Source organism: Rutilus rutilus (genome assembly GCF_951802725.1).
Source record: "Rutilus rutilus genome assembly, chromosome: 1".
In the NCBI taxonomy this organism is placed as follows: domain Eukaryota; kingdom Metazoa; phylum Chordata; class Actinopteri; order Cypriniformes; family Leuciscidae; genus Rutilus; species Rutilus rutilus.
This window is the reverse complement of record NC_140209.1, coordinates 13,977,616-14,049,704: the sequence shown is the minus strand read 5'-3', so window position 1 is coordinate 14,049,704 and position 72,089 is coordinate 13,977,616. Positions and strand designations below refer to the sequence as shown.

Here is a 72,089-nt window from a genome sequence, read left to right as displayed (position 1 = left end):
GCGGCAAGCGCCGCGCATACCGCGTCCTGTGTGAAAGGCCCATAAAGCTGCTTCAACGTGCTGTAAGCCCAAACACGTGATGCAACAATTGTGACCGTTACAGAGAGACAGGGAACAAATGCATCGAGAAACGCACTGGCGGAATGACATCTTTTTCTTTTTGGAATTGGAATTGGCTAAATAGTAGTACAAAGAAGACAGGCTCCCTTAGCTTGATCCCCATTCAGTCGACGTCGACTACGTCTGACATTCTCGACTGAAAGGGAACTGACCATATATGGACTTGTTATACAATCTATTTTTCTATATGATGTAATCAAAGAGTATAGAAGTACCAAGAGGCGAAACTCAATAGAACGTTCCATTGCAACAAACAAACGCACCCATGCGCAGAGCTGCAGCTCCGCCATCTTGGACTGAACGCAACACAGCTGTCATAGAAATGAACGATACCGGTTCAAATTCAAAAGCGGTTAAATGAACTAAATAGTAGTTTCTAGTTTTTAATATCTCTATAGCAGACATCCCATGTCTCCCAGAAGTTCCGGGAGTCTCCCGCATATTGATAGCAGCTCCCTGATGCCCACAAATTAGCTAAAATCTCCCGGAATCTAGAGCGAGCGAGCAAGAGCGCGCAGCTCCAAACCGTGTAGAGCACACGGCAGAAAGGGTGAGGGAGCGAGAGAAAGATCAACATAAAATGTGGAACACAACTTGTTCAGATTTTTTGCTTTCCTTTTCTTGCAGTTATAGAGTAAAATATATTTTGTAAAATATATATATATAATTTATATAAAATATAACTAATTCTATGTTTAAATTTGTACATTTTAATAAACTCAAACTTATATAACTTATTTCTGTTTCACTTTCATAATTTTTTTTCACTTCAACAATAATCTGACAAATGTCTTCTTTAAAACAAGACCAACCATAGGTCTATATTCCAAAGCATTCTTGAATTACAACCATTTAAGTTTGGATAGTGATTTTCATGTTTATGCGAAAAAAAGGTGACAGTTAAAAGGATAATTTAGTGATAACAATGAATTAAATCAAGCGGTCATTTGCCAGTTTAGGTGTTCATATATCTCTGAAAGTATGCGATTTAAAAAGCCCACTTCGAGTCTTGACTCAATTTCGACCAAATACATAACATTAGCAAACTGTTACTGCGGTTATGGGATAGCTTACATTAACGTTGCAGCACCTGTTATCGTTGACGTTAGCTCACTTTAACGTTAATAAAAACCTTTTCTACTTTACCTCTCTGGATCTAATCTATGAAATGCTAGTTGATTGGTTGTACACTGGTAGATGTTGCAGTTGATGGCAGAACACTGTTTTCTTTGTTTCCAATTATTTCCACTCTTAATGTTAATGCTGTATACAGTAGTTGTGCTAACGGTAAAGCCGCTGGTTCAGTCCAAAATGGCGGCCGCGCTACCGAAGTGCCACCTAGTGGCTGTTGTCAAAACTGCAGCGGAGTTTCGCCTCTTGGTACTTCTATACTCTTTGATGTAATGGAACCTTAGATCTAACAAGTACATTGTTATTTTTTATATTTGGCAACTTTTTAAATCATAGTAAAAGATTTGCAAATGCTGTTCCATCCTATCCCTATCATCCTATAAAACTAAGATTCCTTAAAAATTCTGAAGAAATATTTAAAGACAAAACTTTTTCTTTAAATAAGTTTAAGTTATAATAAATAGGTTTTTTAGAAGCTTTCCTAGTGTATTAATGTATGTGTGTTATTGTATTAATACAACTGTAGTGTCTGTGTCCTTGTCATGTTGTTTAGCAACTTCATTAGCAAAATCATTATATAACTCTCTTTCTATTAAATTGTCTATCTCAATTTGTAGTAAGATGTGTGTGTCCATCATAAAAAAATAACCCCTGTGATTACGCCTAATAGAAAGGCTTCGAAGCTTGTGTCGAGAACATCTCACACAGTAACATTTTGGTGTGACATTTGCGATTTATTTTATCAAATGTTATGTGAATCCTATCATGTTTAATTTACATATAGAAATGTAATTTTTGGCTTTCATGAATGTGAAAAGAAAAATAATATTTATTTTTATAAACCATATTTTTCTGTTATCCAAACATCACAATCATTTCTATAAAATTGCTAAATACAAACCTCTTTGTTTAAGTGAAACAGAATATTGAATTTTAAAAAATCACAGGTCCCGCGTTACTACTGCGCAGAAGCAGGTCCCAAATCTTCGCAAGATGTTAGCGTCACATTAGGACTTTGGCACCTTCAGTTTTCATCAATGGAAGAGAGTGAAGGGGCGTCGTCCATCTTGTTTTACTGTCTATGGTCTGAGGTGCCGTTGCCATGACTCGTTGCTATGGGTTGCGTCACTTGCGTGTCCTGCTTCGGACTTGACTGAAGGGGTCAGTCTCAGTTTTCAAGGGTCTAAACTCCGGAGAAGCCTAGTGTGGACGACAGGCATAACCGTAGCTAAAGTTATGCGTTTTAAAATGAAAATGCACTAGTGTAAACGTAGGTATTCCACAGTCTGCTCGGGAACTGATGCTCTCGAGCCAAATGTGGCTCTTTCAGTGAGTAGCCTACCTATGGCTCGACGGCAGGAAAAAATAAACCAATCCTTTTTTTTTTTTTTTTCAATAATCAAAGGTAGTGTGTCGAATCAATAAAAAATAGTAAAAAGTATAATACACCAATCATTCATCATCGGCACAATAAGTTCAAATTTCATTGGACAATGTGAATTAAAGCGGTAATTTTCCAGTCATTCATAAATCGTTTGAAAATTACAGACAAATTTACATTTATGATGGATCTAAATCTGCATCGTTGAAACAATGGATGTTAACTGACTACAAAGCACTGCACAAAACCAGCACCAAAATTCACATTAATGGTAAGTAGTATTCAAGTTACTTGTGTTAAGCTCAGGGATGGATTACTGACCGGGCCTATGGGGCCAGTGCCCAGGGGCCCTTGCCTACCAGAAGCCCGGGGGGGGGGGGGGGGGGCCCTGGGGTTTAAGGCCACGCAATCCAGTTTGGTTCAGAAAGCCCATTAACAATGAAAACAAATGTTTATTAATTCTGTAATATATGTGTCCCATAGCCTACACAAGGCCTCTTAAACAAGGCTCTTGGACTATGAGGGCTTCCTGGAACTTACTGTTGGGCCCTATGTGAATATGAAGGCCCTGTGGAGTTACAAATTTAAGAATCTGTATAAGATCTGCTGATCTTATGTCCTTACATAACATAACTAAGTTAGAACAATACTAGGTAGAGCACATTGAATTTAGCATTTAAGGTTATGATGATGATATCAGCTGTTAATCAAAGCTTCCAGCAAGAGATTCGTGCCAGTCCTGTTCTCTCTATTGTAGGGGAGACCGGGGACAGTTGCAACATGGGGATGGTTGCAACATGCCATTTTTCTCCAATCAGAAACAAGCTACAATGACACTCATACTGAACATGCACAGTTAGACCCTCCCCCCACCAAAAAAACAGTAGACATATTCAACATCTTCTGCTGCATTTATTGAACAAAACTTGTTTTGGAGGTATGAAAGTAAATTTTTTCATGAGGTATATGTTTGTCATACTGTCCTGAAAATTTGTATGAATTAATCAAACCTTGCTTAGTTTGAATTATTGTGTTGTTGACTTCTAAGTGACATGGTCAGAGTCGTCTAGCAGGCACATGATGTTCTGTCATGGCTGATAGGGTCGGGGACAAGTTATAAATTGCATGTTTAATAAAAGTTTGTTGCATTGCAAATTTGTTGCATTGCATTGTGTACTAAATAGCATCTGTAACACCTGCACACTGAATCTATGTAGGCCTATGTTCTACACATGAACAAACAAAACTCAATAACTGTTATTTGATAAATATGACTAAATAAATAAATAATAGGCTACAATAATATTATTGAAATAAATAATATAGAAGGCCTAAAACAGTTAATATTTTCAGAATTCTATGCTCATTGAGACAAAAAGCTTAAGTTAATTTGTGAAATTTAAGGTATTTTTAACATGTTGCAACCGTCCCTGGGTTGTGTTGCAACTGTCCCCTGGGTTGGGGTCAGTTGCAACATCTGACTTCTTCCATTCAAATAAATACTGTGAACGATATGTCATATATAATCATCTTTAAATGGTATGGGTAATTAGCAGACAGATGCAAGTTTAATATATACAAATTTGGTTGGTCTAGTCCAAATAGTCTCTGAGTAACTGAGATAAATGCAAAAAGTGCTGCAACTGTCCCTGGTCTCCCCTAAGTTAAATGAGTCAGATTGGTAGTCTAACAAAGATATCAATAGCAAGATTAGTTTTAACATAATGTGACCATTGCATATCGACAGGATGAAAATATTCATTCAAAATCATTTGTGCATTAATGCTGCATAATTATACCTGAGAATGCTTTGATGAGTTTCCACAGCGCACAATGCTTAAGGGAACGTCTGCCAATTCCACCAACTGCGGTAAACGTAGTCTATAATGTGTATTATTTAAAATGACTTTTAACATTTTAAAACAGTCGTTTTCAAATTCCAAAGCTTGCAGAAGGTTCCTAATGACAATACTGACTTAGGCTACAGCTTTCCTGGTAGCCTTGAGTGAATTAACTTGTCTAAGAAAATGATTCATAAAACGTATAAATATCAGTTGAGCCTATGTTTACTTTCGTCACTGACACAGACAAAAATGAAAAGACTAAGTTCAGCTTTAGGAGGGGAAGAAATAGGCCAGGATAAGAAGACTGGGAGAAGGGGGGGGGGGGGGGGGGGGGCCCTTTGGAGATAACTGGCCCCAGGGCCTTTACAAGTCATAATCCGTCCCTGGTTAAGCCAATGTATTTTGATACACTGTTCACCATTTGAAAGCTATCATAGTTGGTTCATTGCAGCCCAGGCGCCACCTATAGGCCTATTATGTGAAATGCAGGCTGACAACAACAGCAAAATGGTTATCATTGTTGGAAACAGTTGCTACTCAATGATTTTTTGGAACCTGTGATACTTTATTCAGAATTCATTGATGAATAAATGGTTAAAAAGAACAGCATTTAATTAAAATAGAAATTTGTCTTTATTATATTACAATAGAAAACTATTATTTTAAATTGTAGTAATATTGTAGTCACAATATTAAGTTTTTTTCTGTGTTTTTGATCAAATAAATGGAGCATTGATGAGCATAAGAGGCTTCTTTCAAAACATTAAAAATAGAAATGTTTCCAAACTATTGACTTGTTCTGTTGTGTATCCTCTCATGTCTTTTCAGATTTGATGACTGAATGAATCTCTTGTCACAGTGTGAACACTTGTAAAGTTTTTCTCCAGTGTGAATTCTCTGGTGCCGTTTTAAACTGTTCGCTGTAGTAAAAGTATTCTCACACTCAAAGCACACGTACTCTCTCACACCAGTATGAATTTTCTGATGTATTTGAAAAGTTTGTCGCAGTGAAAAACTCTTTCCACACACAGAACATGAATGCGGCTTCTCCTTCGTATGAACTGTCAGGTGTCTCTTCAGGTGTGATGCACAGAGAAATGGTTTGCTGCATTGATCACAAACGAACGGCTTCTCTCCAGTGTGGATCATCATGTGAAGATTAAGAGATGATGATCGTGAAAAACTTTTTCCACACTGATCACATGCGTACGGCTTTTCTCCAGTGTGGATCATCATGTGACCTTGAAGGTGTTGTTTTTGTGTGAAGCTCTTTCCACACTGATCACAGGTGTGCGGCTTCTCGCCTGTATGAACACTCATGTGGATCTGAAGACTTGGTTTGGTTGTGAATCTATTCCCACACCGATCACAGGCGAACAGCTTTTCTCCATTATGAACTCTAATGTGAACATTAAGACTTTGTTTGCGTGTGAAACTCTTCCCGCAATGATCACATGTGAATGGCTTCTCTCCAGAGTGGATTCTCAAAGGTTTTTCTCCAGGTTTGACATGATGTTCCTCCTTCACTTCACTCAGTTCTTCACTCTCCTCCTTCACTTCACTCAGTTCTTCACTCTCCTCCTTCACTTCACTCAGTTCTTCTCTCTCCTCCTTCACTTCACTCAGTTCTTCACTCTCCTCCTTCACTTCACTCAGTTCTTCACTCTCCTCCTTCACTTCACTCAGTTCTTCACTCTCCTCCTTCACTTCACTCAGTTCTTCACTCTCCTCCTTCACTTCACTCAGTTCTTCACTCTCCTCCTTCACTTCACTCAGTTCTTCTCTCTCCTCCTTCACTTCACTCAGTTCTTCACTCTCCTCCTTCACTTCACTCAGTTCTTCACTCTCCTCCTTCACTTCACTCAGTTCTTCACTCTCCTCCTTCACTTCACTCAGTTCTTCTCTCTCCTCCTTCACTTCACTCAGTTCTTCACTCTCCTCCTTCACTTCACTCAGTTCTTCTCTCTCCTCCTTCACTTCACTCAGTTCTTCACTCTCCTCCTTCACTTCACTCAGTTCTTCACTCTCCTCCTTCACTTCACTCAGTTCTTCACTCTCCTCCTTCACTTCACTCAGTTCTTCACTCTCCTCCATCACTTCCATCAGGTCTGAAATCAAAGAGAAAAATGTATTTCATTTTCAGTACAACAAAAATAATTCAAAGAGAGGAATGTGAAGTGAAAGGACATAAAAAGAGCTCTGATGTAATAGCAAAAACTACTTTCCATAAATGAGGTACATTGATCTTCTAATAATATTTGTTAAAACATTATAGACACAAATAACATGTTTCTGTGGCAAACAACTATTAAATATATTTGATCAATGACACAATTATCTAATGTAATATTAGCACTACAAATTATACAATAGTTTCATAATGTTGATACCAATGTTTAGATTGATATTTAATTTATTTTACTTAAAGCTTTTTAATTATTACAGTCCAGTCACACTAGACTTTTAATTCAAATGACTCCCATTCATTCGCATGTGAACGTGGGAAACCAGAAACACAAGTTTCGCTGCGTTCAAGTTCAAGTTGGAACGCCAATTCATTATTAGTCATTTATATCATAGTTTAAATAGACTCTTGATTATTCTATTTAACTCTTTACATTATATTTTACTGGTTCATTTGGATTCCAGTGTTACATAGAGTTTCACCCCGGCCAATAATGCTGATCTCACGGTCACAAACTCATAAGTCTGATTATTAGTCGGAGGTTATGACTAATACTGGGCGGTAAACCGATTTCAGTTTCGAAACGATATGTATTTTTCATAAACTCATCCAACCCCTGGATTTTTCATAAACTCAACAGGAGATCATTTGGATGGAAAAAGGAAAAAGCATCTCTAAACTCCCTCACTTCTATTTCATTTTGGTCTGTTTCTCTGGAAATGAGAGCATTGTACCAGTCGCACTGAGACATTTCAAATGATACCAAACATGACTGTTAATTCACTAGCATTGACAGCAAACATTATACTCTGCTATGATCACTCTGAGTGAACTGAGTGAAGGGGAGAATGGGTAGAGGGACTGAAGTGGGAGAAGGAACAAATGAGAAGGAAGAACCGAAGGGAAAAAGCTTCCCTGCATCTTCACTCTGTGGGTTGTGAAACAGATGCCTGTGTGTGTTTGTGGTGTCCGTATCTCAGAAGATCAAAGTATCTGAGGTTATTTCAGCCTTAAAGATGAACTGAACTGGAATTTTGAGTAAAGGTGATATAACAGATGTATTTTATTTATTCTCATTGGTACAATTATTAAAGTGGCAGAATTTATTAAAAGGGATAAAATGGTACGTTAAAAATGTTGTTGTTACACGGGCGCCGCCATGTTAGATTCAAACATTCGGCTACGTCACTGGCATGGTAAGCTGCTCCGTTGCTAACCAACACTAGCAGAGCAGCCATTGCATGCAGCCCCTGGATTTCGAGTCTGTAGTGAGCATTTTTTAGCGATAACCTATTTAGAGAGTTGTACTTTCAATACAACAGGTTTACTGGTGAGGGTTAAACCTGAGGCCATTTCGTCAATGTTAAACTTTTCAGGCTATAGTACAGGGCAGACCGATAGAACAATGGCAAGAACTAACACCGCCAATGCTGTCTATGTTACCGCAGAGACAGGGCACTGAAACGCTCACGTCAAGGCAGAGGACAGAGAAGTATGTTAACTGTTATCATGATAGCAAGTTACTAAGCAAAGTGCTGGATGTAACGTTGTCACATACACAAAACATGTACATATTCACTTACACACACATATAACGTGTAACGTTAGGCTTTATAGCATTCAACAAAACTGAGACACTCATTAATTGAAATTTAGTCACAAAACCAAGCTAGATACCAAACGATCCAACCTAGGGAAAGAGCTAGCAGCTAAACACACGTTGGAAGCACTTTTGCCAAACTCCACAAGCTAGCCACCACTCCGACCATATAAACTGTATAAATCATGACTCATCTCGATAATAATGCATTTACTAGCTGCTAATTAAACCACAGCAGGTCTGTAAACAGATTCCAATGTCCCTCTCTACCCACCCTGAAGCTAGCTGATGTTCATCGTCTCAGGGCACATTGTTGATGCAGAGGGAGTTCACGTTTTTTTTTTTTTTTTTTTTACGTTTCTTCATTCGGCAATCCATTTCATTCTGAATAAACAAACAACACAGTTTACATGCTTCATCCTTGTTGCATTATTCCTTAAGATAATAATTAATAAATGCATGCACAATTATCCGGTAACTTGATAAATGTTGCAGATATGTTTTACTATGCACAAACAAATGCCTTTCAACTTATCTGTGCAAAATTCAGAAGTAAATGAATGTGCAGCAATTTGTACTTAGAGAGTCTGTAAGCCTACTATATGTGTTGTAGCCATTAAAAAGCTCATTTAGTTTCATAAAATCTTATAATGTTTTTTTTTTCATCTATGTTGAATATAAAAAAAAAATAACAGCATGAGTAAGATAGGATGCGCAATATATCGAGAGTTATGGAGCGGGTCAGACATGATGTTGACCACTTCATTAAGTTTTGTTTTGTAGAAAGCCTTTCTTTAAAGTGAATTTCGTTTTGTATAAATTGTATCTTAATTTTTATATTTTTTCATCAATGAATTGCCTGTATTTAATAAATAAGAAGCAAATATAACAGACAATATAATCATGGAGGGGCGGGCGTCCGCGCTGTCACTTGCATTACACGTGAACTGGAGCGCATCTCATCCTAACTTAACCAAAACTAAGTGTATGCCTCACATAGACATGAGAAATATAGAAAGCTTGAAATGTCTTTAAACGAAACAATTCAAAACGAAAAGAAATAGGCTACTCTCTGATTATGTAATCCATGATGTGCATTTCTCTCTATAGGCGCGTTCAGTACGGAGATGGCGATCGTCAACTTCATCTTTGCAGTCAACACTGTTTATTAATAAAAATCAATGCACGCGCATCACCGGATTTACAAATGCACATCTTGCTTGTTGCACGCACACATATTATGTACATATTACGTAATAATGAGAAATGTTGAAATAATTAATTATTAATTATCATTATTAATAATAATACATCTTTAAGAATATTTGATTGAATGCGGAATGTTGTGCTTGTTCAATTGAATAAAATTAATACTTTAATTGTGATAATTAAAATAATTTAATATTAAATATTAAGTGGCCTGTTTGCTCATTTATTAATAATAATAATAATAATAATAATAATAATAAAATGTATTTATAATGCGCCTTTCACATACTCAAAGCGATAGGTTAATACTATTTATATATAATATCTAGCACCCCCTCAGCACCTGCATTAAAAAATTATCTGGCGCCGCCCCTGGTTATAACGGCCCACGTATTAAAAAAATGGTCGGGTTAAAATCGGGCTCGGGTTCATAATTACAGTTAATGTGTCGGGCCGGGCGTGTGGTGGTAGTCAGATACCCATGTCATTAAAATTATTCATTTTCATCTGTATATAGGACCTGGAGCTGCCTATATACCTTCGCAGGTCCTACCATGCCAGTGACGTCATCGGAATTGCCAGTGTTCTTATACCAACAAACGCAACTTTTGTTTTGCTTAAAAAAAAGAGCTATATTGATATTTTTAATTCAATTTTTTTGTGTAATTTACTTTTAATTGTCATAAACAACACGTTATCAACGTTGATTCTTTCAGTTCAGTCCATCTTTAAACTGTTACTTCTAACATGATTTTCCTCTTTTAAAAACAGAGCATTTCTAAAATTGTGAAACACTCAGGAAGTGACATCATCTGGACTCTTTCTATTGCATGATGGGAGGACAAGAAAATAATCTCAGTTTTTACACAAACTGTAGCATTGACTGTATTCATCAACCCTGTTACCAAAGTTATGTTAGAAGAATGATCTCTATAACTGTAGAAATTATATACTTTATGATAAACACAACTTAAGTCAGATATTGCTTAAGTTACACTTACAACCCTGTCAGTCATTCTGGAAATGTAATTTACTTGATACAGTTTACTGTTTATTGCTTAAATATAATATTTAATATAATATTTAATATAATATAATATAATATACTATATTGAGAAATGTCCAACATTTCTGTGACATGGTTGCATAAACTTGTGAACCAAATATAAACTTATACTTTGTTTGATGTTGACAATCAATATGACAATCCAACCTCCCTCTGCTGAACATTTATTGAAAATCTGTACTAATTTCATAGTTTAACTGTTTATCTAAATGTGATGAAGTGCTTGAATGTTTCTAACATGAATGTTCTTCAGCATCATGAATGAATGAAGAATAAACACCAACCTCTTTGTTCTTCAGGATCTTCAGTGTGTTTCATTCTGCAGGGTTCTGGATCACTCATGTTCTCACTGTCCTCTTTAATAAACTCAGTCTTTGCAGATTTCAGCTCTTCCTGATGCTCTGATGCTTGACTTCACTTGCAGCTGATGGGAATTTACAGCATTTATTTGGGAATTACAATGGGCTTCGCTGATGATGTAATTGTTGTGGGGAGGAGCTTCACTGATGATGTGAATTGGTGTGGGTGGAGCTTCACTGGTGATGTAATTGATATGGGAGGGGGTTAAATTGTGGTAAATTTTAGTGGGAGGAGCTGATCTGCCCAAAATAAAATAAACATTTTATACTTATTGGTAAAAGAATATAAATAATGTAATGAAATTATTCCAAATATAAATAATAGTAAGAAAAATAGTTCAACGCAGAAAGACTAAAGAATAAATGTAGCCTACATAGTAACCAACAAATCCCCTCAGTCTGACACCAATGCAATTAACTTTAAGTGTCAATTTACAGGAGATCTGAAGACATCAGCATAATAAATGAGGTGAAAACAGGAACTATTGTCATGAAATAAAGAGTGTTTTCAGCAGATCTGTTAATATTGATGAGCCTCAGACTATCAACACTCATTCAACAAGCCATTCAGGATCATCAGCAGATCATCTCACTTTGAATGAATGAATGAGGTACTACTGTACACCCAAAGCGCTTTACAATCATATCAGGGGAACTCTCCTCAACCACCACCACTTTTTTCTGAGTGTTTGCTGTTAGAAACACATTATTTGAGTCAGGATAGATGATAAAAGCCTTTGATAAAGTTTGATTTTATGATAACTACATTCATCACAATAAAGTAATTAGTTCATTAAAATGTGCAGAAACTGAAAACGATCATACAACTTTTACAAATAAAGAGCACCACAAGCAACATTATTCCAAGTGTAATAGATAGAATATTATTTATGTATATATTTAAAATGTCTCACGTGAGTCATTATATAGGCTACTCAATGTAAAGGATTTAGCAGTATCTGTTGCAGTTAATTTTAACAATTTAGGGACCGTTCGGTATTTATGGAAAGGGGCCACCGGAGGAAAATAGGGGAGGGTCATGTCTTTTTATTCTTTGTTGAGGGGAGGGTCATCCAACATTTTTTAGTCTAGGGGGAGGGTCACCCAACTTTTATATTCATGAAACAGGGCTCTAGAGTGCGACCAAAATTTGTAAGAGTACGACTAAAAATTTTCCTAGGTCGCACCGGTGCACCTAACGTCCTCGCATCCGCCACCTCTTCACGAACGAAGCGTTTGTTCTCCTTTGACGGAATTCACACTCATGGTTGGATCATAAACCATGTCTAATGGTCTAAACCAATCAGAGGCAGAGATGGGGCGGGTCTTTGCCACTGATTGGCTGTGGTCCAGATAGCCTACACTGCTCCGTGCTGTGTGATTGAAATTGCGACCTGAGCACCAGAGAATCAGTTACGGCAATCAGCGTCAGCGAAATAAACACAAGAAAACAGACGACGAACAATGAAGAGAAATAGACCCATAGAGAGTTTTTTCTTGAAGAAAAGTAAGCCTGTTCCCCCCAACACTCGCCCCAGTCAATGCTCCGACAACAGCTGTGACATAAGCCCTGGTCCATCGTCGGAGATGGCACCCGACTCAGAGACGGAGGTAGAGCCTAACGAGCCTGAGCTAGAGACTCAAAATAAAAAGGGAAAAGCATATACATTTCGCAAAGACTGGTTAGACCAGTTTCCCTGGTTAAGGTTTAATAAGAATGAAAACGTAATGCACTGCATTTATTGTAATGAATGTGGCCAGAGCATGGCAGGGAACAGTGCATTTGTAAGCGGATCAACGACGTTTCGGATCGAAACGCTGAAAAAGCACAATATTGCAAAAAAACACATTTCATGTCGTGATAAGTGTTTGACTAAAGTTGCCCCTCTCCCGACTGCATTTCAACGGCAGGCAGCAGCTATCAGGTCCTCAGAACAATCAGAGATGATAATAAAATTCAACGTCACATATAACATCGCAAAAGAAGAGCTGCCATTCACTAAATTTAGATTGGAAATTATTCTGATGAAGAAAAATGGATTAGATGTGAACCCGACGTACAGCAATGACGTTGCTTGTGCCCAATTTATTGGGGTAATAGCCGACACATTAAAAAAAAAGACGACTGTTGCCATCACGGATTCCACATACATGTCATTTATGATCGACGGTGACACAGACATTTCCACGAAGGAGTGTGTGATTGTCTACTGCCGGATCTTGAGGAGAGGGAGACCGGTCAATATACTAATTGGACACATTGAAGTGGAGCATGGTCATGCACAAGGTAGGTGTACCCTATGTTAAGGCCTACCCACAATATAGCATGACATATGAAATAGACTATATTATATAGAATATAATAATATAGAATATCTTGAGAAAATTGTATAGACCTAAGAAAATTCAGGTAACACTTTACAATAAGGTTCATAAGTTAACTACATTAGTTAACATTAACTATAATGAACTGCACGTATACAGCATTTGTTCATCTTTGTTAATGTTAATTTCAACATTTACTAATAAACTTTATTAAAATCTTACATTAATTACATACAACATTATGTATTTTAATTACATAAAACATTAATGCACTGTGAACTAACATGAACAAACAATGAACAGATTTATTTCTATTAAGTAACATTAACAAAGATTAATAAATACTGTCACAAATGTAGTACTCATTGTTAGTTCAACAATGATAGTTAATACATTTACTAATGTTTAATAAATGAACCTTATTGTAAAGTGATATCAAAATTAATAAATAAAAATGTAAGTAAGCCTTGATCACATTAAACTAGTGACCTGCATTATCATTTTTCTTTGTTTATTAGGAATTTATGCCGCCACAAAGAAAGCATTTGCTACGCTTGGGGATCAGTGTAGAGACTGGCTTGAAAAAACTGTTGCTCTGGGGGCTGATGGAGCTGCAGTTAATCTTGGTAGCAAAGGGGGAGTTATAGCCCTTTTACAGAAAGATGCAGGGGATTTTATCATACCCTTTCACTGTATGCCACACAGGTAGGCTTAAGACTTGTACCTGACAGCCTAATGCACATTGTCTGCTTTTGTGTATTTTCTTTTAAAGAGGTATCTAAATGTATCTTTACAGATTGGAATTGGCCATGTTGTCGGTCCAGAAGGACAATGCAATGATCCGTCAAGTGTATGATATGCTACATTTGGTGTGGAAGACCTATCATTTTAGTCCCAAATCTATGAGGGAGCTGAAGGCGATTGGAGAGGACCTGGGAGTGGATGTGTTAGTGCCTGGTGGGGTTAAAGGAACACGATGGCTTCCACATGTCTCCAGGGCCCTAGAGACCTTCCTCAAACCCGGACAGAATGGCCATCAAGGCCAGTTCACTGCAGTCCACTGTCATATGGACCATTTGGCAGGGTCCTCTGCCAATGCAGATGTTGCAGGCAGAGCCACAAAGGTCAATGCATTTCCACAGGGAATTCATTAAATTAGTGCCTCTTTAACTTCAGTAAGAATTTAGTTTATCCATCCATGTTGTATCTGAATATGATGTGGTTGTATGATACAGGTCAAGAAATCAATTGAAGATGGCACTTTTGTGGCTTTTTGTCACTTTCTGACTGATGTTTTTGCTGGAATAACCAAGTTTAGTCTCCTACTTCAGAAAAATGAGACCATCCTACCTCAAGTAAGGGAGATGAATGGTATATGATTTTAACTTATATTTGTTATTAGCTTCAGCTGTATATTTGTAAAAGTGCTTGATATTTCTAAACAGGCAGTTTGTGCTCTTGGAAATCTGCTGGTGACTACAGAGGTGATGGCTGCAAGACCTAAGCCTGGTGGCAGACTGTCCCAGTTCCTGGCTGACCTTAGGCTGCAGAAGAGGCAGCAGGATGAGCAGGGTCATGGTGAAATGCCAATCTACAAATTCCAGGTACATTTATGGTTTTGTTTCTGATACAGGAAATACTCTAAAAAACTAAATATTTATTATATCGAATTACAATGCGTTTATGCTTTGTCACACACACAGACAGTTACACTCAAAGGGGAAGTGTCTAAGCTGGCAGAAGATGGTACTGCTAACACTAAACTTCAAAGCGCAATGGAGGCAACAATCAAATCCACTGTCAAACATTTGAAAGCAAGATTCTGTAGCCTCCTAGGCAAGTGTACTTTGTCTTATGAACACATTGACAGATCAGAAATTCTGTTACTCATTTATTAAGATGTCTTTATTCTTCCAATAGGAGAGGATTATGCCAAATCTGCAACCGCCAAGGCTGTCAAATGCTGTCAAATTCAATTATGACAGCTGGCCTGAAGACCAAGAGGAGTTAGTGGACCATGGTGCTGATGACCTTGCATTCCTTTTGGATCACTTCTCCCCTGTTCTCACAAGGTAGCATGATGGACAAATACACAGTATGTGTGCTGGTAGCAATCCTGTTCATTTAAACACTGATTGGCTGTTTAATCCATGTCAATTTCAGAAATGGTGTCAACACTGAGCTGGCAAAAGAAGAGTTTGTGGGCCTGAAGCTGTTAATCACCAGGATGTTTAAGGACAAGACCTACCTCAGCCTTTGGGAGCTGATGTTAACCAGAGAGCCATACTGTTCAGAGTACAAGGTTTTACTGTTTTCTTTTTTATGTCAACTTTGATATCTAAGACAACTTTGACAGCTTGTACACCCCAAGTTTTGATGTGTTTTGTATGTTTTTCAGAACATACTGCACCTTGTCCACATTCTGCTGGTCCTTCCTGTGTCATCTGCTGTTTGTGAGAGAGGCTTCTCTTCGCAGAAGAGAATCAAATCAGATACCAGAGCATCCCTTCACACAGACACAGTGGAAGATCTGATAAGAATCAGTGTGGAGGGGCCCAGTTTGGAAGATTTTGATGCTAGGGAGAGCGTGGCAAGCTGGTTCAGCCAAGGCCAAAGGCCAAGAAGGCCAAATTACAAGTGTTGGCCATCTGAGGGGCATGCGACAGCAAGGGGGGACCTGCTATGAATTTGAGCCATGAAATGTTAGGTCTCTCAGTTCAGGGAAGCACTTTTAAACAGTAGCACTTTCTATTTTGAAATGTTTTATTTTGCTTAAAATGTTGTAGTTTGGCAGCTCAGTGAAACACTTAAAAAAATTTTTTTTTTTTTTTTTTTGTAATTATTTAATTATAATTATTGTGCTTCAAATAAAAAAAAAGTATTTACATACACCTTATTCTTGTTTAAAATCATTTAAATAATATATTAATGTATATGGAGCGTGATAAAAAAAGTGACCTTGAAATTGTGGCGTTAAAGGCGTCGCGAGCCGAGAGAAAATTTGGGTGCACCTAAATTTTGTGCTGGTGCACCTAAATAAAAAAGTTAGGCGCACCAGTGCAACCAAGGCAAAAAGTTAGTCTGGAGCCCTGTGAAAACAGCAACATTTCAAAGTGGCTTGTTTGGTGCTATTTTTTTCCATTTAGCTCCATGTCGATCTCATGTTATCAGCCCCCCTTCGATATCAGATGGGTCTGACCCAACAAAAATCCAGTTTGACGCTGTTTGACAGTGCACACGCACTTCAGTTCGCGCTCAGAAAAAGTGCATCATGTCAGAACAGAATGCCAAAGAAATGTTTACCCGGCAAAGCTTTAAAGCACGAGCAAATAATTAACACGTGATGTGAATGTACGTCGAGTTTTACAGTATTGGGGAGATAGTGTTGGAACTGCAGCTGATAGAATGTGCGCTGTAGCGCAATACTACCATATTTTAGTTTCCATTCTTATTTTGTTTCCACGATGTGTAAGATGTAGGGCTACCACATCTTTAAATTACTATTAGTATTATTTAAGTAAACATAATAAAATACGTAGACCTACACCACAAAAACTAGTTGAGGATAAATTTGTTAAAATTGGGCGATTCCAGTGTTATGGACGTGACATTTGCAGTCAAAACTTGAAATATAAATTCTCAGAAAATGCATTTAATACCAATATTTTGAAACGTCTGTTAATATATCCATACTCCCTTAAGAAAGGAGTCAAGACATTAGAAAAATATCAGTCTACACATGCGTTTTATATTTAATATGAGGGAAATACACATGTGACGTGACACAAAAAATCTTTAACTTTTAGGTGGCAAAATATTTTTTAGTAATTCTATAAATTACACTGTGCAAACCAAAAGTTATATACCCACCGGATGAATAAAGATCGGCCTCCACAGAACATAAAATATTATTTTTATTTTATTTTTCGTGTTTGCATTTATGTAAAAAAAAAAAAAAAAATGTTACGGGCATGACAGTTCTCCATTACGGACATGACTGCTCTGAAAGCGACTTTAAAAATTTCACAGAGACCTCAAACAGACAGCACCAAGCCTTTCTTTAAAGTGAATTTCGTTTTTTTATTAATTGTATCTTAATTTTAATCAAGGTTTCATCTGGATTTAATAAATAAGAAGTAAATATAGTAGAAAATAGATAATCATGACACGGAGGCGCGGGCGAGTGAACTGGACTCTTGTCTCATAAATGAACTGAAACTCAGCGTAAGGTATGCTACTTGCCTCACAGACCTGAGAAATATATAGAAAGCTTGAAATGTCTACTTTTAAAAAGAACAATTCAAAACGAAGGAAAACAGACTGCTTTCTGCTTATGAAATGTGCATTTCTCTCTGGCGCGTTCAGAGAAGATCGCGACGCATCGTCAACTTCATCTTTGCAGTCGACACAGAAAACACTTGTTTATTAATAAACAATTAAAATGTCTCCTTGCTATACTTGACATATTAATAATCATTACTTTTGCCGGTTCTTTGTGACAGCTTTTAGATGCTTGGTTGGCAGCGCCACCCACATGTTGATCGAGTCACACCGCATCAGCACCGAAAACATGATTTTTTTCAAATCTAAAATCAAAAATCGTGATACGAACCGAATCGTAGGTTTGGTCTATCGTTACAGCCCTAGTAAGATGAGAAAGCAAGAGTTTATGGTTTAAAAAACAAAAACAATGGCTATCTGAACATCTTTGCCAAGCGCAAACCAGTACAGAAGTAGGCTAATCAATAAATTATCGGGGAGGGTCATGCCTTTTTTCACAATCATTTTGGAGGGTCATAGAAAAATGTATTGCTGGCGAAGGGAGGGTCATGTCTTTTTTGACAACAGATCTCAAAACTCCTCCGGTGGCCCCTTAAATAAAAAACGAACAGTCCCTTAAAGTAACTAACAAATTTAATCCGAATGTGTCAAAAGAGTAGAAATAAAACGGTAGCAGCAATACTTTAGATCGAATCAATTTCCCTCACAGATGGACCCTGCAGCTGTTTAACCGGTTTGCCCCCCTCGCTGGCCATGACCTTGAGGAAAGCCTAGAGATGATTGTGACACCAACATCCGAGGAAGAAGTCCATTCAAGGCCCAGGAGACAGAGGAAGCGTTCCTCCTGCTGCATCAGCCCCCCGCATCACGGACCTCCTGCCGGTGAGCCATCCATATCCAACAGCCCATGGAACAAGCGATCCCGGTTGTTGGCTCCGATGGCCTTCCCCGACGAGTCTCACGACGTCCCCGCTCAGAGCTTTGTCAACCTTCCTAATGCCATAGTTTACAGTTTTCCGGGCGGTAAAGTCAAAAACTGAATTGACTTTCTCCCACTACTATGTGAGCGTCATCCCTCTGTGCACACCGTGATCGTTTCACACTGGTACGTGTGACGTAATGACTAGACAATCGTTGAAACTGCAACAGGAGTTTGAGTTGCTGACCTCTACCGTTGAGAACCTGGGCAAAACTTGCATTCTGTCGGGTCCTCTACCAACGATCGGCCCACAGAACAACTATGTAACTCCAGTTCAATCAATAATAGACCACACAAAGTGGTGAATTCGCAAAACAATAATAAGAGACACTTAAACACAGTCTCCCAGTTTAAAACTAGATTAAAGTCGCATCTCTTCAGCCAGGCATTCATATAATATTTTTAATCTTACAGTTCAAATTACAATCCGGCCTCTAGTTAATAAACGCCAGAGGAGAACTGGCCCCCGACTGAGCCTGGGTTCTCCCAAGGTTTTTTTTTCTCCATTGGGTCACCTGATGGAGTTTTAGGACACCATTAGGTCACTTGATGGAGTTTTTCGGTTCCTTGCCACTGTTGCCTTTGGCTTGCTCATTTGGGGATATTCTGGGGATATTTAATCTGATTTTATCAATCAATAAATTCCACTAGAAACAAACCTTGTTGTATTATTTTAATTTAATACTGTGAAGCTGCTTTGATACAATCTGTATTGTGAAAAGCGCTATACAAATATACTTGACTTGACTTGACTTGACAGTCAACTTAACAACTATTCCCCGTCAGCCACAGTCTGTCCCAACAAATGATGCAGATAATTCCTTTAACACACCAACAATAGCCCTACTGAACGTCAGGTCTTTAGCAGGAAAATCGTTTTTAATCAACGATCTTATCAAACACAAACTTGATTTTATGCTTTTAACTGAAACATGGTTGGACCACAGTAATAATGCGGCTGTTCTTATTGAGTCAGATCCCCCAAACTTTAGTTTTATGAGTGAGAATAGAGTAAATAAAAGTGGAGTCACCATTTTTTGCGGTTCTACATTGAATTATACCCTGGGCGAGACCCCCTTCGAGCGCCCCCCAATCTGGCAAATTTGCCAATTCCCCACACAGTGAAATGATAGATAATAGAAAACCACTTTGCGGCGCAGATTATTATTATTTTTTTCTGCTCGTGCCCCCCCACCATTCAAAACGGTTACAGACTGCAGTTTGGTTTCCGTCCACCGAAGTTCAACGGGGTGGTCTGGAGTGTAGTCGACCCAGAGCAGGATCGGGTATTGGACCAAGAAGTAAACTCCCTGTTGGTAAAGGAAGCTATAGAACGTATTCCTCCACCAGACAGGGAATCCAGGTTTTACAGCCGCTACTTCATAGTTCCCAAGAAGGATGGGGGTTTACGTCCAATAATAGATCTCAGGCACTTGAACCAGTCTCTAAGGAGGTTCAGGTTCAAGATGCTCACCATTCATATCATCGTGAACCAAATTCAATCCCGAGGATTGGTTTGTCACGATAGATCTAAAGGATACATTTCTATCCTTCCATCTCACAAGAAGTTCCTGAGGTTCGTTTTCAGGGGTGAAGCGTACCAATCGATCAGACATATTGGCACTAGCCTTACACATCTGACCTAAGTATGTATCAATCTCTTCTTTCTTCCTTTTCTGTTGATGTTCATGCCACAAAATCTTCATATTTCCACAAGATCAACAGCTCCTCCAACACACGATCACTCTTCAAGACATTCAACTCTCTCCTCTGTCCACCTCCAACACCACCCACCTTCTCTTAATTTACAGGAGATCTGAAGACATCAGCATAATACATGAGGTGAAAACAGGAACTATTGTCATGAAATAAAGTGTGTTTTCAGCAGATCGGTTATTGATGAGCTTCAGACTATCAACACTCATTCAACAAGCCATTCAGGATCATCAGCAGATCATCTCACTTTATTCTGAGCGTTTGCTGTTAGAAACACATTATTTGAGTCAGGATAGACAATAAAAAAACCTGTAAAACTGCTCTAGTGAAAGACAAAACCGTTATTTATCACAAATTAACAGAATCAGGATCAGTGGTTCCCAACCTTTTTTACCTTTAAGTTCATAGTAATTGTTCTGGCTTCATGAAGCCTCATGGTGTGAATGAAACATCAAACTGACTAGAACAAACTCTATGAAATGTATATATGGTACTGGATATCAAGGGTGAAACTGTTAATAATGTAGACAGACAGCAATCTCATTCAGTGTCAGTCATGTGTGGGTGAAATATAATTTATTAGCCATTTAAAAGCTATTTTGAGCAAATAAAAAAATGGAAAGCTCAAAAAGAAATCATATCAGGATACTTCATAACTTTCAGATCTAAAATTATTCCTGATTCAAGCAAAATCAGCAGAAAAAAAAGAAAAAAAACAACAGACAATTACAATGAGGTGTTGATAAAAATGATAAAGTTTAATCAATCATTACATGAAGCAAATACAAACATTAAGTAAAAGTGAAAGCAAATGAGACAGATCTCTCTCTTTACTGACTTATAAGAGCCAAAGCATCTCAAGAGAAGAAGAGTGTCCAGTTTCAAAGATACATGAAAGTATATCTTGAATTTGCGTGGAAGAGTAGAAGTGGAAGAGAAACTAGATGTTCTGATGAAAAACAATGAAGAACGAGTTAAACATTATTTTCTGCTGTAATATTACGAATTAATCTTCTCCTATCTTCAGGTGTTTCTTCAGGACTGACACCCAATGAAACGGTTTACCGCACTGATCACAGTTAAATGGTCTTTCTTCAGAATGAGAAGAAGTGATTTCAGAGAGAAAGCCTGAGCTGCTTCATCCCAGTGTGAACTCTCATGTGAATCTTCAGACTTGATTTATATGTGAAATGATATTATATGCGTTTTTTACACTGAGGGCAGGAGACCTGACGCAGTGACTGATTTTTAGCTTCTGTTTTTCCTTTCTTGTTCACGTCCATCAGGTCTAAAAGAAACATTAAATCAAATGAGATTTCAAATGAGAGACAAACGTGAAATGAAAAGTGAAGCTCAAGATCACTGATGAGTTAAACAGTCATTTTAATCTCATCAAATCTGGTCAACCACTGCTGTGCACGATTATGATCTATTTTAATGTCAAGAAGATGATTTGTGTTATAAGTCACTAGTTTGGTCATGAAACAATGTAAATCTGGTGAACATCAGCATGTCATAATAATGAGATAATTTTACGTAATAATGAGATACTTTCTTATAATTATAACTCAATATCTCATAATAATGTAAAAAAAAATGTGAATCAGATAGCAAGCAACCACCAAGATGTCCTGTTGCTCATCATGACTGTTAGGAAACTAACTTACACAGGAGAGACTTTATTGCTCAGCACATAAAGATGAACTACTTACTGTGATCTCAGACTGTGATTGTTTTCCATTTGAGTGAGTCACTGAAGATAACTGAAGGAAACTCTCTCCACATGGATCATGGTGATCCGGTTTATCCACTGAATGGATCTTCAAGTGTTGCTTCAGGTGACTTTTAAAAGAGAAAATCTCTCCACACTGATCACACGTGTGCGGCTTTTCTCTGCTGTGGATCCTCTCATGTCTTTTCAGATGTCCTGACTGACTGAATCTCTTGTCACAGTGTGAACACTTGTAAGGTTGTTCTCCAGTGTGAATAATCTGGTGCAGTTTTAAACTGCCCGCTGTAGTAAAAGTCTTCTCACACTCAAAGCACATGTACTCTCTCACACCAGTGTGAATTTTTTCATGTAATTTTAAATTGCACTGCTGTGAAAAACTCTTTCCACACACAGAACATGAATGCGGCTTCTCCTTCGTATGAACTCTCAGGTGTGACTTCAGGTTTGATGCACAGATAAATTTTTTGCCACACTGATCACATGAGAACGGCTTCTCTCCGGTGTGGATCCTCATGTGAACATTAAGGGATGATGATCGAGTGAAACTATTTCCACACTGATCACACTTAAACGGCTTCTCTCCAGTGTGAACTCTCATGTGAAACTCAAGACCTTGTTTGGTTGTGAAACTCTTTCCACACTGATCACATGTGTGCGGCTTCTCTCCGCTGTGGATCCTCTCATGGGTTTTCAGACTTATTAAATGACTGAATCTCTTGTCACAGTGTGAACACTTGTAAGGTTGTTCTCCAGTGTGAATAATCTGGTGCAGTTTTAAACTGCCCGCTGTAGTAAAAGTCTTCTCACACTCAAAGCACATGTACTCTCTCACACCAGTGTGAATTTTCTCATGTAATTTTAAAATTCCCTGCTGTGAAAAACTCTTTCCACACACAGAACATGAATGCGGCTTCTCCTTCGTATGAACTCTCAGGTGTGACTTCAGGTGTGATGCTCTAAGAAATGTTTTGCTGCATTGATCACATGTGAACGTCTTCAGTCCGGTGTGGATCATCATGTGAACATTAAGACTTTGTTTGCTTGGGAATCTCTTTCCACACTGATCACACGTGTGCAGCTTCTCTCCAGTGTGGATCATCTCATGTGTTTTCAGATCTGCTGATCGACTGAATCTCTTGCCACAGTGTGAACACTTGTAAGGCTTTTCTCCAGTGTGGATCCTCTCATGTCTTTTCAGATGTGATGACTGACTGAATCTCTTGTCACAGTGTGAACACTTGTAAGGTTGTTCTCCAGTGTGAATAATCTGGTGCAGTTTTAAACTGCCCGCTGTAGTAAAAGTCTTCTCACACTCAAAGCACATGTACTCTCTCACACCAGTGTGAATTTTTTCATGTAATTTTAAATTGCACTGCTGTGAAAAACTCTTTCCACACACAGAACATGAATGCGGCTTCTCCTTCGTATGAACTCTCAGGTGTGACTTCAGGTTTGATGCACAGATTAATTTTTTGCCACACTGATCACATGAGAACGGCTTCTCTCCGGTGTGGATCCTCATGTGAACATTAAGGGATGATGATCGAGTGAAACTATTTCCACACTGATCACACTTAAACGGCTTCTCTCCAGTGTGAACTCTCATGTGAAACTCAAGACCTTGTTTGGTTGTGAAACTCTTTCCACACTGATCACATGTGTGCGGCTTCTCTCCGCTGTGGATCCTCTCATGGGTTTTCAGACTTATTAAATGACTGAATCTCTTGTCACGGTGTGAACACTTGTAAGGTTTTTCTCCAGTGTGAATAATCTGGTGCAGTTTTAAACTGCCCGCTGAAGTAAAAGTCTTCTCACACTCAAAGCACATGTACTCTCTCACACCAGTGTGAATTTTCTGATGTGCACGTAAATGACCAAGCTGTGAAAAACTCTTTCCACACACAGAACATGAATGCGGCTTCTCCTTCGTATGAACTCTCAGATGTGACTTCAGGACTGATGCACAGATAAATGTTTTCCCACACTGATCACATGTGAACGGCTTCTCTCCGGTGTGGATCATCATGTGAACATTAAGGGATGATGATCGAGTGAAACTATTTCCACACTGATCACACTTAAACGGCTTCTCTCCGGTGTGAACTCTCATGTGAAACTTAAGACCTTGTTTGGTTGTGAAACTCTTTCCACACTGAGTGCAGGTGAAAGATTTTTTGGCTCTTCTTTTCTTTAAAAATGTCTGTTTAGTCTTTGAGCGACTCAAAGGTTTTTCTCCAGGTTTGATATGATGTTCCTCCTCCACTTCACTCAGTTCTTCACTCTCCTCCTTCACTTCACTCAGTTCTTCACTCTCCTCCTTCACTTCACTCAGTTCTTCACTCTCCTCCTCCACTTCACTCAGTTCTTCACTCTCCTCCTTCACTTCACTCAGTTCTTCGCTCTCCTCCTTCACGTCCATCAGGTCTGAAGTGAAAGAAAAATATTATTATTCATCAAAATAATACAAGAGAAAAACAATTAAGTGAAAGAACATTAAAGTAGACAACTGCTATAAAATATTACCGTTTTGCTGTTTTTATTTTTATTAATTACAGTTAAATAAAGCGAGTTCCCCTGTGTTCCAGTTCGAGTTTGGCAAACTCAATTCCCGCTCTTTTTGCCACAGAAACGTCACACTGTGGCCTCTTAGTTGAATTAACACAAGCTTTTTGCAGTCCAGTGGAGCAGACTGTCTATTATTATCATATTTTGTATTTATTATTATTATTTATACATTAAATTTATCTTTGTAAAAAATACACAGCAGAGTGCGACCAGTGATGGGAATAACGGCGTTATAAATAAACGGCGTTACTAATGGCGTTATTTTTTTCAGTAACGAGTAATCAAACTAATTACTGTTTCCTCCGTTACAACGCCGTTACCGTTATTGTCAATAAAATGTGGCGTTACTACAAGCTCACTGAAGCGGTTTTCATCCGAGTAGGCTTTCTCTCAGCCATAGGAGCTGCAAAGTTTTTTCTCTGGTGTGTGTGTTTGAGGCAACCGGTCAAAAGCGAGGCGAACGCCGCGAGCTCGCTGACAGTGCGCGAGTGAGACCGAGTCGAGTGTGTCCGAGAAAACGCTCGACAGTGCGCGAGAGAGACGGAGAACGCGCTCGACAGTGTGCGAGAGAGACGGAATGTGTCCGAGCAGTATAAATATTTGATTTATAAATAATTTACACATTTCAGCATTAGAATAATCTCTGCAGCATATTGGTATCAATGTTGTAATTAGTTTATATAACAAACTCCACCAAAATAACCTGGAGGGAACGTTCAAAGAAAACATCTTTGTTTGACCAGTTGAGAACACGACTAGAATTTGGCTAAACTAACCACTGATGATGACGTTCTCTGTAGGATATAAAAATAAACCCCCAAAAGATTATATTTTATTATTATTCTTTATGTACATTGTTCAGTATTAGAGAACTTTTTGTTAAACTTACTACTGTGAGGGAGAAAACACTTCAAGTAGGCTATACAGAATGTCTACCAGTTGTAAAGGTGTGTGAGTTTGATCATTTTAATTATATGCACTAGTGTATGTGTATGTATATTTTGTATTACTATTTATTTATTTTTGGTAAAATTCTTAAGAGGTATCATTTATTTTTAGACTTATTGGTTGGCCAGTTGTGGTCTGTGCAATAAATATTAAAAGATCTAAACCATCTATTGTGTTTTGTTGTTCCACTATAGTAATGATAATATTTTATTATTTAAGTTAATAGGTGTCTCTCACACTGTCCCACAGCAACATTAAAATAGTGTAGATTAGTGTACAATGTTTTGTTATAATAAGATGTTATATTTAGTGTCCATTTCATTCATTTAACATTTCACATTGGAGGTATCCAAGAAATTTAAACTTATTTTTTTTTAAGTAACGCAATAGTTACTTTTCCTGGTAATGAGTTACTTTTGTAATGATGTAATTCAGTTACTTTTTGTGAGAAGTAACTAGTAACTATAACTAATTACTTTTTTTAAGTAACTTACCCAACACTGAGTGCGACATATCACGACAATGTCTGTAGAAATGTCATATTCTGAAAGTCTAGGCTGACCTCGGCTTTAACTAGTTTTAAATGAACTATTTTTGAGAATTATCTGTGTCCTACATGTGTCATGTTACTTAGTTGATTTAAAAAAAACTTGTGAACCAGATATAAGTTAAATTAAATAAAAGCTAAAATTATATTTAGTTTGACCTGATGTTGACAATAAATATGAACAGTTCTCAAACCTCACTTTACTGACCATTGTTTGGAAACCAAAAATTAAACTTTTGTACCCATTTCATAGTTTAAATGTTTAACTAAAAGTGATGAAGTGCTTGAATGTTTCTAACATGAATGTTCTTCAGCATCATGAATGAATGAATGAATGAATGAAGAATAAACACCAACCTCTTTGTTCTTCAGGATCTTCAGTGTGTTTCATTCTGCAGGGTTCTGGATCACTCATGTTCTCACTGTCCTCTTTAATAAACTCAGTCTTTGCAGATTTCAGCTCTTCCTGATGCTCGTCTTCAATTGTAGCTGGGGGGGGGTGGGGGTGGCTTCAATTATGGTAAATTTTAATGGGAGGAGCTTCTCTGCCAAATATATATACTATTTGCCCAAAATAAAAAATAAAAATAAATCTGAGTTTGTTTTATATTGGTGGTGACAGACAGTGTGTCAGGTTCAAGCTCTCTGCAGTAATTTATTTAAGAATTTTCTTCAGCAAATACATCTCTATTGTTAAGAGTCATTTTATGTTTCACACATTAATTATTCAGTGTCTTTTTAACATTACAATGAATTTCAGTGTCCATGTCAATACAAAATCCATAATAAAATAAATCTCTAAGTACCAAATGCATGTTCACTTAGATGCATGTTCACTCTTCGTGCTTGTATTTTACACTATTTATCAAAATGAAATGTAAACTTAAGAAAATGGTAATATTCACCAGATATTTTTAGGATACTTAGAAACTTTCATTCACAGTATTTTATCAGTATCACGTCAATACAGTACTGAAAATCATGCTCAGAACTAATAAAGTGCTCCAAGTGTAACTTCAAATCTCATTTTAAACTGTAACCATTCTTGTCTAAAATCATTGAGCAAAAAAACATTTTTAACCGATGGTGGGGAGTTAACATACAGTGAGCTAAACAATACTCGTTAACATTGCAAGCTCATAAAATATCTTCGTATGCACGTGGGAAAGTGTGTGTGTTGAGCTGACTTGCTCTCTAACGTAATGTGTGCGTTGTCAGTAAGTTAGACAGTTACTCTGCCGGACTTTGCCCTCTCGTTTCAAACTCGTTACAAACAAAATCAGAAACAGACCCTAACGAAAATTACTTCACTAAAACAGTCCACTCATATCCCAAACACATTTCTGCATGGCTAAATTCTAGCTCTGAGGTCTTTTTTATACATTTACCCACCTGTAACACAGGAGAGGAACGATGCGTCCCAATTCGCATACTATCCGTCCTAAATAGTTTTCGAAAATAGAATTAGTACATCCCAAAACGTAGCATGCAGCCTGTAGCACGATGACGTAGCTGGATCAGATCCGACACGTACTGGACGCGCATGCGCGGTGGTGTGTTTTGGTCTGTAAAAAAAAAAAAAAAAAAAAAAAAAAAAATTAATTTAAGTAATCAATAAGGGACAGGATTTGTCCCGTATTTTTCATTAGGCCCACAAATATACAAACATAAGGATGTTGCAGTATGGATGAGGCTAATAGTAAATATAAAAAAATATCAATTTCACAATAAGTAGTAGAGAAGCTCATTGCATGATTGCATTTTAGCGTCTTTGTTGCCATGATGTACAAAAACAAAAACAAAACAAAAAAAAACCCTGAATTTAAGTTTAATGTACAAACTAATCACAGCAGTCAGATCACGCAGTTGTCACTGGAGTGATTATTTATATTTGATTCGGGACGCATCATCTTACTTGTAAATACGGGACGATTCCGTATTTTAAGGGACAGGTGGCAAGAGGAACCTTATGTACAGATCACTGAATAAAATAAAATGGGTTTATTTTAAAATGTTCTGTGTACACGCATTAAATCCATCACATTTAGGTTTAAAATCATGTTATTTAAAATATTTTAAAATGAACTATTTTGCATGTAGGTAGAGAGAAACTAAGAGCATCACATTTATGTAAATAATTACTTATTCATCAATAATTACTTATTACTATTTATTAGTAGGCTACTACTACTACACAGGTTAGAACATCATCTCAATACAATATTGAGCACATGTCACTTAAGACCAGCGCATGCGAATTATGTTCATGAAAGATCCGTTCATTGCGTTTGTCACGTGACAAATGAATGAAAGACTCGCAAGGTAAAGTAATTATTTATGTTCCCTGTAAATTATTTTTGACTGCATTATAATGATTTCTTAATTCAGAATATTATCAAGATTGCGTAGGTGGATGTGTTCAGGGAATTTACTAGTTAAAAGTAGGCTATAACATTTAAAACCCCTTAAATGAACAAAATGACTCAAAAAAAGATTCATTCATTTTGATGAACGAGATCGAACAAGAGAGTCAGTATATTGATCCGAACTTCAGTGTTGCCAGATTGGGCGGGTTCCGGCCCAATTGGGCAGTTTTGAATTTGATTGTGCCGGGTAAAAAAGGGTTTGGGCGGGAGGACAAAATTTGGGCTGGTTTGGGGTCAGTTCGGCGGTTTTCAAACATCTACATTTTAAAGTCTAATTGGTTAAAAAACTAAACTAAAGTGTGCATGTAGTCCATAAAATCAGTCATCATGACATTACTGTACACACACGCCCATGCAGAGTCAGCTGGCGTTAGTGTCACGGGGTGACTAAAAGCCGGAACTTTTCTTTTGTTGTTCCCCCTTCCTCCCCCCCCGGACGTCTTTCTGGAAACCCCGAGTCCGGTTCCGGTGGCTAGTGCGCATGAGCTCGAGACAGCTCACATTGATTACGAGAGATTGGCCGCACCTGTGGGAGAGAACAAAGACGCGAGTGATATGCGAGAGAATGATATAAAAGCAGTGTTCTACGGGAGTGTGGGAATGTAAGCTGTGACGTTGATAATTCGTGGCGTGCGCTTTTCTTGGGAAAATTCGACAAGTGCAGTGTTGAGAGGACGTGCTCAGTCATCTGGCCAGCTTCTTCCAGTGAATCCGTGCATGTGGTGATGAACTATCAGCCGTGGAGTTGAAGAGGGAAGGATTATACATCGGAGCTACCCCTAGAAAGATAAGTGTTTCACTTTGTGGTGTGAGAAACAAGGCGACAGTAGAGGAACATCTTTGACTGTTATCAGGAATAAAGCTGTGTTGTTTCACTAGATGCCCGCCATCGACCGGCATGGAAATATCTCGCTGGACTTGAGCATTGTTCTAGTTTTGGAGAATTGGAGTGATACTGCGGTGTCTGTTGAACTTTGCACGATTAATGAGTGATATTGCGGTGATTGCACGTGTGGGGCGGAGTACAGTGTTTGCAGCGAGGGAAAAAAGTGCAACAACAACGTGTCGATGGACGGGGGATTCAAGCATCTAAGTTGAACGCAACTACAGTTTAAAGCGCTGTCTTCTATGCGAGCCACCACAGCTGAACGCCCATTGTGAGTACTCTTTCTCGAAGCTACATTGAACGTTCTGAATGTTTCCTCTCTTCATGCTGTTGCACTGATACCTATATGCTGAGCCACCACAGTCTAAAGCGCTGTCTTCTATGCTGAGCCACTACAGTCTAAAGCGCTGTCTTCTATGCTGAGCCACCACAGCTGAACGCCCATTGTGAGTACTCTCTCTTGAAGTTACACTGAACGTTCTGAATGCCTCCTCTCTTTATGCTGCTGCATTGATGCTGAGCCATCGTCTAAAGCGCTGTCTTCTACGCTGAGTCACCACAGCTGAACGCCCATCGTGAGTACTCTCTCTTGAAGCTACATTGAACGTTCTGAATGTTTCCTCTCTTCATGCTGTTGCACTGATACCTATATGCTGAGCCACCACAGTCTAAAGCGCTGTCTTCTATGCTGAGCCACTACAGTCTAAAGCGCTGTCTTCTATGCTGAGCCACCACAGCTGAACGCCCATTGTGAGTACTCTCTCTTGAAGTTGCACTGAACGTTCTGAATGCCTCCTCTCTTTATGCTGCTGCATTGATGCTGAGCCATCGTCTAAAGCGCTGTCTTCTACGCTGAGTCACCACAGCTGAACGCCCATCGTGAGTACTCTCTCTTGAAGCTACATTGAACGTTCTGAATGTTTCCTCTCTTCATGCTGTTGCACTGATACCTATATGCTGAGCCACCACAGTCTAAAGCGCTGTCTTCTATGCTGAGCCACTACAGTCTAAAGCGCTGTCTTTTATGCTGAGCCACCACAGCTGAACGCCCATTGTGAGTACTCTCTCTTGAAGTTACACTGAACGTTCTGAATGCCTCCTCTCCTTATGCTGCTGCATTGATGCTGAGCCATCGTCTAAAGCGCTGTCTTCTACGCTGAGTCACCACAGCTGAACGCCCATCGTGAGTACTCTCTCTTGAAGCTACATTGAACGTTCTGAATGTTTCCTCTCTTCATGCTGTTGCACTGATACCTATATGCTGAGCCACCGTCTAAAGCGCTGTCTTCTACGCTGAGTCACCACAGCTGAACGCCCATCGTGAGTACTCTCTCTTGAAGCTACATTGAACGTTCTGAATGTTTCCTCTCTTCATGCTGTTGCACTGATACCTATATGCTGAGCCACCACAGTCTAAAGCGCTGTCTTCTATGCTGAGCCACTACAGTCTAAAGCGCTGTCTTTTATGCTGAGCCACCACAGCTGAACGCCCATTGTGAGTACTCTCTCTTGAAGTTACACTGAACGTTCTGAATGCCTCCTCTCCTTATGCTGCTGCATTGATGCTGAGCCATCGTCTAAAGCGCTGTCTTCTACGCTGAGTCACCACAGCTGAACGCCCATCGTGAGTACTCTCTCTTGAAGCTACATTGAACGTTCTGAATGTTTCCTCTCTTCATGCTGTTGCACTGATACCTATATGCTGAGCCACCGTCTAAAGCGCTGTCTTCTATGCTGAGCCACCACAGTCTAAAGCGCTGTCTTCTATGCTGAGCCACCACAGTCTAAAGCGCTGTCTTCTGTGCTGAGCTACCACAGTCTAAAGCGCTGTCTTCTATGCTGAGTCACCACAGCCGAACGCCCATTGTGAGTACTCTCTCTTGAAGTTACACTGAACGTTCTGAATGTTTCCTCTCTTCATGCTGTTGCATTGATACCTATATGCTGAGCCACCGTCTAAAGCGCTGTCTTCTATGCTGAGCCACTACAGTCTAAAGCGCTGTCTTCCATGCGAGTCACCACCGCGGACGCCCATTGTGAGTACTCTCTCTCTTGAAGTTATACGGAACGTTCTGAATGTTTCCTCTCTTTATGCTGTTGCATGGATGCCTATAAGCGGAGTCATCACAGTCTGAAGCGCTGCCTTCTATGCTGAGCTATCCCAGCTGAACGCCCCTGTGTCCGAGAGTCTTGCCTCCAGTACCATAGTCGCCCACCAACGGTCCTGACCTCAGCGTCCAGATACTTACCCCCCGTCCACATCCAGAGCAGCCTCCAGTTTTAGAATCATTTAAATAATAAAGTCTTTTAAATTGTTACTCTGTCGTCTGTCGTCTCTGGGCTGTGGGGTAGCTCCTCGGAAGGGCACTGCCAAGGGGTTAACGGGGAGGTCGGTCGGCGTGGTGCCACCGTATCACCGACCTGTGACATCTGGCGTAGTCGGCAGGATTGCCCATCTGAGTTGAGCACCCGTAGCTAAGAGATGGCGGATGAAGAGGGACTGGCCGCTAGACCCCAAGTTATGCCCGTTTTTATGGGAGCACCGTGGGCGCAGCGATTCGGGGGGCCTGGCTCGGAATTGAACTTATATGAGTGGAAGACTCAGACTGAATACCTGGCCGGGTTACAAGGGCTGAGCGAACTACAGAAACTGCAGTTTGTACTGGGGTCCCTCGAGGGGGAAGCCAAGAGAGAGGTCCAGGCCGCACCCAGAGCTGTTAGAGCTACTGCCAAGACAGTTTATGACTTTCTTACTGAACTATATGGGGACACCACTCCAGTCGCTGCGCTCCGGGCCCAGTTCTTTAATTTTCGGCAAGGACCCCGACAGAACCTCCGTGCTTATTCCTTGCGTCTCCGAGAGCAGTATACCCGGCTGAAGGAACGAGCGGATCATGGCTTGGGAGAAGAAGATACCTTATTACGAGATCAATTCCTGTTGGGGCTTCGTGACGGACCGATCCGTCAGAGCTTGCGGTTGCAACTTCGCCAGGACCCCATGTTGACTTTCGAAGCCCTTCGCCGCGAGGCTCTGGCCCAAGAAGCTGATCACGCTGAGACTCCTGATCCGCCCGCTTGCATGGCCGCGAGTGGGACCTGTCCCCCTACTGCTCCGACTGTGGTCGATTGGAAGCAGGAGCTACGAGCAGAGCTCATGAAAGACGTTAAGGAACAGATGGCTGAACTTTCTAAGACCTTGCTCGGTGAGCTCCAACGAGGCCGGCTTAGTGGGGTGCCTTTGCTCCGGGAGCGGTCTTACTCCGAGGGAAGTCGGGAGATGGGACGCCGACCGGGAAGACCAGGCCCAGCTCGGTTCCAGTGGGATGATCAAGGACGGCCAATTTGTAATCACTGTGGAGAGGTGGGACACATGAGTCGCCAGTGTGGTTCACGGCGTGGGTCGCAGGGGGGTTTTTAAGGTCACCGGCCACTGTGGGTCAAGTGGTCGGGACCCCTACAATCGACCCCCTTTCCTTGCCTGTTCCTAGAGACCAGTTAGTTGGACGCTGTCCGACGGTTGAAATCCAAGTCAACGGTACCAAACTTCAGTGTCTGGTCGATACTGGTTCACAAGTCACCTTGTTCGCAGAAAGCTTGTCTCGAGAACTCTTCCATGAATGTCGCAGCCCGGGGACCGAAGCACCCTGGCTTACCCTTAGAGGGGCGAATGGACTTGACATCCCGTATATCGGATACGTAGTGGCTGACTTTCAGATCAGAGGGGTTGGAGTCCAACAGAAGGGCATTGTCATCGTCCGGGACCAGTGTCTGGGAGCCCACCGAGCCCTTCTGGGCATGAATGTGATATCGGAGTGTTGGGAGGAGTTGTTCCGGAGTCGGCCCGCTCCGAGGCCCCCATCAAAAGAAGCAAGAGAGTGGGAAGGTATAATCGCAGATTGTCAACGGATTTATAGTGCTCGAGCACAGTGGGATTGGGAGGAAACTGGACGAGTGGCCTGCAGGTATGCCCTTTCCGTTCCGGCTAGGAGTGAGGCGTTCGTCTGGGCTCGTCTGCCAGTCCGGTCAAGTAGGCCGGATGGCTGGGTTCTTGTGGAACCACACGGGGCGTGCCGGGCCGTCGAGGTTGCCCGTGGGCTTGCTGCCGTCCGCCGAGGCAGAGTAATTGTTAAAGTCAGGAACACCCGTCCTTATCCCGTCAGTCTCTACCGACATCAACAACTGGCTCGAGTAACGGCAGTGGAGCCTCAACAGGTACGGGAAAGCCGAGACGTATGCTTTAGCCGAGTGGATGCAGCAGTTGTGGAGGTGGCTATTGCACCTGAGGGCCAGCGAACGGGTCTGAGCGACACCGACGTGCCTGACCATCTGACCAGCGAAGCTCTACAGGGAGAGGGGCTGGAGGAGGAACAACAGCGTCAGCTCCAAGCTTTGTTGAACAAATGGCGGCATATATTCTCCACCCATGAAGAGGACTATGGATGCACGGGCATTGTGAGGCACCAGATCCCTACGGGGGACGCTGCACCCAGCCGGGAGCGTTATCGACCGGTCCCACCGACCTTATATTCCGAAGTTCGTACCCTGTTACAGGGGATGCTAGAGAGAGGCATCGTTCGCGAAAGCAGTAGCCCTTGGGCGGCTCCGATTGTCCTGGTCCAAAAGAAGAGCGGAGCGTGGAGATTCTGTGTAGATTATAGGAAACTGAATAGTGTGACCAAGAAGGACGCCTTCCCCCTGCCCCGGATCGAAGACTCGTTGACTAGTTTAACCAAAGCTGCCTGGTACTCCACGTTGGACCTTGCCAGTGGGTACTGGCAGGTCCAGGTAGAGGAGGGGGACCGGGAGAAGACCGCGTTTACGACCCCCTTTGGTCTCTTCGAGTGGGAACGGATGCCGTTCGGCCTTTGCAACGCCCCCGCCACCTTCCAGAGGCTGATGCAGCGGTGTCTGGGAGGTCAGTTGGTGGACTCCACGTTGGTATATCTGGACGACGTAATCGTCTTCTCCCCAGACTTTGCTAGCCATCTACTAAAATACGGGCTGAAGCTGCGGCCGGACAAGTGCCAGCTGTTTAGGCAAGAGGTCAAGTTCCTGGGCCATTGCGTCAGTGCGGTAGGAGTCTCCCCCGATCCAGAGAAAGTGAGGGCTGTACAGGAGTGGGAGCCTCCGAAGACGGTTCGACAGGTGCGGTCATTCCTGGGGTTTGTGGGCTATTATCGGCGCTTTATTCGAGACTTCTCCAAGATAGCCAAGCCATTAAATCAACTGCTTGTGGGCACGGCACGGTTGCGGGGTCGCGGCTCCCCTTCTGTGACCTGGAGCGATGTATGCGAAACAGCTTTCCGAAGTCTCCAACAACAACTGCTACAGGCCCCAATCCTGGCTTATGCTGACTTCTCGCTTCCATTCGTCCTGTATACCGACGCAAGCAATTTGGGGTTGGGTGCCGTACTGGCGCAACGACAACAGGGCGAGGAACGAGTGATCGCCTATGCCAGTCGGAGCCTCCACCCGGCGGAACGGAATGACTCCAACTATAGCTCCTTTAAAATCGAGCTACTGGCGATGAAGTGGGCCATGAGCGAAAAGTTCAAGGACTATCTGTGGGGAGCTAAGGTACAGGTGGTGACGGACAATAACCCCTTGGTACACTTGCGTACAGCAAAGTTGGGCGCAGTCGAGCAACGCTGGGTGGCTCAGTTGGCTAACTTTGACTATCAGATCCAGTATCGGCCAGGACGAGAACATGCTAACGCGGACGTATTGTCCAGGCTCCCGGTGCACCCTGGGGAGAACCTAGGCGAGGCCCCTCCGAGGGAGGACCAAGAGGAATTCCTGGTGGGAGTAGTGGAAGCCCCCGGAGCAGGTAACAACGATGTTCCCGAGAGTTGGGGCTGGGACCCTAAGCGTTGGAAGGAGCTGCAGGAGAGGGATGCTGATTTGATGGTCGTTCGGAAGTGGTTGGAGAAGGGCTCCCTATCGTGGGATGCGGGACAGACGGAGACGGTGAGGTTGCTTCGTGGGCACTGGGAGAGGCTCGGTTTAAAGGAAGGGGTGATCTGCCGGGCGTTCCAGGATCCTGTTACCCGTGAGCCGGTGTACCAGGTGGTAGTACCGGCAGGGCAGGTACAGCCGTTACTCCACGCCTACCATACCCAGATGGGCCATCAAGGCCAGGATAGGACTTTGTCGCTATTGAGGAGACATTTCTTCTGGGCTAGGATGGGAGCGACGGTGAGTGAGTTTGTCCGAGATTGCCCTCGCTGTCTGTTGTTTAAGGCCCGAAAGGAAGTGAAAGCCCCCCTTGTCCCAGTACGACCACGGGCACCGTTACATATGGTGGGGGTAGACTTCTTGACGTTGAGCCGGCCGGCTGACCCCTTTCAGAACATCTTGGTGGTCACAGACTTATTCACTAAGTATTCTTGGGCCATTCCCACTCCGGACCAGACGGCTACTACTACAGCTGCAGCCCTCTGGAGAGTCGTGTTCCAACCCTTTGGATGCCCAGAGGTCCTCCTGTCGGACCAGGGCCCAAATTTTGAGTCACGGGTGATCGCTGAATTGTGCCAACTTTACGGGTGCCGTAAGACCCACACTACCCCGTACCACCCCCAGGGAAATGGGGGGTGCGAGAGATTCAATCAGACCCTATTGAGTTTGCTGGGGACCTTAGAGGCGGACCAACAGAGCGCATGGGCAGAATGCCTCCCTTCCCTATTACAAGCGTATAACAATAGCATCCACAGCATCACAGGCTTCGCCCCCGCTTTCTTGATGTTTGGGAGGCACGTAAGGTTGCCCGTTGATCTCCTTTGGGGAACCGTACCGACAACAGGTACCCCGAATACTACTGAGTGGGTGGGTCGGCATCACCAACAGCTACACGCTGCCTACGAGAGAGTCACCGAACACCTAAGCAGGGCCGCAGCTAAGAGTAAGAGACTGTACGATCGTACTGCTAAAGAGGCCCCGTTGTTGCCGGGAGAGCGAGTAGTAGTGAGGGATAATCGACGTCAAGGATCCAAAATCAGCCGGTATACGTCCTCCGACCCGAGGGGAGGCTGGGTCCCGAAAGAGTGTTGCATCGTAACTTGCTTCGGCCCTGTCCCAATTATCCGGGACCTGCGAGGACGGTCCCTATGCCCCCTGGGATGCCTGAACCCTTAGGAATAGGCTGGGGGGTGATTCCTGAGGAACCAGAACCCGTAGCGGACCGTGGACCTTTACCATCCCCGCCATTACCACCCCGACGCTCACAGCGCGACCATCGGGGACAACCGCCGGTGAGGTATGGCGAGTGGATGTCTGGTCCGGGGTTCTAGGGACTAGAACCCATTGGTAGGGGGGGATGTCACGGGGTGACTAAAAGCCGGAACTTTTCTTTTGTTGTTCCCCCTTCCTCCCCCCCCGGACGTCTTTCTGGAAACCCCGAGTCCGGTTCCGGTGGCTAGTGCGCATGAGCTCGAGACAGCTCACATTGATTACGAGGGATTGGCCGCACCTGTGGGAGAGAACAAAGACGCGAGTGATATGCGAGAGAAGGATATAAAAGCAGTGTTCTACGGGAGTGTGGGAATGTAAGCTGTGACGTTGATAATTCGTGGCGTGCGCTTTTCTTGGGAAAATTCGACAAGTGCAGTGTTGAGAGGACGTGCTCAGTCATCTGGCCAGCTTCTTCCAGTGAATCCGTGCATGTGGTGATGAACTATCAGCCGTGGAGTTGAAGAGGGAAGGATTATACATCGGAGCTACCCCTAGAAAGATAAGTGTTTCACTTTGTGGTGTGAGAAACAAGGCGACAGTAGAGGAACATCTTTGACTGTTATCAGGAATAAAGCTGTGTTGTTTCACTAGATGCCCGCCATCGACCGGCATGGAAATATCTCGCTGGACTTGAGCATTGTTCTAGTTTTGGAGAATTGGAGTGATACTGCGGTGTCTGTTGAACTTTGCACGATTAATGAGTGATATTGCGGTGATTGCACGTGTGGGGCGGAGTACAGTGTTTGCAGCGAGGGAAAAAAGTGCAACAACAACGTGTCGATGGACGGGGGATTCAAGCATCTAAGTTGAACGCAACTACAGTTTAAAGCGCTGTCTTCTATGCGAGCCACCACAGCTGAACGCCCATTGTGAGTACTCTTTCTCGAAGCTACATTGAACGTTCTGAATGTTTCCTCTCTTCATGCTGTTGCACTGATACCTATATGCTGAGCCACCACAGTCTAAAGCGCTGTCTTCTATGCTGAGCCACTACAGTCTAAAGCGCTGTCTTCTATGCTGAGCCACCACAGCTGAACGCCCATTGTGAGTACTCTCTCTTGAAGTTACACTGAACGTTCTGAATGCCTCCTCTCTTTATGCTGCTGCATTGATGCTGAGCCATCGTCTAAAGCGCTGTCTTCTACGCTGAGTCACCACAGCTGAACGCCCATCGTGAGTACTCTCTCTTGAAGCTACATTGAACGTTCTGAATGTTTCCTCTCTTCATGCTGTTGCACTGATACCTATATGCTGAGCCACCACAGTCTAAAGCGCTGTCTTCTATGCTGAGCCACTACAGTCTAAAGCGCTGTCTTCTATGCTGAGCCACCACAGCTGAACGCCCATTGTGAGTACTCTCTCTTGAAGTTGCACTGAACGTTCTGAATGCCTCCTCTCTTTATGCTGCTGCATTGATGCTGAGCCATCGTCTAAAGCGCTGTCTTCTACGCTGAGTCACCACAGCTGAACGCCCATCGTGAGTACTCTCTCTTGAAGCTACATTGAACGTTCTGAATGTTTCCTCTCTTCATGCTGTTGCACTGATACCTATATGCTGAGCCACCACAGTCTAAAGCGCTGTCTTCTATGCTGAGCCACTACAGTCTAAAGCGCTGTCTTTTATGCTGAGCCACCACAGCTGAACGCCCATTGTGAGTACTCTCTCTTGAAGTTACACTGAACGTTCTGAATGCCTCCTCTCCTTATGCTGCTGCATTGATGCTGAGCCATCGTCTAAAGCGCTGTCTTCTACGCTGAGTCACCACAGCTGAACGCCCATCGTGAGTACTCTCTCTTGAAGCTACATTGAACGTTCTGAATGTTTCCTCTCTTCATGCTGTTGCACTGATACCTATATGCTGAGCCACCGTCTAAAGCGCTGTCTTCTACGCTGAGTCACCACAGCTGAACGCCCATCGTGAGTACTCTCTCTTGAAGCTACATTGAACGTTCTGAATGTTTCCTCTCTTCATGCTGTTGCACTGATACCTATATGCTGAGCCACCACAGTCTAAAGCGCTGTCTTCTATGCTGAGCCACTACAGTCTAAAGCGCTGTCTTTTATGCTGAGCCACCACAGCTGAACGCCCATTGTGAGTACTCTCTCTTGAAGTTACACTGAACGTTCTGAATGCCTCCTCTCCTTATGCTGCTGCATTGATGCTGAGCCATCGTCTAAAGCGCTGTCTTCTACGCTGAGTCACCACAGCTGAACGCCCATCGTGAGTACTCTCTCTTGAAGCTACATTGAACGTTCTGAATGTTTCCTCTCTTCATGCTGTTGCACTGATACCTATATGCTGAGCCACCGTCTAAAGCGCTGTCTTCTATGCTGAGCCACCACAGTCTAAAGCGCTGTCTTCTATGCTGAGCCACCACAGTCTAAAGCGCTGTCTTCTGTGCTGAGCTACCACAGTCTAAAGCGCTGTCTTCTATGCTGAGTCACCACAGCCGAACGCCCATTGTGAGTACTCTCTCTTGAAGTTACACTGAACGTTCTGAATGTTTCCTCTCTTCATGCTGTTGCATTGATACCTATATGCTGAGCCACCGTCTAAAGCGCTGTCTTCTATGCTGAGCCACTACAGTCTAAAGCGCTGTCTTCCATGCGAGTCACCACCGCGGACGCCCATTGTGAGTACTCTCTCTCTTGAAGTTATACGGAACGTTCTGAATGTTTCCTCTCTTTATGCTGTTGCATGGATGCCTATAAGCGGAGTCATCACAGTCTGAAGCGCTGCCTTCTATGCTGAGCTATCCCAGCTGAACGCCCCTGTGTCCGAGAGTCTTGCCTCCAGTACCATAGTCGCCCACCAACGGTCCTGACCTCAGCGTCCAGATACTTACCCCCCGTCCACATCCAGAGCAGCCTCCAGTTTTAGAATCATTTAAATAATAAAGTCTTTTAAATTGTTACTCTGTCGTCTGTCGTCTCTGGGCTGTGGGGTAGCTCCTCGGAAGGGCACTGCCAAGGGGTTAACGGGGAGGTCGGTCGGCGTGGTGCCACCGTATCACCGACCTGTGACATTAGTGTTGACATCACAGACGAGCACGCACTTTTAGCCATAAGTTGTAGCTGTATATTCAAGTGATCGCTAATGCCAAAGTGATATAGCCTACTAAACAGTAAGTAGTATCTACACAGTAAAGAGTGAGATAGTGAGCAAAAACGTAAACCTGGTGGGAGATATCGATGGTGAATTTAACTCTGAGGAGAGCACAGTTGAAGTACTTGAAATGAAATCAAATATGGGACGTGAAATATGTCCATGGTCATGTGCACACTAGCCTAACCTTACCAGACATCGGCAACTTTTACACCATCCAGACTGCACAATACTCGACCCTGACAGCTGCTGAAAAAGGTTTGACTCAACGATGAATGAGTTTGACTGCTAAATTCTGCGTTATGTTCTGCAATGTGTACTTCCGAGGGTTAATGTCATCGGTTCATTTCTTGATTGCCGTTTTGACAGTGTCCATCTGGCAGAGGTGGGAGTAAGTCACATGAACAAGTCACAAGTCTCAAGTCTTAACCTTCAAGTCTCAAGCAAGTCCAAGTCAATTTTGTGAAAAGCAAGTCAAGTCAAGTCATTAATTGAGTGATGATTGAGCATTATTGAAGACACCTGATGATAACAAGCAGAATCACTGAAGGAGAAAATATCAAATTGTAAGTTACCATTATGGCGATTTGTGTTTGCTTTAGGTGGGCTCTTGACCATTTTATGTTTACCTTAAATTTTGTTTGTCTGCTGTTATTGATTTATAACAGTCAAATGAACAAAGAAAAGTGTGATCTGATAGTGTTGGTTATGTTTTGACATAATCATGTTGTGAACCTTAAAAACGAAATTTATTGAGGTATCTTATCTTGATAATTACAGCAGCTCTGCCATTCTACAGCATATGATTATCAGTATTTTTCATAAAATTCAAAATATTTATTAAACATTGTTCTGATCAAAACACTTTCAAATGAATTTATTTAGAAACACAGATATCAATAATCAGCCTGTGAATCTCAACAATGGTGACAATAATAAAGCATGTTGCAGTGGCTGCCACCAATCACAACTCATTAATGGCTCCCATCATGCATTGCGGTATGAATAAATTATGATCTGAATTGTCTATGTAATTTACTTTTCCTAATTGAATATTCTGCTCGTCACCATTGTTGAGATGCATAGACTGAATCTTGACGTCTGTGTGTGCCTAAAAGAAAGATTTTTTCATCTTTTTTTTTTTCAAAACAACTTTTAAGAAATCCTTTGTATTATATCTATCTGGATATTTATGCAGAATCACAGTTATGCTGTAAACAACAACATAAATCTAAGTCAGAAAGAAGGATCTTAATGAGTTCAGTGATCAAGTTGAAATGATGATTGTCATAATATAACCAACACCATCAGATCACTTTTTTGCTTTGTTCATCTGGCAGTTATAACTCAGATACAACAGTCAGACAAAATTTAAAATAAACATATATGGGTCAAGAGTCCAACTAAAGCAAACACAAATCGCCATAATGGTAACTTACAATTTGATATTTTCTCCTTCAGTGATTCTGCTTGTTATCATCAGGTGTCTTCAATAATGCTCAATCATCACTCAATTAATGACTTGACTTGACTTGCTTTTCACAAAATTGACTTGGACTTGCTTGAGACTTGAAGGTTAAGACTTGAGACTTGTGACTTGTTCATGTGACTTACTCCCACCTCTGCCATCTGGACATTTTAGTCATATTGGCTAATTCTCCTTAAAGGGGCATTCCACCCACTTGAACATCGTTTTTTATTTAAAGTGGGTCATATATGTAGTCGAAATGTAAAATAATTTTTGAATTTGGTGCCTTCGTGACCGAGGAAAGACAAAAAATAACTTCAGGACGCATTTGTATGAAAGACAACATCTCTCACAATGCACCACATTGCACAGCTCCGCAATCCACTCCCACTAATCCAGAAAGCGCATATCTGCCTATAAGATAAATCACTCTTCCGTCTACAAGTCTAGCTACCACCAGAGCTTGAAATTCATTTCACATTCACACAAAATGTCTAGTTAATTGGCGAACTCATTAGTGCATTACTCCTCGTTTGTATTTCTTTCGAAAAGATGAATTATTGCATGGTACCTGGATGTTCAGTCAGAACATATGCGGCGCGAAACTAGGATAGTTCACAACACAAACGGCCGTGTCCTCGTCTGATTCAGAGATTTCGTCCAGGAGAAATTGTCATCGTTGAAATTCTTTGCCACAGACGGACTCTATCTCTGTGTTCGTAGCGGTTCGTAGTTGCATAGTGAGATCACCGGCGCCACCAGTCCGCCCTAACCCGAGCCACTCCGGGTTCCTCGTCCGCGGCAGGCAGCTCTTCTGCCTCGGCTGCTCTTCGCTATAATGCGGCTTGTAAAGGGAGCCACAAACACCTGATTCAAGCATCAGACTCCTGAAATCCTCTTCTTCTATATCATATTGAGCACTCTCCTCCGCTATTGTCATAACTTTACATCTGTCTCCACAGCGCCTGTTAGCTTAGCTTCAAACAAGATGGAGGATATTGCTTTCAGTTTCAGAGAGTAAAGTCCCACCCACTGATCTGTAATAGGTCTGTAGCGTGAGCGGGTCCCGCCCCCTGGGAAAGATGAGGAACGAGTGTCTGTAGTCTCAATAGAAATCCCCCACTCTTACACTTCCTCCTACAATGACGCAAAATGACGATTTTGACGAAGTGTAAGAGGTAAATAACAGATTTCTCCCGTCTCAGGGGAAAATGAGAGAGTGTTGCACGACCATTCAATAGTATGACTGGATTTCTAACAATGCAAAGCTTAATGCAAATGGGTGGAGTGTCCCTTTAATTATTGCCCTGTTTTGATCTGTTTTCCTGGAATTTTATTTTATTTTTTATTTTATTTTATCATTGTTATTTTGTTTTAAGGAGATACAAATTGTGCTTATCAACCTTGAATGACATGGTAATGAAATTATATCATATTATTTTGGCAGTAAAATTTTGGGCGTTTTTTTTCTTGTAGTGTGCGGGTTTTGGTGAGCTTTTGGGCTGGAAATCACCGTCCCAATCTGGCAACACTGTCGAACTTCCCCATCCAGTATGTATTGGATCATCCAGCTACGTCATCGTGCTACAGGCTGCAGCGAGGGGTGTCTCGATCAATGAGCACTCTAACGGCTAATATTGCCCACAACCCATCGACGCAATCCCATTGGACGAGTGTTAAAAAACTACATACATGGAGGACGCGCGAGTCCGGCGGTTATGTAGAGAGGCTTAGATCTTTTACTGTCTATGGTTTAAAGGGGGTTGAGTGATTATTATCATTATCTAACCTGGCTAAAATGTATTTATTCAATCTTGTCTACATTATATATCTGCAGCAGCATTGTGAACTTTTGTAAAAATACATTTAGCCATTAACTTTTAAATGCATCATTATATTCAAATTGCAAACACATGAGGAGAGTCTGAAAGACCCACGGCTGGCAGATCAACGTGCAACTGCATTTCTCTTCGAAACGGTAGGAAATTAAATTAGAGCGAATGGAGGATTTTAACTGTGACCAAATGATTGACAGGGCAGTTTGCGGTGACAGGATCATGCGACAGATCTGTCCGTTAAGATGACGAAGTAGTATGTCCCAAACCTTGCCTACTCTTTTGCTACACACTCAAAAGTATGTACTTTTTCTTCACAAAAAGAGTACATACTTTTAGGGTGTAATATACTGTAAGTAGGCGAATTGGGATGCAGCAAATGTGTCAGGTTCGAGCTTTCTGCACTAATGAGAAACCCACAACTCAAGCAGCTAAACCCGTCACCCGACCCTGCCCCTGCTGGCCCGGAGCAAACACTACACAATTTACTTTGAAGAAGGAAAAACACATTAAAATAAAAACCCTTCGGATACCTTTTTTCCAAAATAAAATACAATAACTTGTGTTCAAATAAAATACAATAATTCTGAATATTCTTATAACACAAATATGACACTTTTGTGGTCGTCACACCTACATAGTTACCAACAAATCCCCTCAGTCTGCTGACACCAATGAAATGAACTTTAAGTGTCAATTTACAGGAGATCTGAAGACATCAGCATAATAAATGAGGCGAAAACAGGAACTAATGTCATGAAATAACGAGTGTTTTCAGCAGATCTGTTAATATTGACGAGCCTCAGACTATCAACACTCATTCAACAAGCCATTCAGGATCATCAGCAGATCATCTCACTTTATTCCGATTCTAGGCATTGCATTAACCATGCTTGCAATTTAATGCATTGCATTTTTAGGGCTTGCATTTTTAATGGACTGAATTTCAACATGGTTGAATATTTAAGCTGTGAATATTTCAATTAAAAACATTTCAAACACATTTTCATTATTAAAAATTCAATAATCCATATTCACCATTCATATTTCACTTCCAAAATATTCAAACTGATTAAAAATACAACCAATAATATTTAACAGGCAATTTTCTGTCCATTTTATTTCGTTTTGCAAATTCACTTCCACAAATTCAGTGGTTCAATTTCGACAGTAAATTCAACATTGACATCCAGGAACTGCAGGAAAAGCAGAAGATTGCCGAGCATACTCTCCATCTGCTGTTAGTCGACCTCACCATCAGATGGTGCAAAAGCAGTTGTTGTTGACGAAGACATTCATTCATAAAATGAAAATGATTAGCTGTGTCAGTATATATATGCGGAAAAGACGATAATCACACAAAAGCTGTGTTTATGTTTCATTCAATAACTTCATTGTTACTTTCCCTGTGTAGCCTATGTAGCAGTATGAGTTAAAGGAGACATATCATGCTTTTAAATCGTTCCTTTTAACATATAAATCATACATTTGTAGTCTATATAAAGCAGAACTGCAATGCTTGGGTCTGAATTCCTCATTATTATAGCTCCACAGGCCCCTTTTCTGATGTGCGTCTGAGAGCAACTCGTTTTGGTGCGGTCTCTTTAAATACAAATGAGACACTTCATACCCCGCCCCCTCTCCAGGTTGCAGAGGTGACACTTGGTTCAACTCCACCCCGTTCGGCCATTTTTGTAGTTTGATAGCAGAGATACGATTATCTAGCGGCACAGAAACTTTTTATTCGCACGTTATTAACACAATGTCAACAACGGAAGACTTGTCCAGCCAGCCTTACATGTTCGAGCCAGAGTCGGAGCCGGAGCGAGATGAAAATGAAGACGACGAACCTGTAGAACAACGTCTTCATATGGATCGCAATGGTGTGTTACTGTATTTACACATGAAACTTTGGTCTTCCGACCTTTTACCACCGTGTCGATTTATTTTGATTAATATGTGCGAGGGAGAGAGAGCAAGACAGCGTCTAGTTTGGAGACGGTGTCTTGTTTACACTTTCGCCTGGCTCCGAAGAGAGAGAGAGAGAGCGTGCGCGCGACCGGGTCTCTCTCTCTGCTCGTTCTTTCAGTTAAACATGCGCCTATGGCCCTGTCACAAGCGTGGCAGTTCATCTACATTAGACGGTTTAATGAAGCGTGTGGGTTACTACATCCAACAACCGAATATTTTGACTTACCCTCTCGTAAGTTCTGCATCTTTGAGCTTGGACTACAAAATTGCAGCGAGAAATAAAAATGGCGGATTGCTCGAAGTGTTGGGCTGGAAGTCAATGTCCTTATTTGGCAGTTTCGCTGCAAATACTGTGACGTATTAGTTCACAAAACGTCATAGATAACAGAAAAATCTGAACAGGTTGAAAAATAAGGCCAAAACAGAATATAAAGATATAAACAAAGCACCTGAAGTTTTCTGTACTTTTAAACACTCCAAATATACAACAAAATGCATTTAAGGGCTAAAAAAGTGGATTTAGCATGATATGTCCCCTTTAATGTGTAATGAGCTGGCGTACTTTTGGCCAATCCCCGTGTGAGGTTCTGTCCTATAAATATAGCGAGTAGTCCTAACGCCCTCTCTTGCTCGTCAGTGACGGAAGTTGTGTTGTGCTTCCGGGCCGCTCTCTCCATGTGCTCTGCTGTGCTAACAGGTAGGGTAGCGGCTTCGTTGTCTCTGCGCGAATATTATTGTTATTATTTGCAGTGATGGTTACTGTGTGTTGGATGCTCATAGATCTCCGGTGGGAGGTCCAGTCTTCCATCTTTTCGTTCAGCGCATCCAATAAACGGATTTACTGCATTATTAGTGCCGTTGGTACGCGTCGAGCCGTCTCCCTCGGATGTACATGGATTCTGCTTGATCGGTATGTATGCCATGGCGTGGGATTCATTTTATTTTTATTAATTGGGGTTAATGGTAATATTTGTGTGTAAATAACAGGAATGAGGCCGGTTTAGCTGGAGATCGTCGCCAGCAACACAGTATTGGTTCGCTACCTGCTGTTTTGCCTGTACGGCTGTGTTACCTAGCCGTACAGGCAGAACAGCGTAGGTAACACAGCCGTACAGGCAAAACAGCGTAGGTAACACAGCCGTACAGGCAAAACAGTGTAGGTTACCTACACCGTTTTGCCCTGTGGCTGTCTTCCTGGACCGTTGGGTTTTCCTGAACTACTGTTTGCTTTATGTGTATGTATTGAACCTTGTAACAGCAATGGGAGCAGATTGCTGTGTGCTCGTCTTGCCATTATAACTGCGGGGCAATTACGGCTGCATGGCCAACAGTATGTCATTTGTTTTATGTGGGTTATTTTTATGATGTTTGAATATAGCTCAAGGGGTTGGGGCTTTATATTATAATTTTGCTGATTAGGAAGTTTTTTTTTTTTTTTTCTTTGATTCCAATTTAGATTAAAATTATATTTATTCCTTGTTTGATTTCTTTTTTGATTACTGTATTTATATATAGAAATATCAAGTTGTCTTTATACTGCCTTTTTATAACCATTGCTGATTTTGGCAGTTATTGTCTGTATTTTGTGATAAGTTTATTTCTTGGTTGATTTTCCTGATTACTGAATTTATATATATTCATTTATTTTTATTTTTGTTGTTTTTCTACTGCCTCTTTAGAACCTTTGCTGGTTCTGGCAGTTATTGTTTATATTTTGTGATGAGTTGTTAGTTCTTTTCAGTTAAAGATATTGATTTGCTGTATTTTTCTATTCCTTTTGGAGAATCTTTGTTAAAGGAGTCATAACCTAGTATTACCTTGGATACCCACGCTCTACTATAGTCTTTCAGGCCCTTCTAAAAAAGAAAAGTGGAAAAAAAATAAACACAGAGCTCCTCTGACCCCTATTTCTGAAGGCATTATTGTCTCGCGAGATCTGATGCGATATTTTGGCTGTCGTGGGCGGTCATTTTAATAATGCAAATGAGAGGCGTGTTGATTGGTGGCACTACTTCAAGTGGTACAAAGACATAGATAAAATACTCAGTTAGCGTAACTTTAAATGTAACTGAAATCTTCATTTGTTGTTTGCAAAGTAGCAGCCATTCCCCATGTTTACCTCGAAGCTAATACTCCCGCTAGCATAGAATAGCCGCATTAGCAGTTAGCTTCTGTTTGTTACACACAGTAGAGCAATAAAAACACAGTCTTACCGTTTCAATTTCAGGCAAGTCTCTGATTGTTGGAATGGCCCCTTTTTCCAAACGGAGCTTCGATGCCAACTTCGCCTGATATTGGCCCAAATTTGTGAATGATCCCTGTGTAAAATGTTTAGAGCAGACACCTAATGTTAACGTTAAGCCCGTTGAAAGGGTTGTAAGAACAGCGTCATTAAAAATGAATTTAATCCACTGGTCCCTGATAGTTTGGTCCGTTCTTGGTAGAGAAAACACATTTACATGTTGATTCTGGCAGTCAACCACAGAGCAACTCACGTGTGCACTACGTTTCTGCATCTTTCTCGACTGAATATGAGGGGGAGAGGGGCAGGGCGGGCTTCCTGCAGCGGTGTCCATATATGGTATATCCTGCCCCGTCTTGACGTCAAGTCGGGGAAGAAATTAAAATCTCATATTTGAGTGCGCGTTCACGTGGGCTGGTTTACGAACCCAGGGGTAAACAAACGCTTCACTTTTAAATATCGGCTTCCCGGCCAGTGTACAATAGTTAGGCAATCATAACATACATTGATTCTCGTGGAAAAGTGAAAATTACAGGTGATGACTCCTTTAATGGAGTGTGTGTGTGCGTGTCTTGTTCTCTTTTTATTTTAGTGACTGAGAGCCGATGGTGGTGTTGGTGTCTGGATGGTAGTGCTATTGATTTTCTTGTTTTCTTTTGTGTTCACTGTGGTGTGGCTGTGTGTTTACTGGGGGATTTTCCCTGGGATTTCTAACTGCCTTTGACTCCTTTCTCCTCCATTGGTAAGTCTCAGAAATTATAAATTAATTCTTGTGTTTTTTTTGTTTTTCTTTATTTTTCTCTTCCCCGAGAGATGATTGTTAAATTATTGAAATAAAGGTGTTTATTCAAAATTGAACATCGTCTTTGGCTGTATTGTACGTGTACCTGTGTGTCCTTAATTGTATTAATATCATTGCAATAAGGGAGTAAAATCATTCCCTGGGTTAAATACCCAGGGTGGCGTAGTCAGTGTTTTGTCTGTTCTTGTTTTGAATGCCACACCTACATGTCATCAGCTTTCTCTACCATGAACAGGATTATAATCAGTTTCCCTCAATACCTCATACTCAAGGATTCCCCTTCCGTCTCAGGACAAAACGCTTAATGTAGCTTAATGGACTAATACAGTGATATGAAAGACCAATCTTGCACCTTATTGGGGAAGTAGGCTGTAGGCTATAGGCTGTGTGTGTGGTGTGTTTGGTGTGTGTGGTATGTGTGGTGTGTGTGGTATGTGTGGTGTGTGTGGTGTGTTTGGTGTGTGTGGTGTGTGTGTGTGTGTGTGTGTGTGTGTGCGGTATGCAGGCCCGGAGTGGGTAATCGGGAGAATCGGGAGATTTCCCGGTGGGCCGCTTTACTTTTGGGCCGGTCAAGGAAATTATTATTTATTTATTTTTTCACATTTCAATGTCACATTAGTTACATTATGCTACACACGTTCCGCATTCTGACACCGCAGCGCACTCTGACACTCTGCATGGGTTGTACCAGAGCCATAGAGAGAAAGAGTTGCGACACTCTTTGATGTCGCCACTATGGCTGTCACGTGGTTCATGTAAGCCCCAATAGTTCCAAAACATACGCTGGCTGTCATGTTCTTCTATGGGACAGACAGCAGCGATTGTATTATTGAACGGTAAATATAAAATAAAACACACACCCAAGTACTTTTTCAGCTGTTATTGCATTATTGCATTTTGTTAATGTCAGTTTTGCATTTGGAGATAAGTTTTAGGCTATATTTTTGGAGGGAAAAGCTTAGTGTTCATGTTCGCATGGGTAGTAGCACTGGCTTTAGCAGCTCTAACTTAACTTTTCCATATCATTCATCAGATGATGGACGTCTCATGATATTTATTTTAGCACAACTGGGCTGTATTAGGCTATTGATTCCCATGATTTTGCTTATAAATTCCGATTCAGCCATTAGCCTACCTTTGATCACGCAAAGAGGTCTGCGGTGGCGGTCCGTTCAGAATTCGCTTAGAAGCTATAGCTCACTTCTTCTGATGAAAGTGGCCACCCCCAGGACCACAACGTGAAACATGATCATGTTAAGACTAAGAATATAATTTTAAGATTAAGTCATATACATATTATCAAAACTATAACAGATTAAAAACAAATTTACACTTTTATGTTTGGGTCTATAGGTAAGTGCAGAGTGAAGATTTTCCTCTATGGCTCTGGGTTAGTGTACAGAGTAGGCTAAGAGTAAGGGTAGCTGTAACTCAATCCAAGTAACTTAAGCAATTCACTAACAAAACACTTGTAACTTCTGTTACAGCTATTGAGAGTTGAGACATCAATTAAGCATGGCTGATACAAATGAAGGTTTTCAAATAAATTATGTTTTATTAAACAATGACAGACAACAAAAAAATGAGTTTGAGTGTGTGTGAACAAGAAAAACAAAAACCAGGGGCAGGTGATCCATGAAACAGACAGGACTGGTGATGGTCATAACAATCCTAGATATCCAGCATTGTTCACACAAGCTGCTTCACTCAAGACAACAAAACATAATGAAAAGTTAGTATATCCCAAAAAATTAAATTAAGATTAAGATTAAAATTAAGTCGCTATAAAGGTGGCAGCGATTCATTACCGAGCTCTTACTGTCACAGCTGACGAAGTCGCGCTAGCTAGCAGGCAGTGCTTGAAAATTGGTTGAAATAACCAACATAAAATATAAATAATTACGCCGTGCATATAAAAATGAAGACCAGTATAAGCATCGCAAAGGGCCTCTGATACAATATAGACAGTTGACAATTCAAAAGAGGTAGATATTTCAGCAATTTACCTCTGGAACAACTCGACGCGCAGCAATGTAAGTGAATGGTGTCCAACGACCAAATGACAGTGTTTGGAACTAATCCGATCTTCATATCCCGGAAGTAGGCGGTTAAAAGCGCCGCCATTTTTTACAACGGAGGTCTATGGGAGTGTCGCAACTCTTTCTCTCTATGGCTCTGGGTTGTACCATGTGAGGGAGTTCTCCTCTCCCCTCCTATAGAGTTGGTTGGGTCCATAGCCCGTCTTTTCCAAAACGTTTTCTCAGGTAGGCTACCGCGGCACCGCCGGCGCATACTGATAGCTGGGCCGGCCGTAACGGTACGCGTCAGGGAGGATGGAGTATGTGTGGTTTCCGCCACAGAATAAAACATTTTAAAAGATAATTGCGACTTTTTATCTCACAAAATTGCGAATTTACATCTCGCAATTCTGACTTTATTTCTCAGAATTGCGAGATATAAAGTCAGAATTGCGTGAAATAAAGTCGCAATTGTGTGTTATAAAGTCAGAATTGCGAGATATAAAGTCAGAATTGCCTGAAATAAAGTTGCAATTGCGTGTTATAAAGTCAGAATTGCGTGATATAGCCTAAAGTCGCAATTGTGTGTTATAAAGTCAGAATTGCGAGATATAAAGTCAGAATTGCCTGAAATAAAGTTGCAATTGCGTGTTATAAAGTCAGAATTGCGTGATATAGCCTAAAGTCGCAATTGCGTGTTATAAAGTCAGAATTGCGTGATATAGCCTAAAGTCGCAATTGTGTGTTATAAAGTCAGAATTGTGTGAAATAATGTCGCAATTGACCCTTCGCAGGGAGCTTGATTGACAGGTGATCTGACCAATCATTCTTTGCCATCCGCCATTTTGTCCGACAAAGCAGTCAGGAGAGTTAGTAGATTAACATGGGAGAATTTGAACTTGAAAAACGGAGTGTACTGACGCCTTTCCGTGGTTAAAACAACATTCCTTCTTATGTTTGTTCATGTTTATTTGAGGCTATAAATTAACTAGAAGGAAGAGATGATCGGTTCACGAGAAGCTTTAACTGATGCTACAGCAATCTGTCACGGCACATTAAAGAGCAACAAACGGTATTTATTGTTTAAATTTATTTTAAAAAATGACCACATTTGAAAGGTAAGTCTTTGTTTAATATGTTTAATATCAAACGTAACCGAAAAGTAACCTGGTCTGTCAGCGTGTTGTCAGTCTCCTCTCTGCTCCGCGATGTATTTTTCACCGCATGAGAACATGGTGAACAGCGTACCTTGTCGGACATAGCGACAGTAACTAAGGGGGGGGCGGGTCTTTGCGAACGGTCAATTGCATATAAAGTCAGAACTGCAAGATATAGAGTCAGAATGTGATATAAATTCCCAAAATGTGTTATAAAGTCAGAATTGCGAAAAATAAAGTCAGAATTGTGTGAAATAAAGTCTCAAATTTTGCTTCTTATAAAGTCTAAGTGAATTATTATTTAACCTTTACATTATTTGTTTACCCATGGTATTAATACAAACTACACAATAGTACGAGCTGAACTGTTGCTTCATTTATCCAATTTAAAAAAAATTCCTGCTAATTTGGAATTCCACCATGGAAAAAGTGGGCCGGTCTTGGGCCTGAAACTCCCGGGCTGAAAAGTGGCCCCACTCCAGCCCTGGCGGTATGTGTGGTGTGTTTGGTGTGTGTGGTGTGTTTGGTGTGTGTGGTGTGTGTGTGTGTGCGGTATGTTTGGTGTGTGTAGTATGTGTGGTGTGTGTGGTGTGTTTGTGCGGTATGTGTGGTATGTGTGGTGTGTTTGGTGTGTGTGGTGTTTTTAGTGTGTGTGGTGTGTTTGGTGTGTGTGGTATGTTTGGTGTGTGTGGTGTGTTTGGTGTGTTTGGTGTGTGTGGTGTGTTTGGTGTGTGTGGTATGTTTGGTGTGTTTGGTGTGTGTGGTATGTTTGGTGTGTGTGGTATGTGTGGTGTGTTTGGTGTGTGTGGTGCAGTGGTGGAAATAGTACTAAATAATTGTACTTAAGTAAAAGTATTGCAACTTAAACGGACAGTATGGAATTTTTCGCCACTAGGTGTCGCTAACCTCTTTACAATAACAAAGGCGTAGTTTGATGACGCAACATTTGCTAAGAACTCTGGATCTTGTCGTCAACGTCAAGCCGACCGATCTAATAATGTTTATGGCTGTTTATGGATGACTGAATACATCGATGCTTTTATCATGACTGTGATATGAAGCAGTTCGGGATTGCTAAGAGACAGCTATCAGCTCCACACGCGACGCGAGTCCCGCGGATATAAAAGGAATATGGACATTTCATTCTACACGCAAGTGCAGAATTACTACTCGCAGGTCAGTTTATTAGACAAATTAAACTTGTGAGGTAATGCAGCGCTGTTTCACTTGTTACACTAGCACACTAAACTGCATTTCAATGTGTTGAAATTGATGTGTTAGTTTGTCTGTATGAGACTAGCAGTAAACTACTAGAACAACATTAGAATAACATACAGATCATATTAGAACATTTTAGCATTGTTGAACTATATAAAATTTATTAGTTTTATGTTAATGTGCTCACCTGTTTAATAAGTACATGTAGAAGCAGTCGAAGTCTCGGACGTGGAGCTCTCGCTTATATACTGTCTATGGGAGCTCTCGGCATCTCGAAAATGCCGCGCTGATATTGATTCTCCTTTTAGTTATCCTTTTTTATCCAATGTCTGCTTGCCATGGTCCATAATGTTTGAACGAAACAACAACAGCGTGCAAATAGACATTGCGAACTACACAGTTGTCTGCGTCTGTCGCTTTGGTTACTATCAGACGGCTCTGCTCATAGCTCTGGTTGCCATGGCAGTATGAGCGGAAACCAGGGACAACGCGGATATGACGCCATTGACTGCGACCAAATGGAAATAAAGAAACGTGCCATGTCTTCAAATTAAATTAAAATTTCTCCTGGTTTGAAAGTTGTTGGAACCAGTTGGGATAATGTAAGTACACAACTAAAAAATATACATAACATAGATATAGTGATTTTTGCTATTTTTAAAGAAAAAAAACATATTGTGCCTTTAAGTAATAATTTACTTGAGTACAAGTAGAAGTACTGAACAATAATATGACTCAAGTAAGAGTAAATAAGTAGTTTGCTTAAAAACTAAAGTAACTACGTTACAAAGTACTTTAGTATTATTTTTCTATTTTTACCCAAAATGGAGAGATGATAGCGATATGGAGCGCTAAACACTCATGTCAATTCTGTTTCATTCATACTGGAAGCCCAGTACACACTGATTCATACCTCGCGCAGAAAGTCCACAAGTGAGATTCATAAAAGTGATTCACTTATGACGTTTCAGGAAATGCCAATATGGATATAATAATATGCAAATATAGAGAATGCAAATTTGACTGAAGAAACATAAAGACAAACACATGATAGCGATATCTTAGGTATTTTCATAAGAATGATGTATGTCTTTAAAGGGATAGTTCACCAAAAAAGGAAAATTAGCCCCTGATTTATTCACCCTCAAGCCATCCTAGGTGTAAATGACATTCTTCTTTCAGATGAATACAATCAGAGTTATATTAAAAAATGTCCTGGCTCTTCCAAGCTTTATAATGGCAGTGAATGGCTAGAGAAAATTTGAAGCCCAAAAAAGTGCACCCATCCATGATAAAAGTGCTCCACTTTTACTCCAGGGGGTTAATAAAGGCCTTCTGAAGTGAAGCCATGTGTTTGTGTAAGGAAAATACCCATATTTATAACTTTATAATCTAAAATAACTAGCTTCAGCCAGACGACCGACCATACGCATCGATTTACGGTGGAAGACTAACCCCTGACTCAACGCACAACGTATATATATTATAGAAGAGGAGCTTCAGTTTGTTGCACAGCCCTATTTGTTTAAACCACGAGAGGCATCTAAGCTTACGATACTCCTACATTCTACATCATACATGTGTCACAGGTTACTCTTGTGGCGCAAGTCAATTTGCTGAGTATGCGTACGATCGTCTGGCAGAAGCTAGTTATTTTAGATTATAAAGTTATAAATGTGGGTATTTTTCAAAAACCCATGGCTTCGCTTCCGAAGGCCTTTATTAACCCACTGGAGCAATGTGGAGTATTTTTTTTTTAATCATGAATGGATGCACTTTTTTGGGTTTTAAATTTTTTCCAGCCATTCACTGCCTTCATAAAACTTGGAGGAGCCAGGACATTTATATTAATTATGTGTGAGTAAATCATGGGCTAATTTTCATTTTTGGGTGAACTAACCCATTAAAGGGATAGTTCACTTTGAAATTAATTTTTGATATGTTTTAGCTTACCTCAAGGGCATCCAAGATGTAGGTGTCTTTGTTTCCGCATTAGTTTCAATTTTGATATTTTTAGGTCAAACCGTTCTTGTCTGTCAGTCATATAATGCATGTCGATGGTCACTGGCTCAAAACACAAGCACAGAGTCCAAATTAAAACAATTCCCCATCGTCCAAATGAAACAATTCCCCATCATAAGTACACATTGATGGCCTAAGACACGAAACGAGCGGTTTGTGTGAGAAAACGAACAGTATTTATATCGTTGTTATCTCTTGAAAACAGCACACGTCCAAATGATCTGACGGCGCGGGCGGGTATAGATATATACATAGATGTCGCCTTGGCTACTGCAGTTCATTGGAACGAAACCGTAGCCAAGCGACATCTAGTGTATATATCTATACCCGCCCGCGCCGTCGTTTCGCTGGCGGGTATAGATGTATACACTAGCAGTCGCCTTCGCTACTGCAGTTCATTGGAACGAAACCATAGCCAAGGCGACATCTATGTATATATCTATACCCGCCCGCGCCGTCAGATCATTTGGACGTGTGCTGTTTTCAAGAGATAACAAAGATATAAATACTGTTAGTTTTCTCACACAAACCGCTCGTTTCGTGTCTTAGGCCATCAATGTGTACTTATGATGGGGAATTGTTTCATTTGGACGTGGGGAATTGTTTTAATTTGGACTCTGTGCTTGTGTTTTGAGACAGTGACCATAGACCTGCATTATATGACTGACAGACAAGAACGGTTTGACCTAAAAATATCAAAATTGAAACTACTGTGGAAACAAAGACACCTACATCTTGGATGCCCTTGAGGTAAGCTAAAACATATCAAAAATTAATTTCAAAGTGAACTATCCCTTTAATGCAATGCTAATCAACATAGCCTGTATTATATAATTTAATAAAATAATATATTCTCACACATGAAACCACAGAAGTAATTTCAAGTCATTTTGATTTTTGAAGCAAAACATGAAACATGATATTAAACTCATAAATTGTAGTTTTGACGGTATGCTAAGCAAACATACTACTAGCTTTCCCTGTTGTCAAGAGAAAATGTTTAAAAGTAAGTCCAGGTAAGATCATTTGAATGTTTTTATTTGAATAATTTCATAATTGAAAGCAAAGAAGGTTTAAGTGAAAGGTCCGATAAAAAAGAGAGATGTAGTATGAATAAAAAAGTGCCAGTAAAAAAAATAATAATAATTAAGTGGGGTATGGTTAACGTTAAATTAAATGCTTTTTTTTTTTTTTTTGCGTTTTACCGAAAATGTGCTGGGAGCCTACTATTGCTTTTACATGCATCTGATTGACAGACAAATCATGCGATCTTATTTCACTGTTGTTGAGGGTTTTTCAGCTTTGTACAAAGTTTGCTTCGTACATTTAGTTTAACTGTATTGTTAAAGAGGGCGAGCTTTACCTTTCAGTTGAACTGTGTTAATGTTTTCAAGACACTTACATTGTTCTTGCTCCATCCAAGCAATAACGGTGTCCATGTTATGAGCCGAGTTTTTTATTTACTTCAACTGCTCAATGCTCTGGTAATATCAATGGGATGACCATTCAGGAGTTGCCACAATTACATTTTAAAATCAGAATATGAGCATAGCTCACACTTATTTTCAATAAAATATTGAAACGTTAGCAATACGGATTCTAAACACGAGCGCCAGTGATTGAATGTCAAAGCGCGGTTTGAATGCCCCGCCCCCCAGCTGAACTGGAAGTTTTGATTGGTTTTGCACCCGAGTCAGAACTGTCTGTTATTGGCTGAAGCGCAGGACTGAGGGCTCAGCCTCCACCGCACGCAGTCGTTTGAAAAGTGTTTGAGAAATGTAAGCTCGCTCTGTTGCTCTGTAGGCACCTTTTTCAAAGTACTCTGTACTTTTGGTGAACAATAAATGTAGCGAAGTTGAATACTTTATTTTAATTCTACTCAAGTAAAAGTAAAAGTACCACATTTTAATTATACTCAAGAAAGTAGAAAAATCTAAAAATCTATTCAAGTACTGTAACGAAAGTATTTGTAATTAGTTACTTTCCACCACTGGTGTGGTGTGTGTGTGGTGTGTTTGACAAACTTTACTGGCCTGCTTTTAGATTTCAAACTTCTCAGGATACAAACAATTACTGAACTTTTCAACTGTCATGTGAAACTGGGTCATGTGGACCAAGTGACCATGTCACTTGAAGTGTCTTTGCATGAGACAGTCTTACTTGTGGAATTCACGAAAACAGTCCTTGTTTTTGTTGAGGCACAGGTGAACGGTGCACTTTGCACATTTGATTACAGTCTGGCCCTTGCAATGTGGGAGTTTGCAGCGTTGTCGCTCACTTTCAACCGTTGGCCAGTGACCCACAGCATCCAAACGGACTTCCTGTGTCGGCATAACCGTAGCTGGACCTCGATGTTTCTTCTTCTCAAACTCCCTTTCAACATCCAATGAAGGCCGCCCCCTCTTCTTCTTTGACAGATCCTTGCCTTGCATGCAGAGTGCCTGTGCAATAGATGTTCTGAAAGCAAGCAAATCCTTCTGCTTCTTTCTTGGGACTGTCAGTGACTCACAATCCCGCCGATACAACAACCAGCTGTTGACAATGACCATGTCCACAAAGTGAAAAAAGAGTCTATGGTAGTACTTTTTTGACCTTACGTGGATGCGGTGATATGCAATCAGTGCATCAAGAGCATCAACGCCGCCCATGAACTTGTTGTACAGGCTGATGATGCTTGGGCATTCCACAGTCACCTTCTGTTTCAGATTTTTATCCCATCTTTCAATGTTGGAAACAGGCTGTGCACTGGCAAAAGTGCTTGCAACGATCACCCCTCTCTTGTCAAACCATTTGACTGCTCTTATTTCCACATTGTCAACAACAACCTGTTGCTCTTCAAGTGTGCCTCTTCCCTTCTTCTTCATTTCTGTGTCTGCACTGAAACTGCACCCTCGCAGGCAACACTGCCGTACAGTCCCAAGAGCTGGTATCCCGTTATTTGCAAGAGCAACAAACAAATCCAAGGAGGAAAACCATTTGTCAAAGTACACCAGATGATTGACAGCACCATGGATAACTTGTGTAAGCTTTAGCACAATGTTTCCACTTGCCCCAATGTCTGGTAGTCCTGGTACAGGCTCAATTTTCCCTGCAAAGATGTCAAATGAATGCACCAGGCCTTTTGTGTCACAAAGTACAAAGATCTTGTATCCCCATTTGTATGGCTTATTGGGGACATATTGCTTGAGACTTGATTTTCCTTTGAATGGCACAATTTGTTCATCAATCAACAACATTTGGTCTTGAGGGAGAGCCTGAAATTTGGGGAGGAGTGAATCAATAAGTGACCTGACTTTGAAAAGTCTATCACTGTTGTTGGGTGCCATGTTGTCATTGAAATGAATGAAATATTTTATTTCTTCCCATCTGTCTCGGGACATCACATCAGCAACATGCGGTATTCGACATGCACTGGACCAGTACATTCTTGACCTCGGTAAATTGAAAACACTCATGTACACTACAGTGCCAATAAACTGCTCCAGTTCATTCTGATCCAATTTGAGGGCACCATTTGGATTTTGTTGTGTGCAATAAAGATTGCTTTGTTCCACAATAGTATCCAAAAGATCAGAATCAAAAAAGTCTCTGAAGTACTGAATGGGCAATCTGATTGCATCAGCATCTGGAAGAGCACCTTGCCAAATTGGAATGTCTTTTGCAGACTTATTTTGCTTCACTGTCTTCCATACTACCTTTTGTCTTTTTCTTTTTGTAGTGGTAGCTGATTTCCCTCTTGCAGCAGTAGCACTGGTGCTAGGATGTACATCACGATTTCCACCGGAGTCTTCATCATTGTTGCTGTTGTCAGTACTCTCACCATCGCTGCTTTCATCACCTGGTGTAGGAGTGTAGTCTTCATCACTATCCCCACTGTCACTGAGACAGCTGTCGTCACTTTCAAATGATGGAATCCTGATTTTAAGTCCGCCTGGTCGCTTCCCATAGAACGTTGTTGCATTCATTATGTTCTGTGTTAAAACAAACGACAGGAATTGATTTTATATCCTAACATGCTATTTTTGTAATAATCTGCTAAATAAAAAGCATGTGAGTGCTGAAAGCCATCTAAATACAGCATTATTATAGGTGGCCATTATAGCCGAATCGAGCCGCTATGGACGAATGTCGCGAATTCGCTATAAACATAAATCTACAAAGTACGTATAAAACATTTGTCACATGAAGTCTATTTGAATAACATAGCTATAGAAGCAATCAATAAGCTGGTACATATTTTTATCTTAGCACAACTTACCTCATTTTGGGCAATTTTTCCATATTTGCGGCCTTGATTTTGCTAACCAAAATATTAGCTTCCGTGAACCGGATGTAGTTCCCACTCCAAACGGTCCTACGAGAAACCAGTGCATGCAAAAGGTTCCTATGTATCGAATGTGCACAAACAGGCATTGGGGGAATACACACGCTATCTCGCCTGCAGTCTGAATGGAAGGAGTTTGAAGCGAATTTGCGACAGTCTGCGTTTTAATGTCATGAAGATGATTTGTGTTATAAGTCACTAGTTTGGTCATGAAACAATGTAAATCTGGTGACCATCAGCATGTCATAATAATGAGATAATTTTACGTAATAATGAGATACTTTCTTATAATTACAACTCAATATCTCATAATAATGTAAAAAAAAAAAAAGTGAAGCAGATAGCAAGCAACCACCAAGATGTCCTTTTGCTCATCATGGCTGTTAGGAAACTAACTTACACAGGAGAGACTTTAATGCTCAGCACATAAAGATGAACTACTTACTGTGATCTCAGACTGTGATTGTTTTCCATTTGAGTGAGTCACTGAAGATAACTGAAGGAACCTCTCTCCACATGGATCATGGTGATCCGGTTTCTCCACTGCATGGATCTTCATGTGTCGCTGCAGGTGACTTTTAAAATAGAAATTTGTTCCACACTGATCACACGTGTGCGGCTTTTCTCCAGTGTGGATCCTCTCATGGGTTTTCAGATTTGATGATCGACTGAATATCTTGTCACAGTGTGAACACTTGTAAGGTTGTTCTCCAGTGTGGATCCTCTCATGTGTTTTCAGACTTATTAAATGATTGAATCTCATGTCACAGTGTGAACACTTGTAAGGTTTTTCTCCAGTGTGAGTTCTCTGGTGCCGTTTTAAACTGTTCGCTGTAGTAAAAGTCTTCTCACACTCAAAGCACATGTACTCTCTCACACCAGTGTGGATTTTCTGGTGTGCTTTTAAATTGCACAGCACTGAAAAACTCTTTCCACACACAGAACATAAATGCGGCTTCTCCTTCGTATGAACTCTCAGGTGTGACTTCAGGTCTGATGCTCTAAGAAATGTTTTGCTGCATTGATCACATGCGTAAGGCTTTTCTCCAGTGTGGATCATCATGTGAAGATTAAGATGTTCTTTTTGTGTAAAGCTCATCCCGCACTGATCACATGTGAATGGCTTTTCTCCAGTGTGGATCCTCATGTGAATCTCAAGACTTTGTTTGCTTGAGAATCTCTTTCCACATTGATCACATGTAAACGGCTTCTCTCCGGTGTGGATCCTCATGTGGCGTTTAAGACCATCTTTGCTTGTGAAACTCTTTCCACACTGAGTGCAGGTGAAAGATTTCTTGGCTCTTCTTTTCTTTAAAAAAGTATTTTTAGTCTTTGAGCGACTCAAAGGTTTTTCTCCAGGTTTGATATGATGTTCCTCCTCCACTTCACTCAGTTCTTCACTCTCCTCCTTCACTTCACTCAGTTCTTCACTCTCCTCCTTCACTTCACTCAGTTCTTCACTCTCCTTCTTCACTTCACTCAGTTCTTCACTCTCCTCCTTCACTTCACTCAGTTCTTTACTCTCCTCCTTCACTTCACTCAGTTCTTCTCTCTCCTCCTTCACTTCACTCAGTTCTTCACTCTCCTCCTTCACTTCACTCAGTTCTTCACTCTCCTCGCTCTCTTCCATCAGGTCTGAAGTGAAAGAAAAATATTATTCATCAAAATAATACAAGAGAAAAAAAATGAAGTGAAAGAACATTAAAGTAGACAACTGCTATAAAATATTACCGGTTTGCTTTTTTTTTTTACTTTTTTTATTTTATTAATTAAATACAGTTAAATAAAGTGAGTTCCCCTGTGTTCCAGTTCGAGTTTGGCGAACTCAATTCCCGCTGCCACAGAAACATCACACTGTGGCCTCTTAGTTGAATTACAAGAATACAAGCTTTTTACAGTCCAGTGGAGCAGATTGTCTATTATTAATATATTTTGTATTTATTATTATTTTTTATACATTAAATTTATCTTTGTAAAAAAATACACAGCAGAGTGCGACATATCACGACAGTGTCTGTAGAAATGTCATATACTGAAAGTCTAGACTGACCTCGGCTTTAACTAGTTTTAAATGAAATTTTAGATTTTTGAGAATTATCTGTGTCCTACATGTGTCACTCAACCCTGTTACTTAGTTGATTTAAAAAAAACTTGTGAACCAGATATAAATTAAATTAAATAAAAGCTAAAATGATATTTAGTTTGACCTGATGTTGACAATAAATATGAACATTTCTCAAATCTCGCTTTACTGACCATTTTTTGAAAACCAAAAATGAAACTTTTGTACCGTTTCATAGTGTAACTGTTTATCTAAATGTGATGAAGTGCTTGAATGTTTCTAACATGAATGTTCTTCAGCATCATGAATGAATGAAGAATAAACACCAACCTCTTTGTTCTTCAGGATCTTCAGTGTGTTTCATTCTGCAGGGTTCTGGATCACTCATGGTCTCACTGTCCTCTTTAATAAACTCAGTCTTTGCAGATTTCAGCTCTTCCTGATGCTCTGATGCTCGTCTTCACTTGTAGCTGATGGGAATTTACAGCATTTATTGGAGAATTACTGTGGGAGGAGCTTCACTGATGATGAATTGCCATGGGAGGGGCTTCAATTATGGTAAATTTTAGTGGGAGGAGCTTCTCTGCCATATATATATATAATATTTGCCCAAAATAAAAAATAAAAATATATCTGAGTTTGTTTTATACTGGTGGTGAACAGACTGACTCCTGTAACACAGGAGAGGAACGAGGAGACAGTGTGTCAGGTTCAAGCTCTCTGCAGTAATTTATTTAAGAATTTCCTTCAGCAAATACATCTCTATTTGTTAAGAGTAATTTTATGTTTCACACATTAATTATTCAGTGTCTTTTTAACATTACAACGAATTTCAGTGTCCATGTCAATACAAAATCCATTATAAAATAAATCTCTAAGTACCAAATGCATGTTCACTTAGATGCATATTCACTCTTCGTGCTTGTATTTTACACTATTTATCAAAATGAAATGTAAAGACAATGGTAATATTCACCAGATATTTTTAGGATACTTAGAAACGTTCATTCACAGTAGGTTATCAGTATCACGTCAATACAGTACTGCAAATCATGCTCACAACTAATAAAGTGCTCCAAGTGTAACTTCAAATCTCATTTTAAACTGTAACCATTCTTGTCTAAAATCATTGAGCAAAAAAAAAAATTTTAATGGTGGGGAGTTATGGTGGGGAGTTAACATACAGTGAGCTAAACAATACTCGTTAACATTGCAAGCTCATAAAATATCTTCGTGTGCATATGCACGTGGGAAAGTGTGTGTGTTGAGCTGACTTGCTCTCTAACGTAATGACAGTTACTCTGCCGGACTTTGCCCTCTCGTTTCAAACTCGTTACAAACAAAATCAGAAACAGACGAAAATTACTTCACTTAAACAGTCCACTCATATCCCAAAACACATTTCTGCATGGCTAAATTCTAGCTCTGAGGTATTTTTTGTACATTTACCCACCTGTAATACAGGAGAGGAACGATGCGTCCCAATTCGCATACTATCCGTCCTAAATAGTTTTCGAAAATAGAATTAGTAGTAGCCTAGTACATCCCAAATCGTAGCATGCAGTCTGTAGCACGATGACGTAGCTGGATCAGATCCGACACGTACTGGACGCGCATGCGCGGTGGTGTGTTTTGGTCTGTAGTAAAAAAAAAAAAAAAAAAAAAAAAAAAAAAGAATTAAGTTAAATATAAATGATCACTCGAGAGACAACTGCGTGATCTGACTGCTGTGATTAGTTTGTATATTAAAGTTAAATTCAGTGTTTTTTTTTTTTTTTTTTTTAAGTAGCCTATGCCTACATCATGGCATGATGTAAGTAGGCCTACATAAAACTCCGTCACTATAGAAACGCTAAAATGCAATCATGCAATGAGCTTCTCTACTACTTATTGTGAAATTGATATTTTTTATATTTGCTATTAATCTTATCCATACTGCAAAATCCTTATGTTTGTATATTCAACTATGTGTGGGCCTAATGAAAAATACGGGACAAATCCTGTCCCTTATTGATTTGATTCGGGACGCATCATCTTGTAAATACGGGACGATTATTTTAAGAGACGGGTGGCAAGAGGAACCTTATGTACAGATCACTGCAATTAGTTTATTTTTTTTATTTATTTTTATTCAATAAATGTTTTACAATAGTGCAAACATAGGCTACATTTCTTAGAAATATAGAACATTTCCAAAAAAACATATATTAAACAAATGTAGGCAATTTTGCACAACCATAGGACATAAAAAGGAAATAAATTAAAAAAAAAACTGAAAGAAAAAAATATATTAAAAAAAATAATAATAAACATAAAACAGCAAAGACAAATCATGGTGCATGAAAGATCTCATCATATTTTTTTCAGAAAAGACGTACATTTTCTATTATCAGTTGTTCTTAGTGATTTGATTAAATATTTTACTTCACAAAGGAAATCATTAAAAGTTGGAATTTTCTTAAGAAATCTTTGCTTGTGAAAGTAAAATTTTGCCACAAGGATAAGGAAGTTAACAGTAGACTCTAAAGATTTGTTTGGGTTTTCAAAAAGACAAATTACATCCTTTATGCATAGATTACTGATCATATTAACTTTAGAAAAACAATAAGAGCTTAAATCATTCCAGAAAATTGAAGAAACATTACAAGAAAAAACAAATGACAGATGTCTTCATTATTACAGAAGGTGCATACCTCCGCTAAATCACAGTATTTGGACAAAAGTGCGTTACAAGGGTATATATGCAAAATTTTAAAATGCACTTCTCTCATGTTATTGGGTATACAATATTTAAATGGTAGTAACCATGTTTTCTTCCACTGAATTGTATCTATTATAGAGTTCCAAAAGAATTTTCCTTTTGGAGTACATAGATTCCTAGATTGAGAGAGTTGACGAATAAATGTATTATTGCAGTCTTTACTTAAAAGCGAAACACCATCCAAACATAACAAAGATAATTGTTTAGAATATGCCTCATAGGTAAGGGAAGCTTTCATCAGACATGTTAAACCACTTGGAATAGCCTTTATAACAGAGTTAAATTATTTAAACGGAACAGGATATTGGTAGATATTCAAAAAACTCTCATAGAATAACAAATCACCATTAGAGATGAATAGATCTGCAATAAAAATGATGTTTTTATTAAACCATTTCTCAAGAAAGAATGATCTATTTCTAATGATCTATTTCTAGTTCACCAGGATAGTCGAGGAAAGCTGATTCTTCCTCAGTGTTCTCAGGAAGAAAAGGCGCTGGTGAGCCTTCTTTACCAGGCAGGAGGTGTTGGTTGTCCAGGTCATGTCCGCCGAGATGTGGATCCCCAGGAACTTGAAACTGGAGACACGCTCAACAGCCATTCCATTGATGTGGATGGTGTCGTGTGTGCCTCTTGACTTTTTCCTGAAGTCCACGATGAGCTCCTTCGTTTTGGTGGTGTTGAGGAGCTGGTTATTTTCAGTGCACCATGTGGCCAGGTGCTTGATCTCCTCCCTATAGGCAGTCTCATCGTTGTTGCTGATGAGACCAATCACCGTAGTGTCGTCTGCAAACTTGACGATGGAATTAGATCCGTACACAGGCTTGCAGTCGGAGGTGAAGAGGGAGTAGAGAAACGGGCTTAGCACACAGCCCTGTGGTGCATAAGTGTTCTTATTGTCCAGATGTGTGAGCACAGAGTGCAGTGCCATGGAGACTGCATCCTCTGTGCTCCTATTGCTACGGTAGGCAAACTGGTGTGAGTCCAATGTGGGTGGTAGAGAGTCTTTTAGGTGTGCCAGGACCAGCCGCTCAAAGCACTTCATTACGATGGGTGTGAGTGCTACAGGGCGGTAGTCGTTAAGGCACTTCGGGCTGGAGTGTTTTGGCACTGGCACAATGGAAGTGCATTTAAAGCATGTTGGTACAGCTGCTTGGGCAAGTGACAGGTTGAAAATGTCTGTAAAAACCCCAGCGAGCTGCTCCGCACATGCCCTGAGTACGCGTCCAGGGATGTTGTCTGGTCCAGCAGCCTTGTGCGCGCTGATCCTGCTCAGTGCATTGCAGACATCTGTGGAGGAGAGTGTGATAGGCGGGTGGTCAGCTGAGGATTTGAGCTTGGTGGCAGTTTCTCTGTTGTCTCTTTCAAAACGAGCATAAAAGTAATTTAGCTCGTTCAGGAAGTTGACATCAGTGGCTGCGGGGGTGGAGTGAGTGGGTTTGTAGTCACTGATGGCCTGAATGCCCTGCCACATGCGTCGAGGGTCAGCGTTGGAAAAGTGTCCCTCTATCTTAAGCTTGTAGCAGTGCTTGGCCTCTTTGATGCCCCTTTTCAGATTTGCTCTGGATGTGCTATAGGCTTGTGCATCTCGTGATCTGAAGGCAGTATTGCGTGTCTTCAATAGGAGTCGCACTTCCCTGTTCATCCATGGCTTCTGATTTGGGTATGTGGTGATCTGCTTCTGGGTTGTAACACTGTCAATGGTGGTATTAATATAATCCAGTACAGAGGAGGTGTAGCAGTCAATGTCCGTGTGAGAGCCACTGGTGGCTTGAGAAGCAAACATACTCCAGTCTGTGTGTAGAAACCTTTCCTGGAGTGAGAAATCTGCCCCCGTAGGCCACACCTTGATGGTCTTCACTGATGGCTTCACGCGATTGATGAGAGGTGCATATTTGGGGGTAAGGAACAAAGAAAGGTGATCTGACTGTCCCAGGTGGGGGAGGGGTGTCGCGACATAAGCTCCAGCCATGTTTGTGTAAACATGGTCTAAGGTTTTGTTTCCTCTGGTGTGACAGGAAACATGCTGGTGAAATTTCGGTAGCACTGACTTTAAGTTTGAATGATAAAAATCATGCGCAACAATAAACGCAGCTTCCGGGTGAACGTTCTGTTGTTTACTGATGGCTGCGTGAAGTTCTTTCATAGCAAGCTTGGCATCAGCATCTGGGGGAATATAGGCTGCAGTTATAATAGTGGAAGTGAACTCCCGTGGTAGATAAAACGGTCTACATTTAACCATGAGAAACTCAAGGTTAGCTGAACAATGTCTCCCAACAATAGCAGAGTTTGTGCACCAAGCTTTGTTAATGTAAATGCACAATCCACCACCTTTGGTCTTACCGGAGCCATCTAATGTTCTATCCGCCCGGAATGTATGGCGTCCCGCTAGCTCAATAGCGTTGTCCGGTATTCCGCTGTTTCAACCATGTTTCCGTGAAAATTAGGACATTACAGTTCAAAAGTCTCTTGCTGTATGTGATGTTGAGTCGGATCTCCTCCATTTTGTTCAATAGCGACCGTACATTGGCAAGGAAAATGCTGGGTAAAGAGAGCCGGTGTGGTGTTAGCTTTAGCTTAGCTCTTAGTCCTCCGCGCTTCCCCCGCCTTTGTTTACGATCTCAACGCCGCCTGCGAGCACTTCCGCCCGGCCGGGCAGAGTGCATAGCCTCGGGTGTTCTGGCGATCTCAGGAAGGAGTCGAAGGTTGTCCATAAAACTTTCAGAAATTCGCAAACCAATATCCAAAAGCTCACATCGGGTGTATGATGTTAAGGCACAACTGTTCTGTCACGCTGGGCCGTTTTCAGTAAATTCCAAAATAGTTTGAATGTCAGTTTTTTTGTCAATTTTTTTTTTCCATTAAATTATTATTCTATAACATCTTTTCTCTTATCTCTGAAAATATCTTGGCAAAATTCCCTTGTTTAGTGCAGAAAAACAGCGATTTATAGTGTCAAGCTGAAAATACTCTCTTTCTCTAATGCATTCTATGCGACCATTAACGCCCGGCAGAGGTGAAAAAAACAAAACAATCGCCGTATATCCCATACACCTGTCCGTCTCGTAACACTACAAAGATAGTTTACCTTTAAAATAAACCACATACATGTACAGTGAATGTGTATAGTGCGCATTTCGCGCCAATCCTGTTTAAACTATAACGTCACGCAGTTTCATAACAATCGCGAGATGGACGCGTCTCAACGGTGACAGTTATTTAAACCTGTTTTTCTCAAAATTCCGTTCCAGAAAATCATAGCGATCGGCCGACTTCAGATAAACATAACTTCTGCTACCAACAAGCTATGATAAAAATAAAAACAGATTTGGAAAGGGCTTGATACCAGCATCCATATTATATCAAAACCTGTAATAGGTAAAATTTCACCATGTGGTGGGTTTTCCCAGATCGCATCACAATTAAGAGTTATACAACAAATGCTTGATTCTGATTGGTTGACCAATGTTCTATGGAATGTTCTAAAGTAGTTTCAGGCAGGTTTTGACCGCATTACAGTTCCATATCACTTCGCCAAATGATTTCAGTTATTTCAAATGTCTTAACACACTACAAATCAGAAACCCACAACAACTCTGGCATAAATATAGTAAACAATAGGATAAAAACGACCAATTATTTCCAAGTTTATTGCCACAAAATTACATTTTAATGTAGTTAAGTTAACTGAGGTTCGGGAGCAAGGCCACGCCTCAACTAATCAGCTCGTTTCCCGTATGTATAAATACACTGAACCCACCTTCACTGCACCGTTCGTCTCAGTTTCTCGACATGGATCCCGAGCTGCAGATCAACCCCTCCGATTCCGAAGACGATTTATTCGAAATCGCTCCTCCGTCACAAAGAAGGTCTTCACAACAATCCCTAAGCAGCCAAAATTCACACCGGCTGCGTTCTGCTGTGGAAATTCCTCAGCCCCGCGGGCATTCACATCATAGTTCATCATCGAAGATTGCTCCAACCCTGACTCGAGTTCAAGATCACTCTCCTTCGCAAACGAGAACTACAAATCAACGATCGCCACAGCATCAACGATTGCCACAGGCACGAAAGCCAGCGCGATCGCTCTCCTCGTCAACAGTGTCATCATTTATCAAACCGCAACCATTCTCAGCGCACTTACGCTACGTCTCCCAGACCTGAGACCAACATTAAGAATTGGACTGTGGCTCGCCTTCAGTGAGCTCTTAAGGATAAAGGTATCCACTTCAGCCGATCTGACAATAAATCAAGATTATTCCAGCTTTACACAGCATCCACTAACTCTTCAACTTTAAATTCCGAGCCTCCAACTCTTCCGGCATTCACACGCGATCCTCTCATCGTCACTCACGACGTCACCACACTGCCTCCACAACGGCCTCAGCCAGCAGTATCTGCGCCACCTAGTGGAGACCAAGTACTACCATCTTCAACATCCACCCCTTCTACCTCAGAATTATCCAATTTCATGACATCTTTCTTCGCATACTTACACTCACAAACAGCTCCAAATCCTCATTCACATTCATCCCTTCATCCCATCATCCCTTACTCTACCCTTCCTTCCGGCGTTAACAGCCACATGGCTCCCGTTTTTTCTGATTCTTCCTTACAAACTAACCCAAATCAAGTCCCTAACGCAGCAAACCCAGGACTTCTACCTCTCAGCGGACCTTTTCAACCCCCTCCTATTCCTTCCTTTTATCCAACTAATCTATCCCTTTTCCCCTCCCTCCCCCACCCCTTGAATCAGGGGACATATTGGGGCACTCTTGATGCAGAACTCTACTGTCGGATCTTCGCAGCACGCACTTCAATGGCTTGCAAAATATGCGGGGCACCATCACATCCAGCCTCAGCATGCATCATCACACCCTCTCGATCTCAACCCTCATCCTCACGCAAAACATCCGTATTCAATAGATTATCCACAGCATCCCCATCTCCTCCTCTAATTCCAAAACCCCTCAACATACACCCCACAGCCAATGCTCCACTTCCCAAAGGCATTGACAAAAGAGGACGACCGATCCTCTACCAAGGAGGCAGAATGGTATGCAACAACTTCAACGATCTCGGCTGCTCTCTTTCCAACTGCAGATTCCTACACACCTGCTCCTTCTGTGGAGGCGCTCATTCAAGAGCCTCTTGCCCCCACAACCCAACTGCTGTACCCGACTGACTATTAAAGTATCTCGGCACACCAGTCAAGGTAAAAGCATTAGCCACTGCATTGCTAGACCACCCCGACAGGGAGTTTGTAGATTTCCTTATCAATGGATTAAAAAACGGCTTCCTTCCAGGCATAGAGATAATCCCAGACACTTCTCATCTCTCCCATAACCTCCAGTCCGCTCTCTCCGAACCAGACATAGTTGACACATTAATAGCTAAAGAAGTCCAAGAAGGATTCATGATAGGCCCATTTAAAGAACCTCCATTTTCTCTCTTTCGCATCAGTCCCATCGGAATTGCCACCAGGAAATACTCTGGGAAGAAGAGATTAATCATCGACCTGTCCTCCCCCCATGGCACACACATCCCCAGCATCAATAGCATCATTCCAGCCCCAGACTTCTCCATGAAATACGCTTCTATCGATCAAGCCATCACTCTCATCCACAAGGCAGGCCATGGAGCATGGCTCTCAAAAGCAGACATCACCAGTGCTTTCAAAGTCATGCCCATTCACCCAGAATTCTGGCATTTCTTTGGAATATTCTGGAAAGGAGCTTATTATTTTTCAGTGCGCCTCACTTTCGGCTGCAGAAGCAGCCCCAAAATCTTTGACTCCCTCTCGGAGGCTTTATGTTGGATTCTCATCAATAACCACAGACTTCCCTACGTCCTCCACCTCCTTGACGACTTCCCCATCTGTCATCATAGCAGCCATTCTTTGGGGGCATGAATGGTCCAAACATTCCATACTCATCCACTCAGACAACTCAGCAGTAGTTGAAATCATAAATAAAGGCAGATCCCGTTCTTCGGCTATTATGCAATTAGTCCGCAGACTGACACTAATATCGGCGCAACGCCAGTTTATCATCCGAGCAGCACACGTTCCAGGATACCACAATAGCATAGCTGACTCATTGTCTCGTTTTTCTTTTCAGAAGTTCAGAATCTTGGCTCCAGAGGCAGACATCCATCCCACGCCAATCCCACCGTTTTCAGCCACCATCTTCAACTAAATCCACAGCTGGAAGACCTTTCATACGCTTCATGAGAAGCTATCCTCAACGGCCTTGCTCCGAGTACCCTCTCTGCTTACTTGACTGGTTGGAACTGTTTTAAGGCTTACCACTCCTTCTACCAACTTTCATTTCCTCTAATGAATGTTTGGTCCATCTGCAACTTTGTCACTCATGCCCATTCCTTCCAAAATATCAGGGCATCCTCCATTCAGACTTACCTATCCGGAATCAACTTTATCCACAAACTCGCCACTGGCGACTAATAGTTCGCTGTTTGATAATTAGTAAGTGTTGCCCACTCTCCGTAATAGTCAGGTGGTTTTCTCACTCTTGTTGATCTTTGAATCTCTTCTTCTGCTGAGCCCTCACTGTAAGATTCTTGGCAGTCAAATTCCACATAACGTTTCACAGTGTCTTCCTCATTTTCAGCAGGCTCCTTCTCAATTTCATGATCAGACTCATTGAATAGCACGTCTCGACTGTAGAACACCTTTGCGAGTTTTGTATCATAGAGCCGATATCCTTTCGTTTCTGTTCCATAGCCCAGAAGGATTCATTTCTTTGCTTTGGGATCTAGTTTCTTCCGTTCATCTTTGGGTATGTGAGCACATACAGTACATCCGAATACACGTAAATGATCAACCTTTGGTTTCTCACCTGTCCAGGCTTCAAAAGGAGTCATCCCTTTCACTGATTTTGTTGGGCTTCTGTTTCTCAGATACACAGCTGTTGACAGTGCTTCCGCCCAGAACTTCTGAGGTAGCTTTGCATCCGCTAACATTGATCTCACTGCCTCCGTCAGTGTTTCGTTCATTCGTTCAGCTACTCCATTTTGCTCAGGAGTCTTTGGTACTGTGAGCTCATATCGAACTCCTTCTTTTTTCAGGAAGTTTTGAAACTCAGACGAGGTATATTCTCCTCCATTATCTGTGCGTAAGACTTTCAGTTGTCTTCCAGTAGATTTTTCTGTCATAGCCTTCCATAGGAACTTCTGAAAAACTTATTTTTTTCCGCTTCAGAACATACACCCATACATAGTGAGTATTCTCATCAATGAATGTCAGAAAATATTCAGCTCCACTCAAGGATTTTGCATTCATTTTCCCACATACATCACTGTGCACTAAGCCAAGTGGTTCAACAGCTCTTTTGCGATCACTGCTTTTGAACATGCTGCGATGATGCTTTCCTTCAGCACATGAATCACAAAAGTCTATGTCTTTTGATACATCAAAGTCAAAGCCATCAGCTAGACACTCATTACACAGCTTCTTCAGATTTTGTACACCAAGATGAGCATAACGTCGATTCCAGGTTTGTTCCTTAGTATCTTTATGCAAATTCACATTTTCTGTTACATGCAAGTGATCACTTTCTCTACAGTTCACATAATAGAGACTGCCATTTTTTGTTGCAGTAGCAATCAGTTTTTGATTAACATCTGTGATGCAGCATCTGTTCTCTGTGAACTTGATTTTTTTCCAGACTGAGGTACCTTAGACACACTCAGTAAGTTGTATGACAATTGTGGTACATACAAAACATCATTCAGCTTGCATTCTTTTGTCTTACCATCAGACAATGTCATCTTCAGCCGCACAACTCCACGTCCTGTTGCTTCAACAGAGTAACCATCTCCAAGTGTTACTTCTTGTGAGGATTCCAGGCTTTCAAACTCAACAAACTGTTTCTTGTCATTGCACATGTGACAGGTTGCTCCTGAATCTACAATCCAGCAATCCATTCTTTCATCAGAACTTGATGATAGTGCATGACTCACCATTAGTCCAACACTCTCACTATCTGAATCACTGTCCTGTTTTTTCACTTGTGCCTTGTTTGCTTTGGGTTTATAACCCACCTTACTCTCTTTGTGGAAGTATGTGCTTGCAAAATATTTGTTGAGCTCTCTGCAGTCACGCTTGATATGTCCATACCTTCCGCAGTAATGACACTATGGGCCTTTTCCTCTCACAAACTGTTATCACTGGTGTTTTCAACATCACGTTCTCTCAGTTTACGTTCTTCATGCAACAATTGTTCCGTGACAACCTCCATTCTAGGTACATCCACACTTGCTTCAAGTGCCGTGACTAACACGTTGAAAGAGTCGGGTAAACTGGCTAGCAGGTGCACCACACGATCTTCCTCGTCGATATGATCTCCCACAATTGACAGTGCATTAAACGTTTCAGTCAAAACCTTAATGTGCTCTTGAACTGAGTCTCCATCTTTCAATTTTAAGGAGTACAGTTTACGCTTCAGTGCTAGTTTATTCGCCCAAGTTTTCTTCTGAAACTGATTCAACATTTTTTTCCACACTACAGTAGGATCTTCCGGCTCTCCAATCAAATAGAGCAAAGACGGTTCTATTG

General features: G+C 41.0%; 2 protein-coding genes across 4 annotated transcripts; both read right to left on the bottom strand.

Annotated features, from left to right (window-relative positions):
• Positions 1–20,933: 20,933 nt before the first annotated feature.
• On the bottom strand, positions 20,934–27,523 carry LOC311283199 (uncharacterized protein). 2 transcript variants are annotated; one of them, XM_084397477.1, is made up of 4 exons: positions 27,381–27,523; positions 26,346–26,549; positions 21,909–24,352; positions 20,934–21,484 (listed from the first exon to the last, which is right to left on the bottom strand). In XM_084397477.1, the coding sequence occupies exons 2-4, from the start codon at positions 26,401–26,403 to the stop codon at positions 21,479–21,481; spliced, it is 2,508 nt and encodes an 835-aa protein (XP_084253603.1). In that variant the 5' UTR covers positions 26,404–26,549; positions 27,381–27,523; the 3' UTR covers positions 20,934–21,478. The 2 variants fall into 2 exon arrangements, with proteins under 2 accessions (XP_084253603.1, XP_084253604.1); XM_084397478.1 differs by having other exon boundaries at positions 26,346–26,477.
• Positions 27,524–55,563: 28,040 nt separating this feature from the next.
• Positions 55,564–62,344, bottom strand: LOC311283091 (uncharacterized protein). 2 transcript variants are annotated; one of them, XM_084397271.1, is made up of 4 exons: positions 62,207–62,344; positions 61,084–61,223; positions 59,137–60,326; positions 55,564–58,338 (listed from the first exon to the last, which is right to left on the bottom strand). In XM_084397271.1, the coding sequence occupies exons 2-4, from the start codon at positions 61,139–61,141 to the stop codon at positions 56,524–56,526; spliced, it is 3,063 nt and encodes a 1,020-aa protein (XP_084253397.1). In that variant the 5' UTR covers positions 61,142–61,223; positions 62,207–62,344; the 3' UTR covers positions 55,564–56,523. The 2 variants fall into 2 exon arrangements, with proteins under 2 accessions (XP_084253397.1, XP_084253398.1); XM_084397272.1 differs by lacking the exon at positions 62,207–62,344 and having other exon boundaries at positions 55,570–58,338; positions 61,084–61,226.
• Between the last annotated feature and the right edge of the window lie 9,745 nt (positions 62,345–72,089).

Bases quoted from the DNA above. Each gene is read 5' to 3' on its own strand.
- LOC311283199 (XM_084397477.1), bottom strand. From the start codon at position 26,403: ATGAGTGATCCAGAACCCTGCAGAATGAAACACACTGAAGATCCTGAA. The intron at 24,353-26,345 runs GTTGGTGTTTAT...CTTTCACTTCAG, and splicing joins AGATCCTGAAGAACAAAGAG to ACCTGATGGACGTGAAGGAG.
- LOC311283091 (XM_084397271.1), bottom strand. From the start codon at position 61,141: ATGAGTGATCCAGAACCCTGCAGAATGAAACACACTGAAGATCCTGAA. The intron at 60,327-61,083 runs GTTGGTGTTTAT...CTTTCACTTCAG, and splicing joins AGATCCTGAAGAACAAAGAG to ACCTGATGGAAGAGAGCGAG. The intron at 58,339-59,136 runs GTAAGTAGTTCA...GTTTTAACACAG, and splicing joins AATCACAGTCTGAGATCACA to AACATAATGAATGCAACAAC.